At 41.4% G+C, this 72089-nt stretch overlaps 8 non-coding genes across 8 annotated transcripts; 4 read left to right on the top strand and 4 right to left on the bottom strand.

The window, feature by feature from the left end:
• Positions 1-4226: 4226 nt before the first annotated feature.
• Positions 4227-4417, bottom strand: LOC140285194 (U2 spliceosomal RNA). The gene has a single exon (XR_011910332.1). It is a non-coding gene; the product is annotated as a U2 spliceosomal RNA (small nuclear RNA).
• A 259-nt stretch (positions 4418-4676) lies between these two features.
• On the bottom strand, positions 4677-4790 carry LOC140285193 (U5 spliceosomal RNA). Its single transcript, XR_011910331.1, has one exon. It is a non-coding gene; the product is annotated as a U5 spliceosomal RNA (small nuclear RNA).
• A 390-nt stretch (positions 4791-5180) lies between these two features.
• On the bottom strand, positions 5181-5371 carry LOC140285174 (U2 spliceosomal RNA). The gene has a single exon (XR_011910314.1). It is a non-coding gene; the product is annotated as a U2 spliceosomal RNA (small nuclear RNA).
• Positions 5372-5679: 308 nt separating this feature from the next.
• Positions 5680-5793, bottom strand: LOC140285196 (U5 spliceosomal RNA). Its single transcript, XR_011910334.1, has one exon. It is a non-coding gene; the product is annotated as a U5 spliceosomal RNA (small nuclear RNA).
• A 43240-nt stretch (positions 5794-49033) lies between these two features.
• LOC140285186 (U5 spliceosomal RNA) lies at positions 49034-49147 on the top strand. Its single transcript, XR_011910325.1, has one exon. It is a non-coding gene; the product is annotated as a U5 spliceosomal RNA (small nuclear RNA).
• A 308-nt stretch (positions 49148-49455) lies between these two features.
• LOC140285177 (U2 spliceosomal RNA) lies at positions 49456-49646 on the top strand. Its single transcript, XR_011910317.1, has one exon. It is a non-coding gene; the product is annotated as a U2 spliceosomal RNA (small nuclear RNA).
• Positions 49647-50036: 390 nt separating this feature from the next.
• LOC140285198 (U5 spliceosomal RNA) lies at positions 50037-50150 on the top strand. The gene has a single exon (XR_011910336.1). It is a non-coding gene; the product is annotated as a U5 spliceosomal RNA (small nuclear RNA).
• A 259-nt stretch (positions 50151-50409) lies between these two features.
• Positions 50410-50600, top strand: LOC140285182 (U2 spliceosomal RNA). Its single transcript, XR_011910321.1, has one exon. It is a non-coding gene; the product is annotated as a U2 spliceosomal RNA (small nuclear RNA).
• Positions 50601-72089: the final 21489 nt, after the last annotated feature.

The following is a 72089-nucleotide window of genomic DNA, read 5'->3' as shown; positions in this document are numbered from 1 at the left end:
GGTGTGAATGTCCAGCCATAATTACTCACAAACGGGTAAGAAAAGGTAGTATTGCCAGACCATACATGATCAAAACAGGGAGCGGAGGTGGTTCAGCTGCAAGAAGGTGTGAATGTCCGACTAAAGTTTGTAAAAAGCGGATAAGACAAGGTGCGAATGCCTGACAATGTATGATCAAAAGAGTGAGCGGAGGTTTTCGGCTGCAAGAAGTTCTGAATGTCTACCCATAATTCCTGAAAAATGGGTAAAAAAAGGGTCCGAATGCCCAACCATACATCATCAAAAGCAGGAGTGGATGTTTTCGGCTACAAGAAGGTTTGAATGTCCATCAATAATTGCTTTAAAACAGGAATGAAAATTTTCGAATATCAAACCGCACATGATCATAAGCGGGAGAGGAGGTGTTCAGCTGCAAGAAGGTGTGAATGTCCACCCATAATTCCTGAAAAATGGGTAAAAAAAGGTGCGAATGCCCAACCATACATTATCAAAAGCAGGTGTGAATGTCAGATCATAATTTGCAAAAAGCTGATGAGAAAAGGTGAGAATGCCTGACTATACACCATCAAATGCGGGAGCAGAGGTGTTCGGCTCTGAGTAGGCGTGAATGTCCGACCATAATTGCTGAAAAATGTGTTAGAAAAGGTAAGAATGCCGGAACATACATCATCAAAAGCGGGAGAGGTGGTGTTCAGCTGCAAAAAGGTGTGAATGTTCGACTAAAGTTTGTAAAAAGCGGGTAAGACAAGGTCCGAATGCCCGAACATACACCATCAAAAGAGGGAGCGGAGGTGTTCCGCTGTAAGAAGGTGTGAATGTCCAAACCATAGTTGGTAAAAACCGGGTAAGAAAAGGTTGAAATACCCGACTGTACACAATCAAAAGAGGGAGCGGAGTTGTTCAGCTAAGAGATGGTGTGAAAGTCCGACCATGGTTTGTAAAAAGCGGGTAAGAAAAGGTTCGTATGCCCTAATATACACTATCAAAAGCAGAAGCGGAGGTGTTCGGCTGCAAGAAGGTGTGAACGTCCAACCAAAGTTTGTAAAAAGCAGTTAAGAAAAGTTTCGAATATCTAACCAAACATAATCAAAAGCGGGAGCAGAGCTGTTCGACTGCAAGTAGGTGTGAATGTCAGATCATAATTTGCAAAAAGCTGATGAGAAAGGGTGAGAATGCCCGACTATACACCATCAAATGCGGTAGCGGAGTTGTTCGGCTGTGAGTAGGTGTGAATGTCCGACCATAATTGCTGGAAAATGTGTTAGAAAAGATAAGAATGCCGGTCCATATATCATCAAAAGCGGGAGAGGTGGTGTTCGGCTGCAAGTAGGTGTGAATGTCCAGCCATAATTACTCACAAACGGGTAAGAAAAGATAGTATTGCCAGACCATACATGATCAAAACAGGGAGCGGAGGTGGTTCAGCTTCAAGGTCTGAATGTCCACCAATAATTACTGAAAAATGGTTAAGAAAAGGTGCGAATGCCCAACCATATATCATCAAAAGCAGGAGTGGATGTGTTCGGCTACAAGAAGGTTTGAATGTCCGACCATAGTTTGTAAAAGGCGGGTAAGAAAAGGTTCCAATGTCCAAACATACACCATCAAAAGAGGGAGAGGAGGTGTTCCGCTGTAAGGTGTGAATGTCCGACCATAGTTTGTAAAAAGCGGATAAGAAAAGGTTAAAATACCCGACTGTACACAATCAAAAGAGAGAGCGGAGTTGTTCAGCTAAGAGATGGTGTGAAAGCCCGACCATGGTTTGTAAAAAGCGGGTAAGAAAAGGTTTGTATGCCCAAATATACACTATCAAAAGCAGAAGCGGAGGTGCTCGGCTGCAAGAAGGTGTGAACGTCCAACCAAAGTTTGTAAAAAGCAGTTAAGAAAAGTTTCGAATATCTAACCAAACATAATCAAAAGCGGGAGCAGAGCTGTTCGACTGCAAGTAGGTGTGAATGTCAGATCATAATTTGCAAAAAGCTGATGAGAAAGGGTGAGAATGCCTGACTATACACCATGAAATTGCGGTAGCGGAGTTGTTCGGCTGTGAGTAGGTGTGAATGTCCAACCATAATTGCTGGAAAATGTGTTAGAAAAGGTAAGAATGCCGGTCCATACATCATCAAAAGCGGGAGAGGTGGTGTTCGGCTGCAAGTAGGTGTGAATGTCCAGCCATAATTACTCCCAAACGGGTAACACCGAGAGTCCGAAAAGGAAATATAGATCACCCTACTCACTTTTCACCTAAAGAAATGAAGGAAGAGCTAGTTTCCCAAGAAATAACCTGAGTGTGTAATTTGTTTTGATAACTTAGAAAAACGAAAATGACATACCTACTTTCCTTTATCCTTTTAATGGTTCTCACCTTCTCAACACTAAATGTGAGAAGTGTGAAATCAAAGACAAGAGCCCAGAGTATTTTATCCTTCTTAGACTCCATAAAATCAGATGTGTTTTTAATACAAGAATGTGGACTACCTTTTTTAAAAAACCATAGACAATGGGAGGAAATGTGGCCCCATTTATCGATATGGAGTGGTTCAAATCAAAATAAAAATGATGGTGTGGCCATTCTAATTAAAAATCCGCATGTTCTGGTGAAAGGTATCACAGTGGTGAGAGACGGACGGGCACTTTTAGCACACTTGAATTTTATGGGGCAAGACTTTAACCTCTTAAATATTTATGGTTTCAATGGAAAAATGACAGGTATGACCTTTTAGAAGATATACAGCTTTACATGCTAGGGCAAGTACCTTTAGTTGTAGCAGGATTTTAACTGTATCTTGAGCAGGAAAGATAGAAAAAGAGCAGGGGGAGATTTTAAAGTGGATAAGACTTCGATTTTACTTCAGGGCATATGCAGGGATTTTAAGCTTACTGACTGTTTTAAAACCATGCATCCCAGAGAGGAGGGCTTCACCTGGTTTAGTCATGATGGCACCAGAGCCTCTCGCATCGATTATTTCTTTACTAGAGATTGCCCACCCACTGATGTTAGATTAACCCCTGTTTTCTTTTCAAACCACCTTATGCTCTCCTGCACCCTTTCACCCCCTTCTGGTGTGACGGTAGGACGTGGTCTGTGGAAACTCAACTGTTCCCTGTTGGAGGATGAAATCATAGTCAGTCAGTACAGGGAATGTTATAAAGAGTGGCAGACCCTTCAAGACCTCTACGAAACACATGCACAATGGTGGGAAATGGTGAAGGAAACGACCCAGACTTTTTTTAAACAGCAAGGTAAACGTAAAAAAAGGAAAGAGAATAGATGTATGATGGGACAACAGAAACGCTTACAGCGCTACTTTAAACTAAATCAGTGTGGCATAAACTTTAATGAAGAAATCAAAGATGTCAAAAAGGAAATGTCAGTTTTAGCAGAAATAAAGAGTAAAGGAATTTTTGTAAGAAGCAGGGAGCAGGAAATTGAGGAAGGTGAAAAATGCACACGGTACTTTTTTAAGAAAGTTATAAATAAAAAGGAGTGTATTCAAAATCTAAAAAGAGAAGATGGGTTTTGAACAAAATCCACACAAGAGATGATTGAAACTGTACATACCTTTTATAGTAACATGTACAAAGAGAAACCAGTGCACTTGGAAACATCGGCAGAAATTTTAAAATTCGTTGACAAAACCGTAAAAGAGAATGCACACTTGACACAGGATTTTACTGCTTTAGAGTTAAAAAAAATGCCTAACAGGTTTTAAGAGAAGTCGAGCTCCGGGTTTAGACGGGCTTCCTGCAGAATTCTATCTGACCTTTTGGGACCTTTTATCATCAGACATTTTAGATGTTTTTAAAGATTTTGAAAAACTCGACCGACTGCCTGACAGTTTTAGAGTGGGAATAGTGACTCTACTTTATAAAAAAAATGATAAGACTGACCTAAAGAATTGGAGGCCCATCACACTTTTAAACTTTGACTGTAAACTTTTTAGCAAGGTTTTAGCGACACGGATGTCCTCTGTTTTAGAGGAGGTAATTCACCCAGACCAGGCTTGTGCAATCTCAGGGAGACAACTCACTGACAGCCTCGTACTGATTCGAGACATCATTGATTACGATAGAGAAAGAAACACCCGGCTTGTCATCTTAAATTTAGACTTTGAAAAAGCTTTTCATCAGGTCTCGCATCAATATCTCTTTCAGGTGTTGCAGCCATCGAATAGGACCCTGAAACTTCCATCCTGCACCGCTGTTTGCTTTTTCACAAGAGCAGAGAAGATCGCACCGTTCCCAGCGGCACTGCAGTACCGGGTCGATGCTTGGAGTGAACGGAGCCAGCTCCTTTTTCAACTCCTATTGCTAAAAATCCATTTAATATGTAGTCCTCGTATAGAGGACATATCAAATATTAAACTGATAAGAACAGATACCACACTTGATCTTAGCCAAAAGGCCGAGAAGCGATAACTGTCCACTGGTTCACGTCCGAGGGCCCTTCCTGGCACAATGCGCACTTGTAGCGGTGTTCTTTTTAGTGTCACTTTGCACCTCCGCACTGAGCACTCTTCAGCCCTTTTAAATGGTATAACTTTGCACTCCTGCACGCTCCAGCAAGCACCATTCAAGCAACAACGTCAGCACAGTCGCAACAAGTAAGGCGACTCTACTCAGAGAAGTCACTCTGCACAGTAACAAGATTTCTTTTGCACAGACAGAAAGGGCTTCACCCGCAAAGGTAAAGCCTGCCAAAAATAGAAACAACTCACTAGTGCTGCTCTCCACGGAAGTCTTTAGTAAAAGGCGAAAGACTTGTACGTTATGAAGAGAAACCAGAGTACGATTATCCGTCACTGCAGGAGCAGGGCATCAGGCTAGTTGGCATAGCCACCTTCCCCATGGTGAGCTTTGCTTGGTAGAGACGTTTGCTCCCCCCCCTTGCTCCTCGGCTGACCAAGTAGGGACAATCGGGCCCTATTCGATGGCTGCCTTGTCTTTTACTCTGTGCAAAAGACAAGGCAGCAACAAAAACACCATGGGAACACCGTATTGAGGCTTTTTTCTGACCGCTCATTCGGTGTCGCGTTTCTTTCAAGCAATTCTCCCGGTTAGCCCGCACTCGGCTTGCTCCCAGAGCCGTGTTAAAGTCTACTTCGCATTCACACTCTCTTCTCAGCAGACTAAAAGAAACTTCCATCCTGCACCGCTGTTTGCTTTTTCACTAGAGCAGAGAAGAGCGCACCGTTCCCAGCGGCACTGCAGTACTGGGTCGATGTTTGGAGTGAACGGAGCAAGCTCCTTTTTCAACTCCTATTGCTAAAAATCCATTTAATATGTAGTCCTCGTATAGAGGACATATCAGAAATTAAACTGATAAGAACAGATATTACACTTGATCTGAGCTAAAAGACCGAGAAGCGATAACTGTCCACTGGTTCACGTCCGAGGGCCCTTCCTGGCACAATGCGCACTTGTAGCGGTGTTCTTTTTATGGCCATAGGTGGCCAGAGTGTCACTTTGCACCTCCGCCCACCCGCTGCACTGAGCACTCTTCAGCCCTTTCAAATGGTATAAATTTGCACTCCCGCACGCTCCAGCAAGCACCATTCAAGCAACAACTTTGCACTCCAGCTTCGAACATCGGCACAGTCGCAACAAGTAAGGCGACTCTACTCAGAGAAGTCACTCTGCACAGTAACAAGATTTCTTTTGCACAGACAAAAAGGGCTTCACCCGCAAAGGTAAAGCCTGCCAAAAATAGAAACAACTCATTAGTGCTGCTCTCCACGGAAGTCTTTAGTAAAAGGCGAAAGACTTGTACGTTATGAAGAGAAACCAGAATACGATTATCCGTCACTGCAGGAGCAGGGCATCAGGCTAGTTGGCATAGCCACCTTCCCCATGGTGAGCTTTGCTTGGTGGAGACGCTTGCTCCCCCCCCTTGCTCCTCGGCTGACCAAGTAGGAACAATCGGGCCCTATTCGATGGCTGCCTTGTCTTTTACTCTGTGCAAAAGACAAGGCAGCAACAAAAACACCATGGGAACACCGTATTGAGGCTTTTTTCTGACCGCTCATTCGGTGTCGCGTTTCTTTCAAGCAATTCTCCCGGTTAGCCCGCACTCGGATTGCTCCCAGAGCCGTGTTAAAGTCTACTTCGTATTCACTCTCTTTTCTCAGCAGACTCTTGGGATTTTATCTATAAAATGAATTCCTTCACTCAAACTATGTTAAAAATGCTGTGTCCTTCATATTTACCATGTCTAGAAAGATTTAAACAAAAAAAACAACGTCGTACATTGCATCTTTTGATCATACATTTTCGGGCATTCGCACCTTTTCTTACCCGCTTTTTTCAAACCAGGGTCGGACTTTCACACCTTTTAATAGCCGAACAACTCCGCTCCCGCTATTGATTGTGTACAGTCGGGTATTTTCACCTTGTCTTACCCGCTTTTTACCAACTATGGTCGGACATTCACACCTTCTTACAGCGGAACCCCTCCGCTCCCTCTTTTGATGGTGTATGTTTGGGCATTCGCACCTTTTCTTACCCGCTTTTTACAAACAATGGTCAGACATTCAAACCTTCTTGTAGCCGAACACATCCACTCCTGTTTTTGATGATGTATGGTTGGTTATTCGCACCTTTTCTTACCCATTTTTCAGTAATTATGGGTGGACATTCACACCTTCTTGCAGCTGAACACCTCCTCTCCCGCTTATGATCATGTGTGGTTTGATATTCGAAAATTTTCTTTCATGTTTTCTAGCAATTATTGATGGACATTCAGACCTTCTTGCAGCTGAACACCTCCGCTCCCGCTTTTGATGGTGTATAGTCAGGGTTTCGAACCTTTCCTTACCCGCTTTTTACAAACTATGGTCGGACATTCAGACCTTCTTGCAGCCAAAAACCTCCGCTCCCTCTTTTGATCATACATTTTCGGGCATTCGCACCTTTTCTTACCCGCTTTTTACAAACCAGGGTCGGACTTTCACACCTTTTAGTAGCCGAACAACTCCACTCCCGCTATTGATTGTGTACAGTCGTGTATTTTCACCTTGTCTTAACCGCTTTTTACCAACTATGGTCAGACATTCACACCGTCTTACAGCGGAACACCTCCGCTCCCTCTTTTGATGGTGTATAGTCGGGCATTCGAACCTTTTCTTACCCGCTTTTCACCATCTATGGTCGGACATTCACACCTTCTTACAGCGGAACACCTCCGCTCCTGCTTTTGATGATGTATGGTTGGGCATTCGAAGCTTTTCTTACCCATTCTTCAGTAATTATGTGTGGACATTAACACCTTCTTGCAGCTGAACACCTCCTCTCCCGCTTATGATCATGTGCGGTTTGATATTCGAAAATGTTTTCTAGCAATTATTGATGGACATTCAGACCTTCTTGCAGCTGAACACCTCCGCTCCCGCTTTTGATGGTGTATAGTCGGGCTTTCGAGCCTTTTCTTCCCCGGTTTTTACAAATTATGTTTGGACATTCAGACCTTCTTGCAGCCGAAGACTTCCGCTCCACCTTTTGGTGTTCTATCACACCTTTTTTTTCAACGCATTTTATAGATTATGGTTGGAAATTCTCAACCACTCTCATCCCAAGACCTCTCCTCCCGCTTTTGTTAATATATTTGAACTTTAGTCGGACATTCACACCTTCTTGCAGCTGAACCACCTCCGCTCCCTGTTTTGATCATGTATGGTCTGGCAATACTACCTTTTCTTACCCGTTTGTGAGTAATTATGGCTGGACATTCACACTTACTTGCAGTCGAACAGCTCTACTCCCGCTTTTGATTATGTTTGGTTGGATATTCGAACCTGTTCTTAACTGCTTTTTACAATCTTTGGTCGGACGTTCACACATTTTTGCAGCTGAACCACCTCCGCTCCCTGTTTTGATCATGTATGGTCTGGCAATACTACCTTTTCTTACCCATTCTTCAGTAATTATGTGTGGACATTAACACCTACTTGCAGCCGAACCCCACCTCTCTCGCTTTTGATGATGTATGGACCGGCATTCTTACGTTTTCTAACACATTTTTCAGCAATTATGGTCGGAGATTCACACCTACTCACAGCCGAACAACTCCGCTCCCGCATTTGATGGTGTATAGTTGGGCATTCTCATCCATTCTCATTAGCTTTTTGCAAATTATGATCTGACATTCACACCTACTTGCAGTCGAACAGCTCTACTCCCGCTTTTGATTATGTTTGGTTGGATATTCGAACCTGTTCTTAACTGCTTTTTACAATCTTTGGTCGGACGTTCACACATTTTTGCAGCCGAACACCTCCGCTTCCGCTTTTGATGGTATATAATCGGGCATTCGAACCTTTTCTTACCCGCTTTTTAAAAACCATGGTCGGACATTCACACCTTCTTGTAGCCGAACAACTCTGCTCCCGCTTTTGATGGTGTATAGTCGGGCTTTCGAGCCTTTTCTTCCCCGGTTTTTACAAATTATGGTTGGACATTCAGACCTTCCTGCAGCCGAAAACCTCCGCTCCCTCTTTTGATCATACATTGTCGGGCATTCGCACCTTTTCTTACCCGCTTTTTACAAACCATGGTCGGACGTTCACACCTTTTAGTAGCCGAACAACTCCACTCCCGCTATTGATTGTGTACAGTCGGGTATTTTAACCTTTTCTTACCCGCTTTTTACCAACTATGGTTGGACATTCACACCTTCTTACAGCGGAACACCTCCGCTCCCTCTTTTTATGGTGTATGTTCGGGCATTCAAACCTTTTCTTACCCGCTTTTTACAAACTATGGTCGGATATTCAAACCTTCTTGTAGCCGAACATATCCACTCTTGCTTTTGATGATGTATGGTTTGACATTCGAAACTACTTGTTGCCCGCTTTTCATTAATTATGGGTGGACATTCACACCTTCTCACAGTCAAACACCTCCGCTCCCTGTTTTGATCATGTATGGTTTGACCTTCGCACCTTCTCTCACCCGCTTTTTACTATGGTCGGCCATTCACAGCTTACTCTCCACCATACTTGTATGGTGGGATATTCACACCCACTTGCATCCGAAGACCTCCGCCCCCACTTTTGTTGATATTTAGTCGGTCATTCGCACCTTACCCGCTTTTGGCAAACTATGGCCTTCTTGCAGCCAAACACCTCTGATCTCACTTTTGATGATGTAAGGTTGGGCATTCAGACCTTGCTTCACCTGCTTTTCAACAAATATAGTCGGACATTCACACCTTATTGCAGCCGAACACTTCCGCTCCACCTTTTAGTGTTCTATCACACCATTTTTTTCACCGCATTTTATAGATTATGGTTGGAAATTCTCAACCACTCTCATCCGAAGACCTCTCCTCCCGCTTTTGTTAATATATTTGAACTTTAGTCGGACATTCACCCCTTCTTGCAGCTGAACCACCTCCGCTCCCTGTTTTGATCATGTATGGTCTGGCATTCTTACCTTTTCCTACCCGTTTGTGAGTAATTATGGCTGGACATTCACACCTAATTGCAGCCGAACAGCACCTCTCCCGCTTTTGATTATGTATGGACCGGCATTCTTACCTGTTCTAACACATTTTTCAGCAATTATGGTCAGAGATTCACACCTACTCACAGCTGAACAACTCCGCTCCCGCATTTGATGGTGTATAGTTGGGCATTCTCACCCTTTCTCATCAGCTTTTTGCAAATTATGATCTGACATTCACACCTACTTGCAGTCGAACAGCTCTACTCCCGCTTTTGATTATGTTTGGTTGGATATTCAAACCTTTTAACTGCTTTTTACAAACTTTGGTCGGACGTTCACATCTTCTTGCAGCCGAACACCACAGCTTCCGCTTTTGATGGTATATATTTGGGCATTCGAACCTTTTCTTACCCGCTTTTTACAAACCATGGTCGGACTTTCACACCTTCTTGTAGCCAAATAACTCCACTCCCGCTATTGATTGTGTACAGTCGGGTATTTTAAACTTTTCTTACCCGCTTTTTACCAACTAAGGTCGGACATTCACACCGTCTTACAGCGGAACACCTCCGCTCCTGCTTTTGATCATGTATGGTTGGGCATTCGAAGCTTTTCTTACCCATTCTTCAGTAATTATGTGTGGACATTAACACCTTCGTGCAGCTGAACACCTCCTCTCCCGCTTATGATCATGTGCGGTTTGATATTCGAAAATTTTCTTTCATGTTTTCTAGCAATTATTGATGGACATTCAGACCTTCTTGCAGCTGAACACCTTCGCTCCCGCTTTTGATGGTGTATAGTCGGGCTTTCGAGCCTTTTCTTCCCCGGTTTTTACAAATTATGGTTGGACATTCAGACCTTCCTGCAGCCGAAAACCTCCGCTCCCTCTTTTGATCATACATTGTCGGGCATTCGCACCTTTTCTTACCCGCTTTTAACAAACCATGGTCGGACGTTCACACCTTTTAGTACCCGAACAACTCCACTCCCGCTATTGATTGTGTACAGTCGGGTATTTTAACCTTTTCTTACCCGCTTTTTACCAACTATGGTTGGACATTCACACCTTCTTACAGCGGAACACCTCCGCTCCCTCTTTTTATGGTGTATGTTCGGGCATTCAAACCTTTTCTTACCCGCTTTTTACAAACTATGGTCGGATATTCAAACCTTCTTGTAGCCGAACATATCCACTCCTGCTTTTGATGATGTATGGTTTGACATTCGAAACTACTTGTTGCCCGCTTTTCATTAATTATGGGTGGACATTCACACCTTGTCACAGTCAAACACCTCCGCTCCCTGTTTTGATCATGTATGGTTTGACCTTCGCACCTTCTCTCACCCGCTTTTTACTATGGTCGGCCATTCACAGCTTACTCTCCACCATACTTGTATGGTGGGATATTCACACCCACTTGCATCTGAAGACCTCCGCCCCCACTTTTGTTGATATTTAGTCGGTCATTCACACCTTACCCGCTTTTGGCAAACTATGGCCTTCTTGCAGCCAAACACCTCTGATCTCGCTTTTGATGATGTAAGGTTGGGCATTCAGACCTTGCTTCACCTGCTTTTCAACAAATATAGTCGGACATTCACATCTTATTGCAGCCGAACACTTCCGCTCCACCTTTTAGTGTTCTATCACACCATTTTTTTCACCGCATTTTATAGATTATGGTTGGAAATTCTCAACCACTCTCATCCGAAGACCTCTCCTCCCGCTTTTGTTAATATATTTGAACTTTAGTCGGACATTCACCCCTTCTTGCAGCTGAACCACCTCCGCTCCCTGTTTTGATCATGTATGGTCTGGCATTCTTACCTTTTCCTACCCGTTTGTGAGTAATTATGGCTGGACATTCACACCTAATTGCAGCCGAACAGCACCTCTCCCGCTTTTGATTATGTATGGACCGGCATTCTTACCTGTTCTAACACATTTTTCAGCAATTATGGTCTGAGATTCACACCTACTCACAGCTGAACAACTCCGCTCCCGCATTTGATGGTGTATAGTTGGGCATTCTCACCCTTTCTCATCAGCTTTTTGCAAATTATGATCTGACATTCACACCTACTTGCAGTCGAACAGCTCTACTCCCGCTTTTGATTATGTTTGGTTGGATATTCAAACCTTTTAACTGCTTTTTACAAACTTTGGTCGGACGTTCACATCTTCTTGCAGCCGAACACCACAGCTTCCGCTTTTGATGGTATATATTTGGGCATTCGAACCTTTTCTTACCCGCTTTTTACCAACTATGGTCGGACATTCAAACCTTCTTGTAGCCGAACACATCCACTCCTGCTTTTGATGATGTATGGTTTGGCATTCGCACCTTTTCTTACCCATTTTTCAGTAATTATGGTTGGACATTCACACCTTCTTGCAGCTGAACACATCCACTCCTGCTTTCGATGATGTATGGTTGGGCATTCGCACCCTTTTTTTTACCCATTTTTCAGGAATTATGATTGGACATTCAGACCTTCTTGCAGCTGAACTACGTCCGCTCCCTGTTATGATCATGTGCGGTTTGATATTCGAAAATTCTCCTTCATGTTTTCTAGCAATTATTGATGGACATTCAGACCTTCTTGCAGCCGAACACATCCACTCCTGCTTTTGATGATGTATGGTTGGGCATTCGCACCCTTTTCTTGCCCATTTTTCAGGAATTATGGTTGGACATTAAGACCTTCTTGCAACCGAACACATCCACTCCTGCTTTCGATGATGTATGGTTGGGCATTCGCACCCTTTTTTTTACCCATTTTTCAGGAATTATGATTGGACATTCAGACCTTCTTGCAGCTGAACTACGTCCGCTCCCTGTTATGATCATGTGCGGTTTGATATTCGAAAATTCTCCTTCATGTTTTCTAGCAATTATTGATGGACATTCAGACCTTCTTGCAGCCGAACACATCCACTCCTGCTTTTGATGATGTATGGTTGGGCATTCGCACCCTTTTCTTGCCCATTTTTCAGGAATTATGGTTGGACATTAAGACCTTCTTGCAACCGAACACATCCACTCCTGCTTTCGATGATGTATGGTTGGGCATTCGCACCCTTTTTTTTACCCATTTTCAGGAATTATGATTGGACATTCAGACCTTCTTGCAGCTGAACTACGTCCGCTCCCTGTTTTGATCATGTATGGTCTTGCAATACGACCTTTTCTTACCCGTTTGTGAGTAATTATGGCTGGACATTCACACCTACTTGCAGCCGAACACCACCTCTCTCGCTTTTGATGATGTATGGACCGGCATTCTTACCTTTTCTAACACATTTTTCAGCAATTATGGTCGGAGATTCACACCTACTCACAGCCGAACAACTCCGCTCCCGCATTTGATGGTGTATAGTTGGGCATTCTCATCCATTCTCATTAGCTTTTTGCAAATTATGATCTGACATTCACACCTACTTGCAGTCGAACAGCTCTGCTCCTGCTTTTGATTATGCTTGGTTGGATATTTGAACCTTTTCTCAACTGCTTTTTACAAACTTTGGTTGGACGTTCACGTCTTCTTGAAGCCAAACACCACCGCTTCTGCTTTTGATGGTGTATATTTGGGCATACGAACCTTATCTTACCCGCTTTTTACAAACCATGGTCGGAGATTCACACCTACTTGTAGCTGAAAAACTCCGCTCCCTCTTTTGATTGTGTACAGTCAGGAATTTCGAGCCTTTTCTTACCCGCTTTTTACCAACTAAGGTTGGACATTCACACCTTCTTAAAGCGGAACACCTCCGCTCCCTCTTTTGATCATACATTGTCGGGCATTCGCATCTTTTCTTACCCGCTTTTTACAAACCAGGGTCGGACTTTCACACCTTTTAGTAGCTGAACAACTCCGCTCCCGCTATTGATTGTGTACAGTCAGGTATTTTCACCTTTTCTTACCCGCTTTTTACCAACTATGGTCGGACATTCACACCTTCTTGCAGAGGAACACCTCCGCTCCCTCTTTTGATGGTGTATGTTCGGGCATTCAAACCTTTTCTTACCCATTTGTCAGTAATTATGGGTGGACATTCACACCTTCTTGCAGCTGAACACCTCCTCTCCCGTTTATGATCATGTGCGGTTTGATATTCGAAAATTCTCTTTCATGTTTTCTAGCAATTATTGATGGACATTCAGACCCTGCAGCTGAACACCTCCGCTCCCTGTTTTGATGATGTATGGTTGGACATTTGCACCTTTTCTCACCCGCTTTTTATCATGGTCGGCCATTCACAGCTTCCTCTCCACCATACTGGTATGGTGGGATATTCACACCCACTTGCATCCGAAGACCTCCGCCCCCACTTTTGTTGATATTTAGTTTGTCATTCGCACCTTACTCGCTTTTGGCAAACTATGGCCTTCTTGCAGCCAAACACCTCTGATCTCGCTTTTGATGATGTAAGGTTGGGCATTCAGACCTTGCTTCACCTGCTTTTCACCAAATATAGTCGGACATTCACACCTTCTTGCAGCCGAACAACTCCGCTCCCACTATTGATTGTGTACAGTCGGGTATTTTAACCTTTTCTTACCCGATTTTTACCAACTATGGTCGGACATTCACACCGTCTTACAGCAGAACACCTCCACTGCCTCTTTTGATGGTGTATGTTCGGGCATTCGAACCTGTTCTTACCCACTTTTTACCAACTATGGTCGGACATTCAAACCTTCTTGTAGCCGAACACATCCACTCCTGCTTTTGATGATGTATGGTTTGGCATTCGCACCTTTTCTTACCCATTTTTCAGTAATTATGGTTGGACATTCACACCTTCTTGCAGCTGAACACATCCACTCCTGCTTTCGATGATGTATGGTTGGGCATTCGCACCCTTTTTTTTACCCATTTTTCAGGAATTATGATTGGACATTCAGACCTTCTTGCAGCTGAACTACGTCCGCTCCCTGTTATGATCATGTGCGGTTTGATATTCGAAAATTCTCCTTCATGTTTTCTAGCAATTATTGATGGACATTCAGACCTTCTTGCAGCCGAACACATCCACTCCTGCTTTTGATGATGTATGGTTGGGCATTCGCACCCTTTTCTTGCCCATTTTTCAGGAATTATGGTTGGACATTAAGACCTTCTTGCAACCGAACACATCCACTCCTGCTTTCGATGATGTATGGTTGGGCATTCGCACCCTTTTTTTTACCCATTTTCAGGAATTATGATTGGACATTCAGACCTTCTTGCAGCTGAACTACGTCCGCTCCCTGTTTTGATCATGTATGGTCTTGCAATACGACCTTTTCTTACCCGTTTGTGAGTAATTATGGCTGGACATTCACACCTACTTGCAGCCGAACACCACCTCTCTCGCTTTTGATGATGTATGGACCGGCATTCTTACCTTTTCTAACACATTTTTCAGCAATTATGGTCGGAGATTCACACCTACTCACAGCCGAACAACTCCGCTCCCGCATTTGATGGTGTATAGTTGGGCATTCTCATCCATTCTCATTAGCTTTTTGCAAATTATGATCTGACATTCACACCTACTTGCAGTCGAACAGCTCTGCTCCTGCTTTTGATTATGCTTGGTTGGATATTTGAACCTTTTCTCAACTGCTTTTTACAAACTTTGGTTGGACGTTCACGTCTTCTTGAAGCCAAACACCACCGCTTCTGCTTTTGATGGTGTATATTCGGGCATACGAACCTTATCTTACCCGCTTTTTACAAACCATGGTCGGAGATTCACACCTACTTGTAGCTGAAAAACTCCGCTCCCTCTTTTGATTGTGTACAGTCAGGAATTTCGAGCCTTTTCTTACCCGCTTTTTACCAACTAAGGTTGGACATTCACACCTTCTTAAAGCGGAACACCTCCGCTCCCTCTTTTGATCATACATTGTCGGGCATTCGCATCTTTTCTTACCCGCTTTTTACAAACCAGGGTCGGACTTTCACACCTTTTAGTAGCTGAACAACTCCGCTCCCGCTATTGATTGTGTACAGTCAGGTATTTTCACCTTTTCTTACCCGCTTTTTACCAACTATGGTCGGACATTCACACCTTCTTGCAGAGGAACACCTCCGCTCCCTCTTTTGATGGTGTATGTTCGGGCATTCAAACCTTTTCTTACCCATTTGTCAGTAATTATGGGTGGACATTCACACCTTCTTGCAGCTGAACACCTCCTCTCCCGTTTATGATCATGTGCGGTTTGATATTCGAAAATTCTCTTTCATGTTTTCTAGCAATTATTGATGGACATTCAGACCCTGCAGCTGAACACCTCCGCTCCCTGTTTTGATGATGTATGGTTGGACATTTGCACCTTTTCTCACCCGCTTTTTATCATGGTCGGCCATTCACAGCTTCCTCTCCACCATACTGGTATGGTGGGATATTCACACCCACTTGCATCCGAAGACCTCCGCCCCCACTTTTGTTGATATTTAGTCGGTCATTCGCACCTTACTCGCTTTTGGCAAACTATGGCCTTCTTGCAGCCAAACACCTCTGATCTCGCTTTTGATGATGTAAGGTTGGGCATTCAGACCTTGCTTCACCTGCTTTTCACCAAATATAGTCGGACATTCACACCTTCTTGCAGCCGAACAACTCCGCTCCCACTATTGATTGTGTACAGTCGGGTATTTTAACCTTTTCTTACCCGATTTTTACCAACTATGGTCGGACATTCACACCGTCTTACAGCAGAACACCTCCACTGCCTCTTTTGATGGTGTATGTTCGGGCATTCGAACCTGTTCTTACCCACTTTTTACCAACTATGGTCGGACATTCAAACCTTCTTGTAGCCGAACACATCCACTCCTGCTTTTGATGATGTATGGTTTGGCATTCGCACCTTTTCTTACCAATTTTTCAGTAATTATGGTTGGACATTCACACCTTCTTGCAGCTGAACACATCCACTCCTGCTTTCGATGATGTATGGTTGGGCATTCGCACCCTTTTTTTTACCCATTTTTCAGGAATTATGATTGGACATTCAGACCTTCTTGCAGCTGAACTACGTCCGCTCCCTGTTATGATCATGTGCGGTTTGATATTCGAAAATTCTCCTTCATGTTTTCTAGCAATTATTGATGGACATTCAGACCTTCTTGCAGCCGAACACATCCACTCCTGCTTTTGATGATGCATGGTTGGACATTCACACCTTTTCTTACCAATTTTTCAGTAATTATGGGTGGACATTCACACCTTCTTGCAGCCGAACACTTCCGCTCCACTTTTTAGTGTTCTATGGGGTATTCACACCTTTTTTTCACCACATTTTATAGATTATGGTTGGAAATTCTCACCCACTCTCATCCGAAGACCTCTCCTCCTGCTTTTGTTAATATATAGTCGGGTATTGGAACCTTTTCTTACCCGCTTTTTACAAATTATGGTCGAACATTCACACCTACTTGCAGCCGAATACTTCCGCTCCACCTTTTAGTGATGTATGGTTGGCATTTGCACCTTTTCTTACTCTCTTTTTATACTGATTGCTGAAGATTAAGTTGTTCTTTCTCAAACTACAACATTTTTTTAATTGTTGAAACTTGATTTGAAGTGGATAAATAAGGAGGACAAACAGTTTTAAGTCAGGCTGATAGAAGGAATTAATTTTATAGCAAAATCTGTATTTCGTCATATGTCGAGAGATGCTTATTGCTGAAGAAGTTCTTTCTCATTCTACAAAGTACAAAGTTGTTTATTGTTGAAACTTGATTAGACATGAATAAATATGAAGGACAAAGCAGTCTTAACTTGGTTTGAGTTAAGGAATTCGTTTTATAGGAGAATCCGAATTCGTGCATAACTCGTAAAATAGAGCTTATTTTCGGATTCCTGAAGAATGAGTCTGGTTCTTTCTCATAATACAAAGTTTGTTGTTTATTGTTGAAACTTCATCAGAAGTGAAGAAATAAGGACAAACCGTTTTAAGTCAGTTTGATAGAAGGATTTCCTTTTGTAGCAAAATCTGTATTGCTTCATATCTCCTCGAGAGAAGCTTATTGTTGAAAATTAGGTCAGGTTCTTTTTCATACTACAAAATACAGTGTTGTTTATTGTTGAAACTAAATTAGAAGTAGATAAATATGAAGGACAAAGCAGTGTGAACTTGGTTTGAGAGAAGGAATTCATTTTATTGCAAAATCCGAATTCATGCATAACTCGTCAAATAGATAGTGATGTGTCGTTCGTGAGCGATTCGTTCGATATGAACTAATTTTTTATATGACTCGGGAGTAACGAGTTGTCTCAGTGAGTGATTCGTTCAATTTCATGCAGTACCCTTCCTCACCACATGGCAGGCGGCAGCTTCATAAGCTCAGTCAGCAGGACAGGAAACGGTATTGATTCGTTCACGACTCAACTCCTCGGGTGACGGGTCCTCGCACAGGAAACAGTATTGATTCGTTCATGACTCAACTCCTCGGCTGACGGGTCCTCGCACAGGAAACAGTATTGATTCATTTACGACTCAACTCCTTGGGTCTTCGTTCATTTGTCACGTTTCAAATTCTACGTTTCATTTGACAGGCTGAAGAGCAGTAGGCACAACAGTTCGTTCACAAACCAGATCATTAATCCCATAGACTATTCTACCATCAACAACTTGGAAACCACAATCGACTCTCTAGATGCAGAAAAAGCATTTGATGGAGTGAACTGGAAATTTTTATTCGCAGCATTAAACAAATTCGGGTTTGGGTCACACTTCATCAACTGGATAAGGATATTATATAGCTCCCCAAATGCAAGTGTCAGGACAAATGATCAAAATTCTCCAAGCTTCAGTCTGCAGAGAGGTACAAGACAGGGTTGCCCACTTTCTCCCTCACTTTTTGCTATTTTCATCAAACCTTTAGCAGCTTCTATCAGACAAGATAGAAATATTAAAGGCATCCAATCCCAAAATATTGAGCATAAAATAAGTCTTTATGCTGATGATGTATTACTTTTCCTTCAGAACTCACAGACGTCTCTCACTCACACGATCACACTCATAAATAAATTCTCAGCACTTTCTGACTACTCTATCAACTGATCTAAGACCACAGTTCTGCCTATTAACTGCAGGGTCCAGAATATACCTGCGATCACTTTACAGTCAGGAAATATTAGATATTTAGGCATAAACATTTCCTCCAGGCTCTCAGAGCTAACAAAGCTAAATTATGTGCAATTATTAAAGAGAGTAGAGGACGATCTCTCTCGTTGGAAGTCCTTACCTATATCACTTATGGGGAGAGTTACAACCATTAAAATGATGATACTACCAAAAGTTAACTATTTGTTCTCAATGATCCCCATAAAACCATCTGCTACTTGGTTTAAGTCACTAGATTCATGCATCTCCAAATTTCTGTGGAAAAACAAACCACCACGTATTAGTTTAAAAACCCTACAGAAGACCAAGGACAGTGGTGGATTAGATTTACCTCATTTTCAGCACTATTCCTTAGCCAATAGGTTACAATATATATCAAAATGGTTTAAACCTAGCCCAATAGATGAACCATGGATAAATATATATATTCGAACCTTTTCTTACCCGCCTTTTACAAACTATGGTCGGACATTCAAACCTTCTTGTAGCCGAACATATCCACTCCTGCTTTTGATGTATGGTTGGGCATTCGAACCTACTTGTTGCCCGCTTTTCTATAATTATGGGTGGACATTCACACCTTGTCGCAGCCAAACACCTCCGCTCCCTGTTTTGATCATGTATGGTTGGACATTTGCACCTTTTCTCACCCGCTTTTTACTATGGTCGGCCATTCACAGCTTCCTCTCCACCATACTTGTATAGTGGGATATTCACACCCACTTGCATCCGAAGACCTCCGCCCCCACTTTTGTTGATATTTAATCGGTCATTCGCACCTTACCCGCTTTTGGCAAACTATGGCCTTCTTGCAGCCAAACACCTCTGATCTCGCTTTTGATGATGTAAGGTTGGGCATTCAGACCTTGCTTCACCTGCTTTTCACCAAATATAGTCGGACATTCACACCTTCTTGCAGCCGAACACTTCCGCTCCACCTTTTAGTGTTCTATGGGGTATTCACACCTTTTTTTTCACCGCATTTTATAGATTATGGTTGGAAATTCTCACCCACTCTCATCTGAAGACCTCTCCTTCCGCTTTTGTTAATATATAGTCGGGCATTCGAACCTTTTCTTACCCGCTTTTTACAAATTATGGTCGAACAGTCACACCTACTTGCAGCCGAATACTTCCGCTCCACCTTTTAGTGATATATGGTTGGCATTTGCACCTTTTCTTACCCTCTTTTTATACTGATTGCTGAAGATTAAGTTGTTCTTTGTCAAACTACAAAATTTTTTTAATTTTTGAAACTTGATTTGAAGTGGATAAATAAGGAGGACAAACAGTTTTAAGTCAGGCTGATAGAAGGAATTAATTTTATAGCAAAATCTGTATTTCGTCATATGTCGAGAGATGCTTATTGCTGAAGAAGTTCTTTCTCATTCTACAAAGTACAACGTTGTTTATTGTTGAAACTTGATTAGACATGAATAAATATGAAGGACAAAGCAGTCTTAACTTGGTTTGAGTTAAGGAATTCGTTTTATAGGAGAATCCGAATTCGTGCATAACTCGTGAAATAGAGTTTATTTTCGGATTCCTGAAGAATAAGTCTGGTTCTTTCTCATAATACAAAGTTTGTTGTTTATTGTTGAAACTTCATCAGAAGTGAAGAAATAAGGACAAACCGTTTTAAGTCAGTTTGATAGAAGGATTTCATTTTATAGAAAAATCTATATTCCTTCATGTCTCCTCGAGAGAAGCTTATTGTTGAAAATTAGGTCAGGTTCTTTTTCATACTACAAAATACAGTGTTGTTGGCAGGCGGCAGCTTCATAAGCTCAGTCAGCAGGACAGGAAACAGTATTGATTCGTTCATGACTCAACTCCTCGGGTGACGGGTCCTCGCACAGGAAACAGTATTGATTCGTTTACGACTCAACTCCTTGGGTTCATTTGTCACGTTTCAATTTCTACGTTTCATTTGACAGGCTGAAGAGCAGTAGGCACAACAGTCCGTTCACAAACCGGATCATTAATCTCATAGACTATTCTACCATCAACAACTTGGAAACCACAATCGACTCTCTAGATGCAGAAAAGCATTTGATGGAGTGAACTGGAAATTTTTATTCGCAGCATTAAACAAATTTGGGTTTGGGTCACACTTCATCAACTGGATAAGGATATTATATAGCTCCCCAAATGCAAGTGTCAGGACAAATGATCAAAATTCTCCAAGCTTCAGTCTGCAGAGAGGTACAAGACAGGGTTGCCCACTTTCTCCCTCACTTTTTGCTATTTTCATCAAACCTTTAGCAGCTTCTATCAGACAAGATAGAAATATTAAAGGCATCCAATCCCAAAATATTGAGCATAAAATAAGTCTTTATGCTGATGATGTATTACTTTTCCTTCAGAACTCACAGACGTCTCTCACTCACACGATCACACTCATAAATAAATTCTCAGCACTTTCTGACTACTCTATCAACTGATCTAAGACCACAGTTCTGCCTATTAACTGCAGGGTCCAGAATATACCTGCGATCACTTTACAGTCAGGAAATATTAGATATTTAGGCATAAACATTTCCTCCAGGCTCTCAGAGCTAACAAAGCTATATTATGTGCAATTATTAAAGAGAGTAGAGGACGATCTCTCTCGTTGGAAGTCCTTACCTATATCACTTATGGGGAGAGTTACAACCATTAAAATGATGATACTACCAAAAGTTAACTATTTGTTCTCAATGATCCCCATAAAACCATCTGCTACTTGGTTTAAGTCACTAGATTCATGCATCTCCAAATTTCTGTGGAAAAACAAACCACCACGTATTAGTTTAAAAACCCTACAGAAGACCAAGGACAGTGGTGGATTAGATTTACCTCATTTTCAGCACTATTCCTTAGCCAATAGGTTACAATATATATCAAAATGGTTTAAACCTAGCCCAATAGATGAACCATGGATAAATATATATATTCGAACCTTTTCTTACCCGCCTTTTACAAACTATGGTCGGACATTCAAACCTTCTTGTAGCCGAACATATCCACTCCTGCTTTTGATGTATGGTTGGGCATTCGAACCTACTTGTTGCCCGCTTTTCATTAATTATGGGTGGACATTCACACCTTGTCGCAGCCAAACACCTCCGCTCCCTGTTTTGATCATGTATGGTTGGACATTTGCACCTTTTCTCACCCGCTTTTTACTATGGTCGGCCATTCACAGCTTCCTCTCCACCATACTTGTATAGTGGGATATTCACACCCACTTGCATCCGAAGACCTCCGCCCCCACTTTTGTTGATATTTAGTCGGTCATTCGCACCTTACCCGCTTTTGGCAAACTATGGCCTTCTTGCAGCCAAACACCTCTGATCTCGCTTTTGATGATGTAAGGTTGGGCATTCAGACCTTGCTTCACCTGCTTTTCACCAAATATAGTCGGACATTCACACCTTCTTGCAGCCGAACACTTCCGCTCCACCTTTTAGTGTTCTATGGGGTATTCACACCTTTTTTTTCACCGCATTTTATAGATTATGGTTGGAAATTCTCACCCACTCTCATCTGAAGACCTCTCCTTCCGCTTTTGTTAATATATAGTCGGGCATTCGAACCTTTTCTTACCCGCTTTTTACAAATTATGGTCGAACAGTCACACCTACTTGCAGCCGAATACTTCCGCTCCACCTTTTAGTGATATATGGTTGGCATTTGCACCTTTTCTTACCCTCTTTTTATACTGATTGCTGAAGATTAAGTTGTTCTTTGTCAAACTACAAAATTTTTTTGATTTTTGAAACTTGATTTGAAGTGGATAAATAAGGAGGACAAACAGTTTTAAGTCAGGCTGATAGAAGGAATTAATTTTATAGCAAAATCTGTATTTCGTCATATGTCGAGAGATGCTTATTGCTGAAGAAGTTCTTTCTCATTCTACAAAGTACAACGTTGTTTATTGTTGAAACTTGATTCGACATGAATAAATATGAAGGACAAAGCAGTCTTAACTTGGTTTGAGTTAAGGAATTCGTTTTATAGGAGAATCCGAATTCGTGCATAACTCGTGAAATAGAGTTTATTTTCGGATTCCTGAAGAATAAGTCTGGTTCTTTCTCATAATACAAAGTTTGTTGTTTATTGTTGAAACTTCATCAGAAGTGAAGAAATAAGGACAAAACGTTTTAAGTCAGTTTGATAGAAGGATTTCATTTTATAGAAAAATCTATATTCCTTCATGTCTCCTCGAGAGAAGCTTATTGTTGAAAATTAGGTCAGGTTCTTTTTCATACTACAAAATACAGTGTTGTTGGCAGGCGGCAGCTTCATAAGCTCAGTCAGCAGGACAGGAAACAGTATTGATTCGTTCATGACTCAACTCCTCGGGTGACGGGTCCTAGCACAGGAAACAGTATTGATTCGTTTACGACTCAACTCCTTGGGTTCATTTGTCACGTTTCAATTTCTACGTTTCATTTGACAGGCTGAAGAGCAGTAGGCACAACAGTCCGTTCACAAACCGGATCATTAATCTCATAGACTATTCTACCATCAACAACTTGGAAACCACAATCGACTCTCTAGATGCAGAAAAGCATTTGCTGGAGTGAACTGGAAATTTTTATTCGCAGCATTAAACAAATTCGGGTTTGGGTCACACTTCATCAACTGGATAAGGATATTATATAGCTCCCCAAATGCAAGTGTCAGGACAAATGATCAAACTTCTCCAAGCTTCAGTCTGCAGAGAGGTACAAGACAGGGTTGCCCACTTTCTCCCTCACTTTTTGCTATTTTCATCAAACCTTTAGCAGCTTCTATCAGACAAGATAGAAATATTAAAGGCATCCAATCCCAAAATATTGAGCATAAAATAAGTCTTTATGCTGATGATGTATTACTTTTCCTTTAGAACTCACAGACGTCTCTCACTCACACGATCACACTCATAAATAAATTCTCAGCACTTTCTGACTACTCTATCAACTGGTCTAAAACCACAGTTCTGCCCATTAACTGTAGGGTCCAGAATATACCTGCGATCACTTTACAGTCAAGAAATATTAGATATTTAGGCATAAACATTTCCGCCAGGCTCTCAGAGCTAACAAAGCTATATTATGTGCAATTATTAAAGAGAGTAGAGGACGATCTCTCTCGTTGGAAGTCCTTACCTATATCACTTATGGGGAGAGTTACAACCATTAAAATGATGATACTACCAAAAGTTAACTATTTGTTCTCAATGATCCCCATAAAACCATCTGCTTCATGGTTTAAGTCACTAGATTCATGCATCTCCAAATGTCTGTGGAAAAACAAACCATCACGTATTAGTTTAAAAACCCTACAGAAGACCAAGGACAGTGGTGGATTAGATTTACCTCATTTTCAGCACTATTCCTTAGCCAATAGGTTACAATATATATCAAAATGGTTTAAACCTAGCCCAATAGATGAACCATGGATAAATATAGAACAAGCATTGTGTGATAATCTGGAATCTCTGACCTGCCACTTATTAGTCAAAACGTAAAAAATCACAAAAGTTTCAAAAGCATTAACATCAACACCTCTCTGGCAGCCTGGTGGGAATTTTTTAAAATAACAAAGTCCTCACTTGTCCCGTGTAAGCTTACACCCATCTGGAACAATCCTGACATACTGCAAAACAAAAAAATGCTAAACTTTACTCTGTGGAAGATCAAAGGAATCAAACATCTGGAACATATAATCCAAAATGGAAATTTTATTTCATTTGATGAGCTCATATCACAACATGAGATAGGCAGCAATAAATTCCTAGAATATCAACAACTTAAGTCTATAATAACAAAGAAATATATCCTCCACCAACCAGACTTACAACTCCCGACTAGGGTAGCAGAATTTCTAAGCATCTGCACCCCAAAACTACTATCAAAAATATATAAATTATTGTCTAACATAGATGACACAATGTCTCTTCCATCCTCAAAATGGGAGGCAGATTTATCCATCAGTTCTAGTCATAGCTTCTGGCCGCAAATATGTTTGAACACCTTCAGAATGACTCGAAATCCTAATTTACAGCTCATTCAATACAAAATCCTTCATAGAACACACTATACAGGACAAAGGATGTTCAGGATGGGTCTAACACAGTCAGTTATTCCCAGCATCATGATGGACACTCCTGATATAGAAGGTTTCACTAACGCATTGGAATTGTTTTACTGTTTTCATATGCATGTGCAATGAAGAATTGCTTGTTGCTGATAAATACAAAGAAGAACAGCTTACACATAGATGCTCACATATAGGCTGCTGAATGCAATGAAGACCTGCTTATCCAGTAAAGTTCAATGTCAATGTGTAATATTCAATTAGGATTTGCAAAACAGTGAAGTTAAACAATGAATGGGTCCATAGTCGGTATGAGAAGACTACAGGAATATTTACCTGGGTGTACGTTCAAACAGAGATGAAAAAATTGCGATAAATAATTGTTTGTTTGTTAGTATGTATATGAATGTTATGTGTATAAACTGTGTTGGGTTATAGTTACTCAGTGGTGTCTCAGTGAAACAACCGACGGGGGAAGCCTTGCGGTGACAACAAAAGCAGTGTTTTACTGATCAGTCAAGTTTTCCAGTGTACTCCATACAAACTGGTTGGCTACTGAAGGGATAGAAAATGGGGAATACTTGTTTTAAAGCAAACAAGGAATTAGATGGGAAAAATACATGTTTTAAGGGGACCCAGACAATATTGAATACACAGACAGATGGTAGAAGAAGTGTAGTTTTGTAGGAAATCACAAAATTATTACATAAAATTAGTGAAATCAATTGAAGAATGCCTTTCTGAAGAGCTGTTTACCACAGATGAGCAGCTTTGCGACCAAGCACATTGTAGATCGCTTTACTGCCAAAATGATCTAATTTAATGGATTGGTTTAGACATGCATAACAGCATTTTAAGAACAAAGAGAGAAACAAAAAGGGACAACGCTTCATGGTGGAAGGTGATGTATAAATAACTGTGTATATGATGAAGGAGAGACCATTTGAGCAGCACAGCCATTTCGCAGCACAGGGACAGCAGTCCAAGTTAAAGGATCTCCCACGTGGTATCACCTGTCACACTGTCTCAAGGCATCAAAAGAAGAAAAAATCACCAAACTCAAGGACAAAGAGACGAAGACTCCGGTGAACGAAGAGAGAGGACTGACAAACCAGAAATACAAAAGGATGCTCGATATCAAGATCCAGAAGAAGAGGCTAACAATGCCACGAACACTTACGATGCTGGGAATGATGCCAGCAATGAACAGAGAAGAAGATTCAGTGTCATCAATCTGCAACACGTGCCTCTAATGAGGGGGTGAATATAGAATCCTCAACAATTACAACGTCTCTGGGAACTGTGACAACAACAAGGTTTAAACCATTTTGATATATATTGTAACCTATTGGCTTAGGAATAGTGCTGAAAATGAGGTAAATCTAATCCACCACTGTCCTTGGTCTTCTATAGGGTTTTTAAACTAATACGTGGTTTGTTTTTCCACAGAAATTTGGAGATGCATGAATCTAGTGACTTAAACCAAGTAGCAGATGGTTTTATGGGGATCATTGAGAACAAATAGTTAACTTTTGGTAGTATCATCATTTTAATGGTTGTAACTCTCCCCATAAGTGATATAGGTGAGGACTTCCAACGAGAGAGATCGTCCTCTACTCTCTTTAATAATTGCACATAATTTAGCTTTGTTAGCTCTGAGAGCCTGGAGGAAATGTTTATGCCTAAATATCGAATATTTCCTGACTGTAAAGTGATCACAGGTATATTCTGGACCCTGCAGTTAATGGGCAGAACTTTGGTCTTAGACCAGTTGATAGAGTAGTCAGAAAGTGCTGAGAATTTATTTATGAGTGTGATCGTGTGAGTGATAGACGTCTGTGAGTTCTGAAGGAAAAGGCTCCCGGAGGGCCTCTGCCCTATGCTTATGGGGGCTCTTTCCGGGGGATTCCTCTGCAGTCTTCTGGGTGAATGCGTGGTTGCCCCTGCGGTGGGCTTCCTGGGTTCTGTGCTCTGTGGGGGCTGCTGGTGGCCTGGGTCTTGTGGCCCTCTCTGCCTGCTTCTGATTGCTTGGGGGGGCTGTGGATTGTGGCCCTGTACGCTTATACACTCATAACTAAGCACGGTTATCATGTAGGTCCTGTGCCATGGGTGTTGCATGTTCTCGCACACACACACACACATTCATTAGTCCAGTAGCATGGTCGCTAAGCAGTTGATGTATTATCATGTCGTCTCAGGTCATCTATATCCACAGCTGTGTTGTATGCGATTGCCGCTTCTTGTGCTTGTTTTTGTTTCTTTGTGTGTTTGTTTTTTCTCTGCTTGTCTGCTTTCAGGTGCTCCTGGTGGCGCTAAGGCTGGAATCCCCTCAGAGGCCATGGATTGTTGTCTGTTTTGTTTTTTACAGGTGTAGCAGCTGGTTGTCTGGTTTTTGTTTCTATTTTTGTTCTCTTTCCTCTTCTTTCCTCTTCTTCTTTCCTTGTCCCCCGGTCCGGTTCAGTTCTATTACATGTCATATATTGTAAACAGAAATAAATAAATGGGCATCAAGGGGAGCTTTACATTTATAAAACTTCCCTTGGCAAAGCAAATCTGTTTGGCATCAAAGGTATTCAGACTACAATTCTGCTGCCATAATGCTGAACAGGACAAGGGAAAAAAAAAAAAAAAAGTAAAGAAGACAGTTCTGCCGAAAGCCAGGGACTAGACCTGTTCTAAGTTCTATACTTTTTAAAAGGGGCGTGTTTATCAACTATAGAATTAGAAGATTTACAAAAATGGTCAAGTGCTAGATCTTCATCTGGGATTTTAACAGTGTCATGAACTATTCAACAGATCAGTTAAAAAAAAGCCTGCTCATGGAGATGTTTCAGGATCTGGATACCAACCGTGGACCTAATGTTTTCATTTTTGCAATTCTGATACAAGCTATTGAGCAGTGATAACTAACACCAAGTTCAGATACTGCGGATTTTCTACCTTTGATTTGTTAAGATTGAGCCAATCAGGGACAACCTTGAAGGATCTCTTAAGTTTGGTTTAGTAGGATCAGTAATTACCTGAGAAAGGTTGATATTGGTACACACCTTTTTTAAATGATCAGAGGCAGAGTTCAACTTGTTTAAATTAAAATTGCCACACAGAGATTGGGTTTAGGCCACATGCACACAGAATGACCTCAACAAATATAAGAAATATTAAACATTTACACATGGATTTTTGAATACATTTAGAGGAATGATACTTTGAAATGTGCTCATTGCGGAGTTATGCTCAGTTGAGTTATGAAGGTTGAACTATTCTGGGAAAGAGGTTCTATTCCCAGCATCATGATGGACACTCCTGATATAGAAGGTTTCGCTAACGCATTGGAATTGTTTTACTATTTTCATATGCATGTGCAATGAAGAATTGCTTGTTGCTGATAAATGCAAAGAAGAACAGCTTACACATAGATGCTCACATATAGGCTGCTGAATGCAATGAAGACCTGCTTATCCAGTAAAGTTCAATGTCAATGTGTAATATTCAATTAGGATTTGCAAAACAGTGAAGTTAAACAATGAATGGGTCCATAGTCGGTATGAGAAGACTACAGGAATATTTACCTGGGTGTACGTTCAAACAGAGATGAAAAAATTGCGATAAATAATTGTTTGTTTGTTAGTATGTATATGAATGTTATGTGTATAAACTGTGTTGGGTTATAGTTACTCAGTGGTTTCTCAGTGAAACAACCGACAGGGGAAGCCTTGCGGTGACAACAAAAGCAGTGTTTTACTGATCAGTCAAGTTTTCCAGTGTACTCCATACAAACTGGTTGGCTACTGAAGGGATAGAAAATGGGGAATACTTGTTTTAAAGCAAACAAGGAATTAGATGGGAAAAATACATGTTTTAACGGGACCCAGACAATATTAAATACTCAGACAGATGGGAGAAGAAGTGTAGTTTTGTAGGAAATCACAAAATTATTACATAAAATTAGTGAAATCAATTGAAGAATGCCTTTCTGAAGAGCTGTTTACCACAGATGAGCAGCTTTGCGACCAAGCACATTGTAGATCGCTTTACTGCCAAAATTATCTAATTTAATGGATTGGTTTAGACATGCATAACAGCATTTTAAGAACAAAGAGAGAAACAAAAAGGGACAACGCTTCATGGTGGAAGGTGATGTATAAATAACTGTGTATATGATGAAGGAGAGACCATTTGAGCAGCACAGCCATTTCGCAGCACAGGGACAGCAGTCCAAGTTAAAGGATCTCCCACGTGGTATCACCTGTCACACTGTCTCAAGGCATCAAAAGAAGAAAAAAATCACCAAACTCAAGGACAAAGAGACGAAGACTCCGGTGAACGAAGAGAGAGGACTGACAAACCAGAAATACAAAAGGATGCTCGATATCAAGATCCAGAAGAAGAGGCTAACAATGCCACGAACACTTACAATGCTGGGAATGATGCCAGCAATGAACAGAGAAGAAGATTCAGTGTCATCAATCTGCAACACGTGCCTCTAATGAGGGGGTGAATATAGAATCCTCAACAATTACAACGTCTCTGGGAACTGTGACAACAACAAGGTTTAAACCATTTTGATATATATTGTAACCTATTGGCTAACGAATAGTGCTGAAAATGAGGTAAATCTAATCCACCACTGTCCTTGGTCTTCTATAGAGTTTTTAAACTAATACGTGTTGGTTTGTTTTTCCACAGAAATTTGGAGATGCATGAATCTAGTGACTTAAACCAAGTAGCAGATGGTTTTATGGGGATCATTGAGAACAAATAGTTAACTTTTGGTAGTATCATCATTTTAATGGTTGTAACTCTCCCCATAAGTGATATAGGTGAGGACTTCCAACGAGAGAGATCGTCCTCTACTCTCTTTAATAATTGCACATAATTTAGCTTTGTTAGCTCTGAGAGCCTGGAGGAAATGTTTATGCCTAAATATCTAATATTTCCTGACTGTAAAGTGATCACAGGTATATTCTGGACCCTGCAGTTAATGGGCAGAACTTTGGTCTTAGACCAGTTGATAGAGTAGTCAGAAAGTGCTGAGAATTTATTTATGAGTGTGATCGTGTGAGTGAGAGACGTCTGTGAGTTCTGAAGGAAAAGGCTCCCGGAGGGCCTCTGCCCTATGCTTATGGGGGCTCTTTCCGGGGGATTCCTCTGCAGTCTTCTGGGTGAATGCATGGTTGCCCCTGCGGTGGGCTTCCTGGGTTCTGTGCTCTGTGGGGGCTGCTGGTGGCCTGGGTCTTGTGGCCCTCTCTGCCTGCTTCTGATTGCTTCGGGGGGCAGTGGATTGTGGCCCTGTACGCTTATACACTCATAACTAAGCACGGTTATCATGTAGGTCCTGTGCCATGGGTGTTGCATGTTCTCGCACACACACACACACATTCATTAGTCCAGTAGCATGGTCGCTAAGCAGTTGATGTATTATCATGTCGTCTCAGGTCATCTATATCCACAGCTGTGTTGTATGCGATTGCCGCTTCTTGTGCTTGTTTTTGTTTGTTTGTGTGTTTGTTTTTTCTCTGCTTGTCTGCTTTCAGGTGCTCCTGGTGGCGCTAAGCCTGGAATCCCCTCAGAGGCCATGGATTGTTGTCTGTTTTGTTTTTTACAGGTGTAGCAGCTGGTTGTCTGGTTTTTGTTTCTATTTTTGTTCTCTTTCCTCTTCTTTCCTCTTCTTCTTTCCTTGTCCCCCGGTCCGGTTCAGTTCTATTACATGTCATATATTGTAAACAGAAATAAATAAATGGGCATCAAGGGGAGCTTTACATTTATAAAACTTCCCTTGGCAAAGCAAATCTGTTTGGCATCAAAGGTATTCAGACTACAATTCTGCTGCCATAATGCTGAACAGGACAAGGGAAAAAAAAAAAAAGTAAAGAAGACAGTTCTGCCGAAAGCCAGGGACTAGACCTGTTCTAAGTTCTATACTTTTTAAAAGGGGCGTGTTTATCAACTATAGAATTAGAAGATTTACAAAAAGGGTCAAGTGCTAGATCTTCATCTGGGATTTTAACAGTGTCATGAACTATTCAACAGATCAGTTAAAAAAAAGCCTGCTCATGGAGATGTTTCAGGATCTGGATACCAACCGTGGACCTAATGTTTTCATTTTTGCAATTCTGATACAAGCTATTGAGCAGTGATAACTAACACCAAGTTCAGATACTGCGGATTTTCTACCTTTGATTTGTTAAGATTGAGCCAATCAGGGACAACCTTGAAGGATCTCTTAAGTTTGGTTTAGTAGGATCAGTAATTACCTGAGAAAGGTTGATATTGGTACACACCTTTTTTAAATGATCAGAGGCAGAGTTCAACTTGTTTAAATTAAAATTGCCACACAGAGATTGGGTTTAGGCCACATGCACACAGAATGACCTCAACAAATATAAGAAATATTAAACATTTACACATGGATTTTTGAATACATGTAGAGGAATGATACTTTGAAATGTGCTCATTGCGGAGTTATGCTCAGTTGAGTAATGAAGGTTGAACTATTCTGGGAAAGAGGTTCTATTCCCAGCATCATGATGGACACTCCTGATATAGAAGGTTTCGCTAACGCATTGGAATTGTTTTACTATTTTCATATGCATGTGCAATGAAGAATTGCTTGTTGCTGATAAATGCAAAGAAGAACAGCTTACACATAGATGCTCACATATAGGCTGCTGAATGCAATGAAGACCTGCTTATCCAGTAAAGTTCAATGTCAATGTGTAATATTCAATTAGGATTTGCAAAACAGTGAAGTTAAACAATGAATGGGTCCATAGTCGGTATGAGAAGACTACAGGAATATTTACCTGGGTGTACGTTCAAACAGAGATGAAAAAATAGCTATAAATAATTGTTTGTTTGTTAGTATGTATATGAATGTTATGTGTATAAACTGTGTTGGGTTATAGTTACTCAGTGGTGTCTCAGTGAAACAACCGACGGGGGAAGCCTTGCGGTGACAACAAAAGCAGTGTTTTACTGATCAGTCAAGTTTTCCAGTGTACTCCATACAAACTGGTTGGCTACTGAAGGGATAGAAAATGGGGAATACTTGTTTTAAAGCAAACAAGGAATTAGATGGGAAAAATACATGTTTTAACGGGACCCAGACAATATTAAATACTCAGACAGATGGGAGAAGAAGTGTAGTTTTGTAGGAAATCACAAAATTAGTACATAAAATTAGTGAAATCAATTGAAGAATGCCTTTCTGAAGAGCTGTTTACCACAGATGAGCAGGTTTGCGACCAAGCACATTGTAGATCGCTTTACTGCCAAAATGATCTAATTTAATGGATTGGTTTAGACATGCATAACAGCATTTTAAGAACAAAGAGAGAAACAAAAAGGGACAACGCTTCATGGTGGAAGGTGATGTATAAATAACTGTGTATATGATGAAGGAGAGACCATTTGAGCAGCACAGCCATTTCGCAGCACAGGGACAGCAGTCCAAGTTAAAGGATCTCCCACGTGGTATCACCTGTCACACTGTCTCAAGGCATCAAAAGAAGAAAAAAATCACCAAACTCAAGGACAAAGAGACGAAGACTCCGGTGAACGAAGAGAGAGGACTGACAAACCAGAAATACAAAAGGATGCTCGATATCAAGATCCAGAAGAAGAGGCTAACAATGCCACGAACACTTACGATGCTGGGAATGATGCCAGCAATGAACAGAGAAGAAGATTCAGTGTCATCAATCTGCAACACGTGCCTCTAATGAGGGGGTGAATATAGAATCCTCAACAATTACAACGTCTCTGGGAACTGTGACAACAACAAGGTTTAAACCATTTTGATATATATTGTAACCTATTGGCTAACGAATAGTGCTGAAAATGAGGTAAATCTAATCCACCACTGTCCTTGGTCTTCTATAGAGTTTTTAAATTAATACGTGGTGGTTTGTTTTTCCACAGAAATTTGGAGATGCATGAATCTAGTGACTTAAACCAAGTAGCAGATGGTTTTATGGGGATCATTGAGAACAAATAGTTAACTTTTGGTAGTATCATCATTTTAATGGTTGTAACTCTCCCCATAAGTGATATAGGTGAGGACTTCCAACGAGAGAGATCGTCCTCTACTCTCTTTAATAATTGCACATAATTTAGCTTTGTTAGCTCTGAGAGCCTGGAGGAAATGTTTATGCCTAAATATCTAATATTTCCTGACTGTAAAGTGATCACAGGTATATTCTGGACCCTGCAGTTAATGGGCAGAACTTTGGTCTTAGACCAGTTGATAGAGTAGTCAGAAAGTGCTGAGAATTTATTTATGAGTGTGATCGTGTGAGTGAGAGACGTCTGTGAGTTCTGAAGGAAAAGGCTCCCGGAGGGCCTCTGCCCTATGCTTATGGGGGCTCTTTCCGGGGGATTCCTCTGCAGTCTTCTGGGTGAATGCATGGTTGCCCCTGCGGTGGGCTTCCTGGGTTCTGTGCTCTGTGGGGGCTGCTGGTGGCCTGGGTCTTGTGGCCCTCTCTGCCTGCTTCTGATTGCTTGGGGGGGCAGTGGATTGTGGCCCTGTACGCTTATACACTCATAACTAAGCACGGTTATCATGTAGGTCCTGTGCCATGGGTGTTGCATGTTCTCGCACACACACACACACATTCATTAGTCCAGTAGCATGGTCGCTAAGCAGTTGATGTATTATCATGTCGTCTCAGGTCATCTATATCCACAGCTGTGTTGTATGCGATTGCCGCTTCTTGTGCTTGTTTTTGTTTGTTTGTGTGTTTGTTTTTTCTCTGCTTGTCTGCTTTCAGGTGCTCCTGGTGGCGCTAAGCCTGGAATCCCCTCAGAGGCCATGGATTGTTGTCTGTTTTGTTTTTTACAGGTGTAGCAGCTGGTTGTCTGGTTTTTGTTTCTATTTTTGTTCTCTTTCCTCTTCTTCTTTCCTTGTCCCCCGGTCCGGTTCAGTTCTATTACATGTCATATATTGTAAACAGAAATAAATAAATGGGCATCAAGGGGAGCTTTACATTTATAAAACTTCCCTTGGCAAAGCAAATCTGTTTGGCATCAAAGGTATTCAGACTACAATTCTGCTGCCATAATGCTGAACAGGACAAGGGGAAAAAAAAAAAAAGTAAAGAAGACAGTTCTGCCGAAAGCCAGGGACTAGACCTGTTCTAAGTTCTATACTTTTTAAAAGGGGCGTGTTTATCAACTATAGAATTAGAAGATTTACAAAAATGGTCAAGTGCTAGATCTTCATCTGGGATTTTAACAGTGTCATGAACTATTCAACAGATCAGTTAAAAAAAAGCCTGCTCATGGAGATGTTTCAGGATCTGGATACCAACCGTGGACCTAATGTTTTCATTTTTGCAATTCTGATACAAGCTATTGAGCAGTGATAACTAACACCAAGTTCAGATACTGCGGATTTTCTACCTTTGATTTGTTAAGATTGAGCCAATCAGGGACAACCTTGAAGGATCTCTTAAGTTTGGTTTAGTAGGATCAGTAATTACCTGAGAAAGGTTGATATTGGTACACACCTTTTTTAAATGATCAGAGGCAGAGTTCAACTTGTTTAAATTAAAATTGCCACACAGAGATTGGGTTTAGGCCACATGCGCACAGAATGACCTCAACAAATATAAGAAATATTAAACATTTACACATGGATTTTTGAATACATGTAGAGGAATGATACTTTGAAATGTGCTCATTGCGGAGTTATGCTCAGTTGAGTAATGAAGGTTGAACTATTCTGGGAAAGAGGTTCTATTCCCAGCATCATGATGGACACTCCTGATATAGAAGGTTTCGCTAACGCATTGGAATTGTTTTACTATTTTCATATGCATGTGCAATGAAGAATTGCTTGTTGCTGATAAATGCAAAGAAGAACAGCTTACACATAGATGCTCACATATAGGCTGCTGAATGCAATGAAGACCTGCTTATCCAGTAAAGTTCAATGTCAATGTGTAATATTCAATTAGGATTTGCAAAACAGTGAAGTTAAACAATGAATGGGTCCATAGTCGGTATGAGAAGACTACAAGAATATTTACCTGGGTGTACGTTCAAACAGAGATGAAAAAATAGCTATAAATAATTGTTTGTTTGTTAGTATGTATATGAATGTTATGTGTATAAACTGTGTTGGGTTATAGTTACTCAGTGGTGTCTCAGTGAAACAACCGACGGGGGAAGCCTTGCGGTGACAACAAAAGCAGTGTTTTACTGATCAGTCAAGTTTTCCAGTGTACTCCATACAAACTGGTTGGCTACTGAAGGGATAGAAAATGGGGAATACTTGTTTTAAAGCAAACAAGGAATTAGATGGGAAAAATACATGTTTTAACGGGACCCAGACAATATTAAATACTCAGACAGATGGGAGAAGAAGTGTAGTTTTGTAGCAAATCACAAAATTATTACATAAAATTAGTGAAATCAATTGAAGAATGCCTTTCTGAAGAGCTGTTTACCACAGATGAGCAGGTTTGCGACCAAGCACATTGTAGATCGCTTTACTGCCAAAATTATCTAATTTAATGGATTGGTTTAGACATGCATAACAGCATTTTAAGAACAAAGAGAGAAACAAAAAGGGACAACGCTTCATGGTGGAAGGTGATGTATAAATAACTGTGTATATGATGAAGGAGAGACCATTTGAGCAGCACAGCCATTTCGCAGCACAGGGACAGCAGTCCAAGTTAAAGGATCTCCCACGTGGTATCACCTGTCACACTGTCTCAAGGCATCAAAAGAAGAAAAAATCACCAAACTCAAGGACAAAGAGACGAAGACTCCGGTGAACGAAGAGAGAGGACTGACAAACCAGAAATACAAAAGGATGCTCGATATCAAGATCCAGAAGAAGAGGCTAACAATGCCACGAACACTTACGATGCTGGGAATGATGCCAGCAATGAACAGAGAAGAAGATTCAGTGTCATCAATCTGCAACACGTGCCTCTAATGAGGGGGTGAATATAGAATCCTCAACAATTACAACGTCTCTGGGAACTGTGACAACAACAAGGTTTAAACCATTTTGATATATATTGTAACCTATTGGCTAAGGAATAGTGCTGAAAATGAGGTAAATCTAATCCACCACTGTCCTTGGTCTTCTATAGGGTTTTTAAACTAATACGTGGTGGTTTGTTTTTCCACAGAAATTTGGAGATGCATGAATCTAGTGACTTAAACCAAGTAGCAGATGGTTTTATGGGGATCATTGAGAACAAATAGTTAACTTTTGGTAGTATCATCATTTTAATGGTTGTAACTCTCCCCATAAGTGATATAGGTGAGGACTTCCAACGAGAGAGATCGTCCTCTACTCTCTTTAATAATTGCACATAATTTAGCTTTGTTAGCTCTGAGAGCCTGGAGGAAATGTTTATGCCTAAATATCTAATATTTCCTGACTGTAAAGTGATCACAGGTATATTCTGGACCCTGCAGTTAATGGGCAGAACTTTGGTCTTAGACCAGTTGATAGAGTAGTCAGAAAGTGCTGAGAATTTATTTATGAGTGTGATCGTGTGAGTGAGAGACGTCTGTGAGTTCTGAAGGAAAAGGCTCCCGGAGGGCCTCTGCCCTATGCTTATGGGGGCTCTTTCCGGGGGATTCCTCTGCAGTCTTCTGGGTGAATGCATGGTTGCCCCTGCGGTGGGCTTCCTGGGTTCTGTGCTCTGTGGGGGCTGCTGGTGGCCTGGGTCTTGTGGCCCTCTCTGCCTGCTTCTGATTGCTTGGGGGGGCAGTGGATTGTGGCCCTGTACGCTTATACACTCATAACTAAGCACGGTTATCATGTAGGTCCTGTGCCATGGGTGTTGCATGTTCTCGCACACACACACACACATTCATTAGTCCAGTAGCATGGTCGCTAAGCAGTTGATGTATTATCATGTCGTCTCAGGTCATCTATATCCACAGCTGTGTTGTATGCGATTGCCGCTTCTTGTGCTTGTTTTTGTTTGTTTGTGTGTTTGTTTTTTCTCTGCTTGTCTGCTTTCAGGTGCTCCTGGTGGCGCTAAGCCTGGAATCCCCTCAGAGGCCATGGATTGTTGTCTGTTTTGTTTTTTACAGGTGTAGCAGCTGGTTGTCTGGTTTTTGTTTCTATTTTTGTTCTCTTTCCTCTTCTTCTTTCCTTGTCCCCCGGTCCGGTTCAGTTCTATTACATGTCATATATTGTAAACAGAAATAAATAAATGGGCATCAAGGGGAGCTTTACATTTATAAAACTTCCCTTGGCAAAGCAAATCTGTTTGGCATCAAAGGTATTCAGACTACAATTCTGCTGCCATAATGCTGAACAGGACAAGGGGAAAAAAAAAAAAAAGTAAAGAAGACAGTTCTGCCGAAAGCCAGGGACTAGACCTGTTCTAAGTTCTATACTTTTTAAAAGGGGCGTGTTTATCAACTATAGAATTAGAAGATTTACAAAAATGGTCAAGTGCTAGATCTTCATCTGGGATTTTAACAGTGTCAAGAACTATTCAACAGATCAGTTAAAAAAAAGCCTGCTCATGGAGATGTTTCAGGATCTGGATACCAACCGTGGACCTAATGTTTTCATTTTTGCAATTCTGATACAAGCTATTGAGCAGTGATAACTAACACCAACTTCAGATACTGCGGATTTTCTACCTTTGATTTGTTAAGATTGAGCCAATCAGGGACAACCTTGAAGGATCTCTTAAGTTTGGTTTAGTAGGATCAGTAATTACCTGAGAAAGGTTGATATTGGTACACACCTTTTTTAAATGATCAGAGGCAGAGTTCAACTTGTTTAAATTAAAATTGCCACACAGAGATTGGGTTTAGGCCACATGCACACAGAATGACCTCAACAAATATAAGAAATATTAAACATTTACACATGGATTTTTGAATACATGTAGAGGAATGATACTTTGAAATGTGCTCATTGCGGAGTTATGCTCAGTTGAGTAATGAAGGTTGAACTATTCTGGGAAAGAGGTTCTATTCCCAGCATCATGATGGACACTCCTGATATAGAAGGTTTCGCTAACGCATTGGAATTGTTTTACTATTTTCATATGCATGTGCAATGAAGAATGGCTTGTTGCTGATAAATGCAAAGAAGAACAGCTTACACATAGATGCTCACATATAGGCTGCTGAATGCAATGAAGACCTGCTTATCCAGTAAAGTTCAATGTCAATGTGTAATATTCAATTAGGATTTGCAAAACAGTGAAGTTAAACAATGAATGGGTCCATAGTCGGTATGAGAAGACTACAGGAATATTTACCTGGGTGTACGTTCAAACAGAGATGAAAAAATTGTGATAAATAATTGTTTGTTTGTTAGTATGTATATGAATGTTATGTGTATAAACTGTGTTGGGTTATAGTTACTCAGTAGTGTCTCAGTGAAACAACCGACGGGGGAAGCCTTGCGGTGACAACAAAAGCAGTGTTTTACTGATCAGTCAAGTTTTCCAGTGTACTCCATACAAACTGGTTGGCTACTGAAGGGATAGAAAATGGGGAATACTTGTTTTAAAGCAAACAAGGAATTAGATGGGAAAAATACATGTTTTAACGGGACCCAGACAATATTAAATACTCAGACAGATGGGAGAAGAAGTGTAGTTTTGTAGGAAATCACAAAATTATTACATAAAATTAGTGAAATCAATTGAAGAATGCCTTTCTGAAGAGCTGTTTACCACAGATGAGCAGCTTTGCGACCAAGCACATTGTAGATCGCTTTACTGCCAAAATGATCTAATCTAATGGATTTTTTTAGACATGCATAACAGCATTTTAAGAACAAAGAGAGAAACAAAAAGGGACAACGTTTCATGGTGGAAGGTGATGTATAAATAACTGTGTATATGATGAAGGAGAGACCATTTGAGCAGCACAGCCATTTCGCAGCACAGGGACAGCAGTCCAAGTTAAAGGATCTCCCACGTGGTATCACCTGTCACACTGTCTCAAGGCATCAAAAGAAGAAAAAATCACCAAACTCAAGGACAAAGAGACGAAGACTCCGGTGAACGAAGAGAGAGGACTGACAAACCAGAAATACAAAAGGATGCTCGATATCAAGATCCAGAAGAAGAGGCTAACAATGCCACGAACACTTACGATGCTGGGAATGATGCCAGCAATGAACAGAGAAGAAGATTCAGTGTTATCAATCTGCAACACGTGCCTCTAATGAGGGGGTGAATATAGAATCCTCAACAATTACAACGTCTCTGGGAACTGTGACAACAACAAGGTTTAAACCATTTTGATATATATTGTAACCTATTGGCTAAGGAATAGTGCTGAAAATGAGGTAAATCTAATCCACTACTGTCCTTGGTCTTCTATAGGGTTTTTAAACTAATACGTGGTGGTTTGTTTTTCCACAGAAATTTGGAGATGCATGAATCTAGTGACTTAAAACAAGTAGCAGATGGTTTTATGGGGATCATTGAGAACAAATAGTTAACTTTTGGTAGTATCATCATTTTAATGGTTGTAACTCTCCCCATAAGTGATATAGGTGAGGACTTCCAACGAGAGAGATCGTCCTCTACTCTCTTTAATAATTGCACATAATTTAGCTTTGTTAGCTCTGAGAGCCTGGAGGAAATGTTTATGCCTAAATATCTAATATTTCCTGACTGTAAAGTGATCACAGGTATATTCTGGACCCTGCAGTTAATGGGCAGAACTTTGGTCTTAGACCAGTTGATAGAGTAGTCAGAAAGTGCTGAGAATTTATTTATGAGTGTGATCGTGTGAGTGAGAGACGTCTGTGAGTTCTGAAGGAAAAGGCTCCCGGAGGGCCTCTGCCCTATGCTTATGGGGGCTCTTTCCGGGGGATTCCTCTGCAGTCTTCTGGGTGAATGCATGGTTGCCCCTGCGGTGGGCTTCCTGGGTTCTGTGCTCTGTGGGGGCTGCTGGTGGCCTGCGTCTTGTGGCCCTCTCTGCCTGCTTCTGATTGCTTGGGGGGGGCTGTGGATTGTGGCCCTGTACGCTTATACACTCATAACTAAGCACGGTTATCATGTAGGTCCTGTGCCATGGGTGTTGCATGTTCTCGCACACACACACACACATTCATTAGTCCAGTAGCATGGTCGCTAAGCAGTTGATGTATTATCATGTCGTCTCAGGTCATCTATATCCACAGCTGTGTTGTATGCGATTGCCGCTTCTTGTGCTTGTTTTTGTTTGTTTGTGTGTTTGTTTTTTCTCTGCTTGTCTGCTTTCAGGTGCTCCTGGTGGCGCTAAGGCTGGAATCCCCTCAGAGGCCATGGATTGTTGTCTGTTTTGTTTTTTACAGGTGTAGCAGCTGGTTGTCTGGTTTTTGTTTCTATTTTTGTTCTCTTTCCTCTTCTTTCCTCTTCTTCTTTCCTTGTCCCCCGGTCAGGTTCAGTTCTATTACATGTCATATATTGTAAACAGAAATAAATAAATGGGCATCAAGGGGAGCTTTACATTTATAAAACTTCCCTTGGCAAAGCAAATCTGTTTGGCATCAAAGGTATTCAGACTACAATTCTGCTGCCATAATGCTGAACAGGACAAGGGAAAAAAAAAAAAAAGTAAAGAAGACAGTTCTGCCGAAAGCCAGGGACTAGACCTGTTCTAAGTTCTATACTTTTTAAAAGGGGCGTGTTTATCAACTATAGAATTAGAAGATTTACAAAAATGGTCAAGTGCTAGATCTTCATCTGGGATTTTAACAGTGTCATGAACTATTCAACAGATCAGTTAAAAAAAAGCCTGCTCATGGAGATGTTTCAGGATCTGGATACCAACCGTGGACCTAATGTTTTCATTTTTGCAATTCTGATACAAGCTATTGAGCAGTGATAACTAACACCAAGTTCAGATAATGCGGATTTTCTACATTTGATTTGTTAAGATTGAGCCAATCAGGGACAACCTTGAAGGATCTCTTAAGTTTGGTTTAGTAGGATCAGTAATTACCTGAGAAAGGTTGATATTGGTACACACCTTTTTTAAATGATCAGAGGCAGAGTTCAACTTGTTTAAATTAAAATTGCCACACAGAGATTGGGTTTAGGCCACATGCACACAGAATGACCTCAACAAATATAAGAAATATTAAACATTTACACATGGATTTTTGAATACATGTAGAGGAATGATACTTTGAAATGTGCTTATTGCGGAGTTATGCTCAGTTGAGTAATGAAGGTTGAACTATTCTGGGAAAGAGGTTCTATTCCCAGCGTCATAATGGACACTCCTGATATAGAAGGTTTCGCTAACGCATTGGAATTGTTTTACTATTTTCATATGCATGTGCAATGAAGAATTGCTTGTTGCTGATAAATGCAAAGAAGAACAGCTTACACATAGATGCTCACATATAGGCTGCTGAATGCAATGAAGACCTGCTTATCCAGTAAAGTTCAATGTCAATGTGTAATATTCAATTAGGATTTGCAAAACAGTGAAGTTAAACAATGAATGGGTCCATAGTCGGTATGAGAAGACTACAGGAACATTTACCTGGGTGTACGTTCAAACAGAGATGAAAAAATTGCGATAAATAATTGTTTGTTTGTTAGTATGTATATGAATGTTATGTGTATAAACTGTGTTGGGTTATAGTTACTCAGTGGTGTCTCAGTGAAACAACCGACGGGGGAAGCCTTGCGGTGACAACAAAAGCAGTGTTTTACTGATCAGTCAAGTTTTCCAGTGTACTCCATACAAACTGGTTGGCTACTGAAGGGATAGAAAATGGGGAATACTTGTTTTAAAGCAAACAAGGAATTAGATGGGAAAAATACATGTTTTAACGGGACCCAGACAATATTAAATACTCAGACAGATGGGAGAAGAAGTGTAGTTTTGTAGGAAATCACAAAATTATTACATAAAATTAGTGAAATCAATTGAAGAATGCCTTTCTGAAGAGCTGTTTACCACAGATGAGCAGCTTTGCGACCAAGCACATTGTAGATCGCTTTACTGCCAAAATGATCTAATTTAATGGATTTTTTTAGACATGCATAACAGCATTTTAAGAACAAAGAGAGAAACAAAAAGGGACAACGCTTCATGGTTAACTTAAATAGTTAACTTTTGGTAGTATCATCATTTTAATGGTTGTAACTCTCCCCATAAGTGATATAGGTGAGGACTTCCAACGAGAGAGATCTCTATCTTTAATAATTGCACATAATTTAGCTTTGTTAGCTCTGAGAGCCTGGAGGAAATGTTTATGCCTAAATATCTAATATTTCCTGACTGTATAGTGATCACAGGTATATTCTGGACCCTGCAGTTAATGGGTAGAACTTTGGTCTTAGACCAGTTGATAGAGTAGTCAGAAAGTGCTGAGAATTTATTTATGAGTGTGATCGTGTGAGTGAGAGACGTCTGTGAGTTCTGAAGGAAAAGTAATACATCATCAGCATAAAGACTTATTTTATGCTCAATATTTTGGGATTGGATGCCTTTAATATTTCTATCTTGTCTGATAGAAGCTGCTAAAGGTTTGATGAAAATAGCAAAAAGTGAGGGAGAAAGTGGGCAACCTTGTCTTGTACCTCTCTGCAGACTGAAGCTTGGAGAAGTTTGATCATTTGTCCTGACACTTGCATTTGGGGAGCTATATAATATCCTTATCCAGTTGATGAAGTGTGACCCAAACCCGAATTTGTTTAATGCTGCGAATAAAAGTTTCCAGTTCACTCCATCAAATGCTTTTTCTGCATCTATAGAGTCGATTGTGGCTTCCAAGTTGTTGATGGTAGAATAGTCTTTGAGATTAATGATCCGGTTTGTGAATGAACCGTTGTGCCTACTGCTCTTCAGCCTGTCAAATGAAATGTATAATTTGAAACGTGACAAATGAACGAAGACCCAAGGAGTTGAGTCGTAAACAAATCAATACTGTTTCCTGTGCAAGGACCCGTCAGCCGAGGAGTTGAGTCATGAACGAATCAATACTGTTTCCTGTGCGAGGACCCGTCTCCCGAGGAGTTGAGTCGTGAACGAATCAATACTGTTTCCTGTCCTGCTGACTGAGCTTATGAAGCTGCCGCCTGCCATGTGGTGAGGAAGGGTACTGCATGAAAATGAACGAATCACTCACTGAGACAACTCGTTACTCCCGAGTCATATAAAAAATTAGTTTATATCGAACGAATCGCTCACAAACGACACATCACTATCTATTTGACGAGTTTGTTCTTATTTCTTCATTTCTGATGAAGTTTCAACAATAAACAACAAACTTTGTATTATGAGAAAGAACCAGACTTATTCTTCAGGAATCCGAAAATAAGCTCTATTTCACGAGTTATGCACAAATTCGGATTCTCCTATAAAACAAATTCCTTAACTCAAACCAAGTTAAGACTGCTTTGTCCTTCATATTTATTCATGTCTAATCAAGTTTCAACAATAAACAACGTTGTACTTTGTAAAATGAGAAAGAACTTCTTCAGCAATAAGCATCTCTCGACATATGACGAAATACAGATTTTGCTATAAAATTAATTCCTTCTATCAGCCTGACTTAAAACTGTTTGTCCTCCTTATTTATCCACTTCAAATCAAATTTCAAAAATTAAAAAAATTTTGTAGTTTGAGAAAGAACAACTTAATCTTCAGCTATCAGTATAAAAAGAGGGTAAGAAAAGGTGCAAATGCCAACCATACATCACTAAAAGGTGGAGCGGAAGTATTCGGCTGCAAGTAGGTGTGACTGTTCGACCATAATTTGTAAAAAGCGGGTAAGAAAAGGTTCGAATGCCCGACTATATATTAACAAAAGCGGAAGGAGAGATCTTCGGATGAGAGTGGGTGAGAATTTCCAACCATAATCTATAAAATGCGGTGAAAAAAAAGGTGTGAATACCCCATAGAACACTAAAAGGTGGAGCGGAAGTGTTCGGCTGCAAGAAGGTGTGAATGTCCGACTATATTTGGTGAAAAGCAGGTGAAGCAACGTCTGAATGCCCAACCTTACATCATCAAAAGCGAGATCAGAGGTGTTTGGCTGCAAGAAGGCCATAGTTTGCCAAAAGCGGGTAAGGTGCGAATGACCGACTAAATATCAACAAAAGTGGGGGCGGAGGTCTTCGGATGCAAGTGGGTGTGAATATCCCACCATACAAGTATGGTGTAGAGGAAGCTGTGAATGGCCGACCATAGTAGAAAGCGGGTGAGAGAAGGTGCGAATGTCAAACCATACATGATCAAAACAGTGAGCGGAGGTGTTTGGCTGCGATAAGGTGTGAATGTCCACCCATAATTAATGAAAAGCGGGCAACAAGTAGGTTCGAATGCCCAACCATACATCATCAAAAGCAGGAGTGGATGTGTTCGGCTACAAGAAGGTTTGAATATCCGACCATAGTTTGTAAAAAGCGGGTAAGAAAAGGTTTGAATGCCCGAACATACACCATCAAAAGAGGGAGCGGAGGGGTTCCGCTGTAAGAAGGTGTGAATGTCCGACCATAGTTGGTAAAAAGCGGGTAAGAAAAGGTTAAAATACCCGACTGTACACAATCAATAGCGGGAGCGGAGTTGTTCGGCTACTAAAAGGTGTGAAAGTCCGACCAGGGTTTGTAAAAAGCGGGTAAGAAAAGGTGCGAATGCCCGACAATGTATGATCAAAAGAGGGAGCGGAGGTGTTCAGCTGCAAGAAGGTCTGAATGTCCATCAATAATTGCTAGAAAACATGAAAGAAAATTTTCTAATATCAAACCGCACATGATCATAAGCGGGAGAGGAGGTGTTCAGCTGCAAGAAGGTGTGAATGTCCACCCATAATTACTGAAAAATGGTTTGTAAAAAGCGGGTAAGAAAAGGTATGAATGCCTGACTATACACCATCAAATGCGGGAACGGTTTTTCGGCTGTGAGTAGGTGTGAATCTCCGACCATAATTGCTGAAAAATGTGTTAGAAAAGGTAAGAATGCCGGTCCATACATCATCAAAAGCGAGAAAGGTGGTGTTCGGCTGCAAGTAGGTGTGAATGTCCAGCCATAATTACTCACAAACGGGTAAGAAAAGGTAGTATTGCCAGACCATACATGATCAAAACAGGGAGCGGAGGTGGTTCAGCTGCAAGAAGGTGTGAATGTCCGACTAAAGTTTGTAAAAAGCGGATAAGACAAGGTGCGAATGCCTGACAATGTATGATCAAAAGAGTGAGCGGAGGTTTTCGGCTGCAAGAAGTTCTGAATGTCTACCCATAATTCCTGAAAAATGGGTAAAAAAAGGGTCCGAATGCCCAACCATACATCATCAAAAGCAGGAGTGGATGTTTTCGGCTACAAGAAGGTTTGAATGTCCATCAATAATTGCTTTAAAACAGGAATGAAAATTTTCGAATATCAAACCGCACATGATCATAAGCGGGAGAGGAGGTGTTCAGCTGCAAGAAGGTGTGAATGTCCACCCATAATTCCTGAAAAATGGGTAAAAAAAGGTGCGAATGCCCAACCATACATTATCAAAAGCAGGTGTGAATGTCAGATCATAATTTGCAAAAAGCTGATGAGAAAAGGTGAGAATGCCTGACTATACACCATCAAATGCGGGAGCAGAGGTGTTCGGCTCAGAGTAGGCGTGAATGTCCGACCATAATTGCTGAAAAATGTGTTAGAAAAGGTAAGAATGCTGGAACATACATCATCAAAAGCGGGAGAGGTGGTGTTCAGCTGCAAAAAGGTGTGAATGTTCGACTAAAGTTTGTAAAAAGCGGGTAAGACAAGGTCCGAATGCCCGAACATACACCATCAAAAGAGGGAGCGGAGGTGTTCCGCTGTAAGAAGGTGTGAATGTCCAAACCATAGTTGGTAAAAACCGGTTAAGAAAAGGTTGAAATACCCGACTGTACACAATCAAAAGAGGGAGCGGAGTTGTTCAGCTAAGAGATGGTGTGAAAGTCCGACCATGGTTTGTAAAAAGCGGGTAAGAAAAGGTTCGTATGCCCTAATATACACTATCAAAAGCAGAAGCGGAGGTGTTCGGCTGCAAGAAGGTGTGAACGTCCAACCAAAGTTTGTAAAAAGCAGTTAAGAAAAGTTTCGAATATCTAACCAAACATAATCAAAAGCGGGAGCAGAGCTGTTCGACTGCAAGTAGGTGTGAATGTCCGACCATAATTGCTGGAAAATGTGTTAGAAAAGATAAGAATGCCGGTCCATATATCATCAAAAGCGGGAGAGGTGGTGTTCGGCTGCAAGTAGGTGTGAATGTCCAGCCATAATTACTCACAAACGGGTAAGAAAAGATAGTATTGCCAGACCATACATGATCAAAACAGGGAGCGGAGGTGGTTCAGCTTCAAGGTCTGAATGTCCACCAATAATTACTGAAAAATGGTTAAGAAAAGGTGCGAATGCCCAACCATATATCATCAAAAGCAGGAGTGGATGTGTTCGGCTACAAGAAGGTTTGAATGTCCGACCATAGTTTGTAAAAGGCGGGTAAGAAAAGGTTCCAATGTCCAAACATACACCATCAAAAGAGGGAGAGGAGGTGTTCCGCTGTAAGGTGTGAATGTCCGACCATAGTTTGTAAAAAGCGGATAAGAAAAGGTTAAAATACCCGACTGTACACAATCAAAAGAGAGAGCGGAGTTGTTCAGCTAAGAGATGGTGTGAAAGCCCGGCCATGGTTTGTAAAAAGCGGGTAAGAAAAGGTTTGTATGCCCAAATATACACTATCAAAAGCAGAAGCGGAGGTGCTCGGCTGCAAGAAGGTGTGAACGTCCAACCAAAGTTTGTAAAAAGCAGTTAAGAAAAGTTTCGAATATCTAACCAAACATAATCAAAAGCGGGAGCAGAGCTGTTCGACTGCAAGTAGGTGTGAATGTCAGATCATAATTTGCAAAAAGCTGATGAGAAAGGGTGAGAATGCCTGACTATACACCATGAAATTGCGGTAGCGGAGTTGTTCGGCTGTGAGTAGGTGTGAATGTCCGACCATAATTGCTGGAAAATGTGTTAGAAAAGGTAAGAATGCCGGTCCATACATCATCAAAAGCGGGAGAGGTGGTGTTCGGCTGCAAGTAGGTGTGAATGTCCAGCCATAATTACTCCCAAACGGGTAACACCGAGAGTCCGAAAAGGAAATATAGATCACCCTACTCACTTTTCACCTAAAGAAATGAAGGAAGAGCTAGTTTCCCAAGAAATAACCTGAGTGTGTAATTTGTTTTGATAACTTAGAAAAACGAAAATGACATACCTACTTTCCTTTATCCTTTTAATGGTTCTCACCTTCTCAACACTAAATGTGAGAAGTGTGAAATCAAAGACAAGAGCCCAGAGTATTTTATCCTTCTTAGACTCCATAAAATCAGATGTGTTTTTAATACAAGAATGTGGACTACCTTTTTTAAAAAACCATAGACAATGGGAGGAAATGTGGCCCCATTTATCGATATGGAGTGGTTCAAATCAAAATAAAAATGATGGTGTGGCCATTCTAATTAAAAATCCGCATGTTCTGGTGAAAGGTAGCACAGTGGTGAGAGACGGACGGGCACTTTTAGCACACTTGAATTTTATGGGGCAAGACTTTAACCTCTTAAATATTTATGGTTTCAATGGAAAAATGACAGGTATGACCTTTTAGAAGATATACAGCTTTACATGCTAGGGCAAGTACCTTTAGTTGTAGCAGGATTTTAACTGTATCTTGAGCAGGAAAGATAGAAAAAGAGCAGGGGGAGATTTTAAAGTGGATAAGACTTCGATTTTACTTCAGGGCATATGCAGGGATTTTAAGCTTACTGACTGTTTTAAAACCATGCATCCCAGAGAGGAGGGCTTCACCTGGTTTAGTCATGATGGCACCAGAGCCTCTCGCATCGATTATTTCTTTACTAGAGATTGCCCACCCACTGATGTTAGATTAACCCCTGTTTTCTTTTCAAACCACCTTATGCTCTCCTGCACCCTTTCACCCCCTTCTGGTGTGACGGTAGGACGTGGTCTGTGGAAACTCAACTGTTCCCTGTTGGAGGATGAAATCATAGTCAGTCAGTACAGGGAATGTTATAAAGAGTGGCAGACCCTTCAAGACCTCTACGAAACACATGCACAATGGTGGGAAATGGTGAAGGAAACGACCCAGACTTTTTTTAAACAGCAAGGTAAACGTAAAAAAAGGAAAGAGAATAGATGTATGATGGGACAACAGAAACGCTTACAGCGCTACTTTAAACTAAATCAGTGTGGCATAAACTTTAATGAAGAAATCAAAGATGTCAAAAAGGAAATGTCAGTTTTAGCAGAAATAAAGAGTAAAGGAATTTTTGTAAGAAGCAGGGAGCAGGAAATTGAGGAAGGTGAAAAATGCACATGGTACTTTTTTAAGAAAGATATAAATAAAAAGGAGTGTATTCAAAATCTAAAAAGAGAAGATGGGTTTTGAACAAAATCCACACAAGAGATGATTGAAACTGTACATACCTTTTATAGTAACATGTACAAAGAGAAACCAGTGCACTTGGAAACATCGGCAGAAATTTTAAAATTCGTTGACAAAACCGTAAAAGAGAATGCACACTTGACACAGGATTTTACTGCTTTAGAGTTAAAAAAAATGCCTAACAGGTTTTAAGAGAAGTCGAGCTCCGGGTTTAGACGGGCTTCCTGCAGAATTCTATCTGACCTTTTGGGACCTTTTATCATCAGACATTTTAGATGTTTTTAAAGATTTTGAAAAACTCGACCGACTGCCTGACAGTTTTAGAGTGGGAATAGTGATTCTACTTTATAAAAAAAATGATAAGACTGACCTAAAGAATTGGAGGCCCATCACACCTTTAAACTTTGACTGTAAACTTTTTAGCAAGGTTTTAGCGACACGGATGTCCTCTGTTTTAGAGGAGGTAATTCACCCAGACCAGGCTTGTGCAATCTCAGGGAGACAACTCACTGACAGCCTCGTACTGATTCGAGACATCATTGATTACGATAGAGAAAGAAACACCCGGCTTGTCATCTTAAATTTAGACTTTGAAAAAGCTTTTCATCAGGTCTCGCAAAGCAGTTTTAACATAGTTTGAGTGAAGGAATTCATTTTATAGATAAAATCCCAAGAGTCTGCTGAGAAAAGAGAGTGAATACGAAGTAGACTTTAACACGGCTCTGGGAGCAATCCGAGTGCGGGCTAACCGGGAGAATTGCTTGAAAGAAACGCGACACCGAATGAGCGGTCAGAAAAAAGCCTCAATACGGTGTTCCCATGGTGTTTTTGTTGCTGCCTTGTCTTTTGCACAGAGTAAAAGACAAGGCAGCCATCGAATAGGGCCCGATTGTTCCTACTTGGTCAGCCGAGGAGCAAGGGGGGGGAGCAAGCGTCTCCACCAAGCAAAGCTCACCATGGGGAAGGTGGCTATGCCAACTAGCCTGATGCCCTGCTCCTGCAGTGACGGATAATCGTACTCTGGTTTCTCTTCATAACGTACAAGTCTTTCGCCTTTTACTAAAGACTTCCGTGGAGAGCAGCACTAATGAGTTGTTTCTATTTTTGGCAGGCTTTACCTTTGCGGGTGAAGCCCTTTTTGTCTGTGCAAAAGAAATCTTGTTACTGTGCAGAGTGACTTCTCTGAGTAGAGTCGCCTTACTTGTTGCGACTGTGCCGATGTTCGAAGCTGGAGTGCAAAGTTGTTGCTTGAATGGTGCTTGCTGGAGCGTGCGGGAGTGCAAATTTATACCATTTGAAAGGGCTGAAGAGTGCTCAGTGCAGCGGGTGGGCGGAGGTGCAAAGTGACACTCTGGCCACCTATGGCCATAAAAAGAACACCGCTACAAGTGCGCATTGTGCCAGGAAGGGCCCTCGGACGTGAACCAGTGGACATTTATCGCTTCTCGGTCTTTTAGCTCAGATCAAGTGTGATATCTGTTCTTATCAGTTTAATTTCTGATATGTCCTCTATACGAGGACTACATATTAAATGGATTTTTAGCAATAGGAGTTGAAAAAGGAGCTTGCTCCGTTCACTCCAAACATCGACCCAGTACTGCAGTGCCGCTGGGAACGGTGCGCTCTTCTCTGCTCTAGTGAAAAAGCAAACAGCGGTGCAGGATGGAAGTTTCTTTTAGTCTGCTGAGAAGAGAGTGTGAATGCGAAGTAGACTTTAACACGGCTCTGGGAGCAAGCCGAGTGCGGGCTAACCGGGAGAATTGCTTGAAAGAAACGCGACACCGAATGAGCGGTCAGAAAAAAGCCTCAATACGGTGTTCCCATGGTGTTTTTGTTGCTGCCTTGTCTTTTGCACAGAGTAAAAGACAAGGCAGCCATCGAATAGGGCCCGATTGTCCCTACTTGGTCAGCCGAGGAGCAAGGGGGGGGAGCAAACGTCTCTACCAAGCAAAGCTCACCATGGGGAAGGTGGCTATGCCAACTAGCCTGATGCCCTGCTCCTGCAGTGACGGATAATCGTACTCTGGTTTCTCTTCATAACGTACAAGTCTTTCGCCTTTTACTAAAGACTTCTGTGGAGAGCAGCACTAGTGAGATGTTTCTATTTTTGGCAGGCTTTACCTTTGCGGGTGAAGCCCTTTCTGTCTGTGCAAAAGAAATCTTGTTACTGTGCAGAGTGACTTCTCTGAGTAGAGTCGCCTTACTTGTTGCGACTGTGCTGACGTTGTTGCTTGAATGGTGCTTGCTGGAGCGTGCAGGAGTGCAAAGTTATACCATTTAAAAGGTCTGAAGAGTGCTCAGTGCGGAGGTGCAAAGTGACACTAAAAAGAACACCGCTACAAGTGCGCATTGTGCCAGGAAGGGCCCTCGGACGTGAACCAGTGGACAGTTATCGCTTCTCGGCCTTTTGGCTAAGATCAAGTGTGGTATCTGTTCTTATCAGTTTAATATTTGATATGTCCTCTATACGAGGACTACATATTAAATGGATTTTTAGCAATAGGAGTTGAAAAAGGAGCTGGCTCCGTTCACTCCAAGCATCGACCCGGTACTGCAGTGCCGCTGGGAACGGTGCGATCTTCTCTGCTCTTGTGAAAAAGCAAACAGCGGTGCAGGATGGAAGTTTCAGGGTCCTATTCGATGGCTGCAACACCTGAAAGAGATATTGATGCGAGACCTGATGAAAAGCTTTTTCAAAGTCTAAATTTAAGATGACAAGCCGGGTGTTTCTTTCTCTATCGTAATCAATGATGTCTCGAATCAGTACGAGGCTGTCAGTGAGTTGTCTCCCTGAGATTGCACAAGCCTGGTCTGGGTGAATTACCTCCTCTAAAACAGAGGACATCCGTGTCGCTAAAACCTTGCTAAAAAGTTTACAGTCAAAGTTTAAAAGTGTGATGGGCCTCCAATTCTTTAGGTCAGTCTTATCATTTTTTTTATAAAGTAGAGTCACTATTCCCATTCTAAAACTGTCAGGCAGTCGGTCGAGTTTTTCAAAATCTTTAAAAACATCTAAAATGTCTGATGATAAAAGGTCCCAAAAGGTCAGATAGAATTCTGCAGGAAGCCCGTCTAAACCCGGAGCTCGACTTCTCTTAAAACCTGTTAGGCATTTTTTTTAACTCTAAAGCAGTAAAATCCTGTGTCAAGTGTGCATTCTCTTTTACGGTTTTGTCAACGAATTTTAAAATTTCTGCCGATGTTTCCAAGTGCACTGGTTTCTCTTTGTACATGTTACTATAAAAGGTATGTACAGTTTCAATCATCTCTTGTGTGGATTTTGTTCAAAACCCATCTTCTCTTTTTAGATTTTGAATACACTCCTTTTTATTTATAACTTTCTTAAAAAAGTACCGTGTGCATTTTTCACCTTCCTCAATTTCCTGCTCCCTGCTTCTTACAAAAATTCCTTTACTCTTTATTTCTGCTAAAACTGACATTTCCTTTTTGACATCTTTGATTTCTTCATTAAAGTTTATGCCACACTGATTTAGTTTAAAGTAGCGCTGTAAGCGTTTCTGTTGTCCCATCATACATCTATTCTCTTTCCTTTTTTTACGTTTACCTTGCTGTTTAAAAAAAGTCTGGGTCGTTTCCTTCACCATTTCCCACCATTGTGCATGTGTTTCGTAGAGGTCTTGAAGGGTCTGCCACTCTTTATAACATTCCCTGTACTGACTGACTATGATTTCATCCTCCAACAGGGAACAGTTGAGTTTCCACAGACCACGTCCTACCGTCACAACAGAAGGGGGTGAAAGGGTGCAGGAGAGCATAAGGTGGTTTGAAAAGAAAACAGGGGTTAATCTAACATCAGTGGGTGGGCAATCTCTAGTAAAGAAATAATCGATGCGAGAGGCTCTGGTGCCATCATGACTAAACCAGGTGAAGCCCTCCTCTCTGGGATGCATGGTTTTAAAACAGTCAGTAAGCTTAAAATCCCTGCATATGCCCTGAAGTAAAATCGAAGTCTTATCCACTTTAAAATCTCCCCCTGCTCTTTTTCTATCTTTCCTGCTCAAGATACAGTTAAAATCCTGCTACAACTAAAGGTACTTGCCCTAGCATGTAAAGCTGTATATCTTCTAAAAGGTCATACCTGTCATTTTTCCATTGAAACCATAAATATTTAAGAGGTTAAAGTCTTGCCCCATAAAATTCAAGTGTGCTAAAAGTGCCCGTCCGTCTCTCACCACTGTGCTACCTTTCACCAGAACATGCGGATTTTTAATTAGAATGGCCACACCATCATTTTTATTTTGATTTGAACCACTCCATATCGATAAATGGGGCCACATTTCCTCCCATTGTCTATGGTTTTTTAAAAAAGGTAGTCCACATTCTTGTATTAAAAACACATCTGATTTTATGGAGTCTAAGAAGGATAAAATACTCTGGGCTCTTGTCTTTGATTTCACACTTCTCACATTTAGTGTTGAGAAGGTGAGAACCATTAAAAGGATAAAGGAAAGTAGGTATGTCATTTTCGTTTTTCTAAGTTATCAAAACAAATTACACACTCAGGTTATTTCTTGGGAAACTAGCTCTTCCTTCATTTCTTTAGGTGAAAAGTGAGTAGGGTGATCTATATTTCCTTTTCGGACTCTCGGTGTTACCCGTTTGGGAGTAATTATGGCTGGACATTCACACCTACTTGCAGCCGAACACCACCTCTCCCGCTTTTGATGATGTATGGACCGGCATTCTTACCTTTTCTAACACATTTTCCAGCAATTATGGTCGGACATTCACACCTACTCACAGCCGAACAACTCCGCTACCGCAATTTCATGGTGTATAGTCAGGCATTCTCACCCTTTCTCATCAGCTTTTTGCAAATTATGATCTGACATTCACACCTACTTGCAGTCGAACAGCTCTGCTCCCGCTTTTGATTATGTTTGGTTAGATATTCGAAACTTTTCTTAACTGCTTTTTACAAACTTTGGTTGGACGTTCACACCTTCTTGCAGCCGAGCACCTCCGCTTCTGCTTTTGATAGTGTATATTTGGGCATACAAACCTTTTCTTACCCGCTTTTTACAAACCATGGCCGGGCTTTCACACCATCTCTTAGCTGAACAACTCCGCTCTCTCTTTTGATTGTGTACAGTCGGGTATTTTAACCTTTTCTTATCCGCTTTTTACAAACTATGGTCGGACATTCACACCTTACAGCGGAACACCTCCTCTCCCTCTTTTGATGGTGTATGTTTGGACATTGGAACCTTTTCTTACCCGCCTTTTACAAACTATGGTCGGACATTCAAACCTTCTTGTAGCCGAACACATCCACTCCTGCTTTTGATGATATATGGTTGGGCATTCGCACCTTTTCTTAACCATTTTTCAGTAATTATTGGTGGACATTCAGACCTTGAAGCTGAACCACCTCCGCTCCCTGTTTTGATCATGTATGGTCTGGCAATACTATCTTTTCTTACCCGTTTGTGAGTAATTATGGCTGGACATTCACACCTACTTGCAGCCGAACACCACCACTCCCGCTTTTGATGATATATGGACCGGCATTCTTATCTTTTCTAACACATTTTCCAGCAATTATGGTCGGACATTCACACCTACTTGCAGTCGAACAGCTCTGCTCCCGCTTTTGATTATGTTTGGTTAGATATTCGAAACTTTTCTTAACTGCTTTTTACAAACTTTGGTTGGACGTTCACACCTTCTTGCAGCCGAACACCTCCGCTTCTGCTTTTGATAGTGTATATTAGGGCATACGAACCTTTTCTTACCCGCTTTTTACAAACCATGGTCGGACTTTCACACCATCTCTTAGCTGAACAACTCCGCTCCCTCTTTTGATTGTGTACAGTCGGGTATTTCAACCTTTTCTTACCCGGTTTTTACCAACTATGGTTTGGACATTCACACCTTCTTACAGCGGAACACCTCCGCTCCCTCTTTTGATGGTGTATGTTCGGGCATTCGGACCTTGTCTTACCCGCTTTTTACAAACTTTAGTCGAACATTCACACCTTTTTGCAGCTGAACACCACCTCTCCCGCTTTTGATGATGTATGTTCCGGCATTCTTACCTTTTCTAACACATTTTTCAGCAATTATGGTCGGACATTCACGCCTACTCAGAGCCGAACACCTCTGCTCCCGCATTTGATGGTGTATAGTCAGGCATTCTCACCTTTTCTCATCAGCTTTTTGCAAATTATGATCTGACATTCACACCTGCTTTTGATAATGTATGGTTGGGCATTCGCACCTTTTTTTACCCATTTTTCAGGAATTATGGGTGGACATTCACACCTTCTTGCAGCTGAACACCTCCTCTCCCGCTTATGATCATGTGCGGTTTGATATTCGAAAATTTTCATTCCTGTTTTAAAGCAATTATTGATGGACATTCAAACCTTCTTGTAGCCGAAAACATCCACTCCTGCTTTTGATGATGTATGGTTGGGCATTCGGACCCTTTTTTTACCCATTTTTCAGGAATTATGGGTAGACATTCAGAACTTCTTGCAGCCGAAAACCTCCGCTCACTCTTTTGATCATACATTGTCAGGCATTCGCACCTTGTCTTATCCGCTTTTTACAAACTTTAGTCGGACATTCACACCTTCTTGCAGCTGAACCACCTCCGCTCCCTGTTTTGATCATGTATGGTCTGGCAATACTACCTTTTCTTACCCGTTTGTGAGTAATTATGGCTGGACATTCACACCTACTTGCAGCCGAACACCACCTTTCTCGCTTTTGATGATGTATGGACCGGCATTCTTACCTTTTCTAACACATTTTTCAGCAATTATGGTCGGAGATTCACACCTACTCACAGCCGAAAAACCGTTCCCGCATTTGATGGTGTATAGTCAGGCATTCATACCTTTTCTTACCCGCTTTTTACAAACCATTTTTCAGTAATTATGGGTGGACATTCACACCTTCTTGCAGCTGAACACCTCCTCTCCCGCTTATGATCATGTGCGGTTTGATATTAGAAAATTTTCTTTCATGTTTTCTAGCAATTATTGATGGACATTCAGACCTTCTTGCAGCTGAACACCTCCGCTCCCTCTTTTGATCATACATTGTCGGGCATTCGCACCTTTTCTTACCCGCTTTTTACAAACCCTGGTCGGACTTTCACACCTTTTAGTAGCCGAACAACTCCGCTCCCGCTATTGATTGTGTACAGTCGGGTATTTTAACCTTTTCTTACCCGCTTTTTACCAACTATGGTCGGACATTCACACCTTCTTACAGCGGAACCCCTCCGCTCCCTCTTTTGATGGTGTATGTTCGGGCATTCAAACCTTTTCTTACCCGCTTTTTACAAACTATGGTCGGATATTCAAACCTTCTTGTAGCCGAACACATCCACTCCTGCTTTTGATGATGTATGGTTGGGCATTCGAACCTACTTGTTGCCCGCTTTTCATTAATTATGGGTGGACATTCACACCTTGTCGCAGCCAAACACCTCCGCTCACTGTTTTGATCATGTATGGTTTGACATTCGCACCTTCTCTCACCCGCTTTCTACTATGGTCGGCCATTCACAGCTTCCTCTACACCATACTTGTATGGTGGGATATTCACACCCACTTGCATCCGAAGACCTCCGCCCCCACTTTTGTTGATATTTAGTCGGTCATTCGCACCTTTTGGCAAACTATGGCCTTCTTGCAGCCAAACACCTCTGATCTCGCTTTTGATGATGTAAGGTTGGGCATTCAGACGTTGCTTCACCTGCTTTTCACCAAATATAGTCGGACATTCACACCTTCTTGCAGCCGAACACTTCCGCTCCACCTTTTAGTGTTCTATGGGGTATTCACACCTTTTTTTTCACCGCATTTTATAGATTATGGTTGGAAATTCTCACCCACTCTCATCCGAAGATCTCTCCTTCCGCTTTTGTTAATATATAGTCGGGCATTCGAACCTTTTCTTACCCGCTTTTTACAAATTATGGTCGAACAGTCACACCTACTTGCAGCCGAATACTTCCGCTCCACCTTTTAGTGATGTATGGTTGGCATTTGCACCTTTTCTTACCCTCTTTTTATACTGATAGCTGAAGATTAAGTTGTTCTTTCTCAAACTACTAAATTTTTTTAATTTTTGAAATTTGATTTGAAGTGGATAAATAAGGAGGACAAACAGTTTTAAGTCAGGCTGATAGAAGGAATTAATTTTATAGCAAAATCTGTATTTCGTCATATGTCGAGAGATGCTTATTGCTGAAGAAGTTCTTTCTCATTCTACAAAGTACAACGTTGTTTATTGTTGAAACTTGATTAGACATGAATAAATATGAAGGACAAAGCAGTCTTAACTTGGTTTGAGTTAAGGAATTTGTTTTATAGGAGAATCCGAATTTGTGCATAACTCGTGAAATAGAGCTTATTTTCGGATTCCTGAAGAATAAGTCTGGTTCTTTCTCATAATACAAAGTTTGTTGTTTATTGTTGAAACTTCATCAGAAATGAAGAAATAAGAACAAACCGTTTTAAGTCAGTTTGATAGAAGTATTTCATTTTATAGCAAAATCTGTATTCCTTCATATCTCCTCGAGAGAAGCTAATTGCTGAAAATTAGGTCTGGTTCTTTTTCATACTACAAAATACAGTGTTGTTTATTGTTGAAACTAGATTAGAAGTAGATAAATATGAAGGACAAAGCAGTTTGAACTTGGTTTGAGAGAAGGAATTAATTTTATTGCAAAATCCGAATTCATGGATAACTCGTCAAATAGATAGTGATGTGTCGTTTGTGAGTGATTCGTTCGATATAAACTAATTTTTTATATGACTCGGGAGTAACGAGTTGTCTCAGTGAGTGATTCGTTCATTTTCATGCAGTACCCTTCCTCACCACATGGCAAGCGGCAGCTTCATAAGCTCAGTCAGCAGGACAGGAAACAGTATTGATTCGTTCACGACTCAACTCCTCGGGAGACGGGTCCTCGCACAGGAAACAGTATTGATTCGTTCATGACTCAACTCCTCGGCTGACGGGTCCTTGCACAGGAAACAGTATTGATTTGTTTACGACTCAACTCCTTGGGTCTTCGTTCATTTGTCACGTTTCAAATTATACATTTCATTTGACAGGCTGAAGAGCAGTAGGCACAACGGTTCATTCACAAACCGGATCATTAATCTCAAAGACTATTCTACCATCAACAACTTGGAAGCCACAATCGACTCTATAGATGCAGAAAAAGCATTTGATGGAGTGAACTGGAAACTTTTGTTCGCAGCATTAAACAAATTCGGGTTTGGGTCACACTTCATCAACTGGATAAGGATATTATATAGCTCCCCAAATGCAAGTGTCAGGACAAATGATCAAACTTCTCCAAGCTTCAGTCTGCAGAGAGGTACAAGACAAGGTTGCCCACTTTCTCCCTCACTTTTTGCTATTTTCATCAAACCTTTAGCAGCTTCTATCAGACAAGATAGAAATATTAAAGGCATCCAATCCCAAAATATTGAGCATAAAATAAGTCTTTATGCTGATGATGTATTACTTTTCCTTCAGAACTCACAGACGTCTCTCACTCACACGATCACACTCATAAATAAATTCTCAGCACTTTCTGACTACTCTATCAACTGGTCTAAGACCAAAGTTCTACCCATTAACTGCAGGGTCCAGAATATACCTGTGATCACTATACAGTCAGGAAATATTAGATATTTAGGCATAAACATTTCCTCCAGGCTCTCAGAGCTAACAAAGCTAAATTATGTGCAATTATTAAAGATAGAGATCTCTCTCGTTGGAAGTCCTCACCTATATCACTTATGGGGAGAGTTACAACCATTAAAATGATGATACTACCAAAAGTTAACTATTTAAGTTAACCATGAAGCGTTGTCCCTTTTTGTTTCTCTCTTTGTTCTTAAAATGCTGTTATGCATGTCTAAACCAATCCATTAAATTAGATCATTTTGGCAGTAAAGCGATCTACAATGTGCTTGGTTGCAAAGCTGCTCATCTGTGGTAAACAGCTCTTCAGAAAGGCATTCTTCAATTGATTTCACTAATTTTATGTAATAATTTTGTGATTTCCTACAAAACTACACTTCTTCTCCCATCTGTCTGAGTATTTAATATTGTCTGGGTCCCGTTAAAACATGTATTTTTCCCATCTAATTCCTTGTTTGCTTTAAAACAACTATTCCCCATTTTCTATCCCTTCAGTAGCCAACCAGTTTGTATGGAGTACACTGGAAAACTTGACTGATCAGTAAAACACTGCTTTTGTTGTCACCGCAAGGCTTCCCCCGTCGGTTGTTTCACTGAGACACTACTGAGTAACTATAACCCAACACAGTTTATACACATAACATTCATATACATACTAACAAACAAACAATTATTTATCGCAATTTTTTCATCTCTGTTTGAACGTACACCCAGGTAAATATTCCTGTAGTCTTCTCATACCGACTATGGACCCATTCATTGTTTAACTTCACTGTTTTGCAAATCCTAATTGAATATTACACATTGACATTGAACTTTACTGGATAAGCAGGTCTTCATTGCATTCAGCAGCCTATATGTGAGCATCTATGTGTAAGCTGTTCTTCTTTGCATTTATCAGCAACAAGCCATTCTTCATTGCACATGCATATGAAAATAGTAAAACAATTCCAATGCGTTAGCGAAACCTTCTATATCAGGAGTGTCCATCATGATGCTGGGAATAGAACCTCTTTCCCAGAATAGTTCAACCTTCATTACTCAACTGAGCATAACTCCGCAATGAGCACATTTCAAAGTATCATTCCTCTACATGTATTCAAAAATCCATGTGTAAATGTTTAATATTTCTTATATTTGTTGAGGTCATTCTGTGTGCATGTGGCCTAAACCCAATCTCTGTGTGGCAATTTTAATTTAAACAAGTTGAACTCTGCCTCTGATCATTTAAAAAAGGTGTGTACCAATATCAACCTTTCTCAGGTAATTACTGATCCTACTAAACCAAACTTAAGAGATCCTTCAAGGTTGTCCCTGATTGGCTCAATCTTAACACATCAAAGGTAGAAAATCCACAGTATCTGAACTTGGTGTTAGTTATCACTGCACAATAGCTTGTATCAGAATTGCAAAAATGAAAACATTAGGTCCACGGTTGGTATCCAGATCCTGAAACATCTCCATGAGCAGGCTTTTTTTTAACTGATCTGTTGAATAGTTCATGACACTGTTAAAATCCCAGATGAAGATCTAGCACTTGACCATTTTTGTAAATCTTCTAATTCTATAGTTGATAAACACGCCCCTTTTAAAAAGTATAGAACTTAGAACAGGTCTAGTCCCTGGCTTTCGGCAGAACTGTCTTCTTTACTTTTTTTTTTTTTTTCCCTTGTCCTGTTCAGCATTATGGCAGCAGAATTGTAGTCTGAATACCTTTGATGCCAAACAGATTTGCTTTGCCAAGGGAAGTTTTATAAATGTAAAGCTCCCCTTGATGCCCATTTATTTATTTCTGTTTACAATATATGACATGTAATAGAACTGAACCGGACCGGGGGACAAGGAAAGAAGAAGAGGAAAGAAGAGGAAAGAGAACAAAAATAGAAACAAAAACCAGACAACCAGCTGCTACACCTGTAAAAAACAAAACAGACAACAATCCATGGCCTCTGAGGGGATTCCAGCCTTAGCGCCACCAGGAGCACCTGAAAGCAGACAAGCAGAGAAAAAACAAACACACAAAGAAACAAAAACAAGCACAAGAAGCGGCAATCACATACAACACAGCTGTGGATATAGATGACCTGAGACGACATGATAATACATCAACTGCTTAGCGACCATGCTACTGGACTAATGAATGTGTGTGTGTGTGTGTGCGAGAACATGCAACACCCATGGCACAGGACCTACATGATAACCGTGCTTAGTTATGAGTGTATAAGCGTACAGGGCCACAATCCACAGCCCCCCCAAGCAATCAGAAGCAGGCAGAGAGGGCCACAAGACCCAGGCCACCAGCAGCCCCCACAGAGCACAGAACCCAGGAAGCCCACCGCAGGGGCAACCACGCATTCACCCAGAAGACTGCAGAGGAATCCCCCGGAAAGAGCCCCCATAAGCATAGGGCAGAGGCCCTCCGGGAGCCTTTTCCTTCAGAACTCACAGACGTCTCTCACTCACACGATCACACTCATAAATAAATTCTCAGCACTTTCTGACTACTCTATCAACTGGTCTAAGACCAAAGTTCTGCCCATTAACTGCAGGGTCCAGAATATACCTGTGATCACTTTACAGTCAGGAAATATTAGATATTTAGGCATAAACATTTCCTCCAGGCTCTCAGAGCTAACAAAGCTAAATTATGTGCAATTATTAAAGAGAGTAGAGGACGATCTCTCTCGTTGGAAGTCCTCACCTATATCACTTATGGGGAGAGTTACAACCATTAAAATGATGATACTACCAAAAGTTAACTATTTGTTCTCAATGATCCCCATAAAACCATCTGCTACTTGGTTTAAGTCACTAGATTCATGCATCTCCAAATTTCTGTGGAAAAACAAACCACCACGTATTAGTTTAAAAACCCTATAGAAGACCAAGGACAGTGGTGGATCAGATTTACTTCATTTTCAGCACTATTCCTTAGCCAATAGGTTACAATATATATCAAAATGGTTTAAACCTTGTTGTTGTCACAGTTCCCAGAGACGTTGTAATTGTTGAGGATTCTATATTCACCCCCTCATTAGAGGCACGTGGTGCAGATTGATGACACTGAATCTTCTTCTCTGTTCATTGCTGGCATCATTCCCAGCATCGTAAGTGTTCGTGGCATTGTTAGCCTCTTCTTCTGGATCTTGATATCGAGCATCCTTTTGTATTTCTGGTTTGTCAGTCCTCTCTCTTTGTTCACCGGAGTCTTCGTCTCTTTGTCCTTGAGTTTGGTGATTTTTTCTTCTTTTGATGCCTTGAGACAGTGTGACAGGTGATACCACGTGGGAGATCCTTTAACTTGGACTGCTGTCCCTGTGCTGCGAAATGGCTGTGCTGCTCAAATGGTCTCTCCTTCATCATATACACAGTTATTTATACATCACCTTCCACCATGAAGCGTTGTCCCTTTTTGTTTCTCTCTTTGTTCTTAAAATGCTGTTATGCATGTCTAAACCAATCCATTAAATTAGATCATTTTGGCAGTAAAGCGATCTACAATGTGCTTGGTCGCAAAGCTGCTCATCTGTGGTAAACAGCTCTTCAGAAAGGCATTCTTCAATTTCTATCCCTTCAGTAGCCAACCAGTTTGTATGGAGTACACTGGAGCAACTTGACTGATCAGTAAAACACTGCTTTTGTTGTCACCGCAAGGCTTCCCCCGTCGGTTGTTTCACTGAGACACTACTGAGTAACTATAACTCAACACAGTTTATACACATAACATTCATATACATACTAACAAACAAACAAACAATTATTTATGGCAATTTTTTCATCTCTGTTTGAACGTACACCCAGCTAAATATTCCTATAGTCTTCTCATACCGACTATGGACCCATTCATTGTTTAACTTCACTGTTTTACAAATCCTAATTGAATATTACACATTGACATTGAACTTTACTGGATAAGCAGGTCTTCGTTGCATTCAGCAGCCTATATGTGAGCATCTATGTGTAAGCTGTTCTTCTTTGCATTTATCAGCAACAAGCAATTCTTCATTGCACATGCATATGAAAATAGTAAAACAATTCCAATGCGTTAGCGAAACCTTCTATATCAGGAGTGTCCATCATGATGCTGGGAATAGAACCTCTTTCCCAGAATAGTTCAACCTTCATTACGCAACTGAGCATAACTCCGCAATGAGCACATTTCAAAGTATCATTCCTCTACATGTATTCAAAAATCCATGTGTAAATGTTTAATATTTCTTTTATTTGTTGAGGGCATTCTGTGTGCATGTGGCCTAAACCCAATATCTGTGTGGCAATTTTAATTTAAACAAGTTGAACTCTGCCTCTGATCATTTAAAAAAGGTGTGTACCAATATCAACCTTTCTCAGGTAATTACTGATCCTACTAAACCAAACTTAAGAGATCCTTCAAGGTTGTCCCTGATTGGCTCAATCTTAACAAATCAAAGGTAGAAAATCCGCAGTATCTGAACTTGGTGTTAGTTATCACTGCTCAATAGCTTGTATCAGAATTGCAAAAATGAAAACATTAGGTCCACGGTTGGTATCCAGATCCTGAAACATCTCCATGAGCAGGCTTTTTTTTAACTGATCTGTTGAATAGTTCATGACACTGTTAAAATCCCAGATGAAGATCTAGCACTTGACCATTTTTGTAAATCTTCTAATTCTATAGTTGATAAACATGCCCCTTTTAAAAAGTATAGAACTTAGAACAGGTCTAGTCCCTGGCTTTCGGCAGAACTGTCTTCTTTACTTTTTTTTTTTTCCCTTGTCCTGTTCAGCATTATGGCAGCAGAATTGTAGTCTGAATACCTTTGATGCCAAACAGATTTGCTTTGCCAAGGGAAGTTTTATAAATGTAAAGCTCCCCTTGATGCCCATTTATTTATTTCTGTTTACAATATATGACATGTAATAGAACTGAACCGGACCGGGGGACAAGGAAAGAAGAAGAAGAGGAAAGAAGAGGAAACAGAACAAAAATAGAAACAAAAACCAGACAACCAGCTGCTACACCTGTAAAAAACAAAACAGACAACAATCCATGGCCTCTGAGGGGAATCCAGCCTTAGCGCCACCAGGAGCACCTGAAAGCAGACAAGCAGAGAAAAAACAAACACACAAAGAAACAAAAACAAGCACAAGAAGCGGCAATCGCATACAACACAGCTGTGGATATAGATGACCTGAGACGACATGATAATACATCAACTGCTTAGCGACCATGCTACTGGACTAATGAATGTGTGTGTGTGTGTGTGTGTGCGAGAAAATGCAACACCCATGGCACAGGACCTACATGATAACCGTGCTTAGTTATGAGTGTATAAGCGTACAGGGCCACAATCCACAGCCCCCCCAAGCAATCAGAAGCAGGCAGAGAGGGCCACAAGACCCAGGCCACCAGCAGCCCCCACAGAGCACAGAACCCAGGAAGCCCACCGCAGGGGCAACCACGCATTCACCCAGAGGACTGCAGAGGAATCCCCCAGAAAGAGCCCCCATAAGCATAGGGCAGAGGCCCTCCGGGAGCCAGGGGCAACAGCCCACCGACCCCGCCAGGCCCCAGCCGCCCAGACATGGGCTGTGCACTGGACCTAGGCCCCAGGAGCCCGAGCGCCCCCAAACCCCCCGGCAGAGGCCCCACCCAATACCCAGGAGGGCCAAGCACCCCAGACAGCCACACAGTGGGTCAGCGCCTGCCCCAGCGCCCCTGGCCAAGTGCCCTGGGAGTCAAGACGTGCCCACAGATGGGTGAAGTCGCGAGCAGCGGGGAGAGGCAACGCTGCCCCCCCATCGGGATGGCAGTAGAAGCACAGGCAGGCCAGGCGACAGCAAGTCCCAGATCCAGGCCCAATCATTACCACACACACTTTCACGTCCCATACATCCACACATCCACACGTCCTCCCTCCCTCGACTCCGCTGGGGTGTAGTGCAGCGGGCACACCAGGGGGCCAGCAGCCCCCCAGCCACCACAGACCCCGAACCACCAGAACAATTAATTAATCCTCCTGGCCCCTCCCGCCCCGAGCAGCAACCAGGAAGCAGGGGTGTGCGAAGAAGACCCCTCCACTCACCCTTCTGGCTCTTCAATATTTTCTAATAGTGAGCAATTAAAATTGAGGGGCAGCCAAACTGGGAGCGCGGCCCTCTGGGCAGCCTACATACCCAAAGAGACCCGCCCACCAGATGCCACTCAGTGTAACCACCCCCCAAGACCTAATGTGTGTTTGTGAGTGTGTTTGATAAGTAGTAATGTCTAAGGTGTAATTAAAACAGGGGCGGGGAACTGCAGAGTGCAACCAAAGGGGACCACCTACGTGGCCCCATCCACTACACCCCACCGAACACACACGCCCCCAAAACCCTTCATGTGTGAGTGTGTGCTGTGTACAGGAGCCAGAAGGGAGAGGGGTATGGGGATATACACCGGGGGAGCTTCTCTCCCCCAGAGAGGGCAGCCAGGGACTGGCTGCAATAGGCATCCCCGCTACCTGGGAGCCAACACAGGGCAGGAGGGCCTGATGTCCACCAGATTCGGGGCCTGCAGCGACCATATTCCGGGAGCTACTGTACCCCCAGAAGGTACCCATCCCGCCCCACCCCACTCAACCCAACCCCACCCCGGAGGACCTCTACCAAAAACAAACAAACAACAACAAAAAGCAAACAAACAAACCACCCGGTCACACCAGTCGCAGCAGCCCGGGCCTCAGACCCACCATCACCCAGGCCCCCCCCTAACAGGGGAAAAGCCCCCCCCCCCACCGCACGCCCCAACACCCTGAAAAAAAAACAACCATCTGCGGACACCTTGGAGGTCCCAGAGCAACAAGCCCGGCACCAGGACCTGCACCAACCCACCCATACTGTGGCGCGTCCAGGGCAACCCAGCCCCCCCAGGCACAGGCAGGGACCCCCTCCGGGCGCAAGGCAGCGCCCAGCCACCAGGTCCCAGGCCCAGCACCACCACCCACGCCAGAGCGGCCCGGCCAACCGGCATAGAGCCAGCAGCCACCACCCCAAGGCCCCTAAGGGACCCCGCCCCACACCGCAAGACAGCACCACTCGCAAGCCCCCAAAACTGCCCTCCAAGCCCGAAGCCACACAGCCCCCCCCCAGCACACACCCAACCGCCCAGAGCGACGGGACAGCAACCCACCACCACCACTATGTGATAAAGCTAATCAGAGGGGACCAGAGAGAATGAAATTCAGCCAATTGATGTTTTGAGGAGGCAGACATTGTTTCCATGCTAATATAATCTAAAAGAAAATTTCTAAACTGGTTAATACACAGATTGTTCTTCGCTTTCCAGTTCATGAGAATAGTTTTCTTTGCGATACATAACACTGTGAGAACCATGTGTGCTGAGTTCATTTCCATGTTGATGTTGTCTAAGTCACCCAGTATGCACAGTGTGGGGCATGCAGGGATGCTACACTTTAGCCATGTTGATAGGTCCTCACAGACTTCAAGACAGAACTTCTGGACAGGAGCACGGAACCACAAAGCGTGTGCATAATCATCAGGTGTGTTATCTGTGCAATGTGAGCAGATGTTTGACTGTGTTAGACCCATCCTGAACATCCTTTGTCCTGTATAGTGTGTTCTATGAAGGATTTTGTATTGAATGAGCTGTAAATTAGGATTTCGAGTCATTCTGAAGGTGTTCAAACATATTTGCGGCCAGAAGCTATGACTAGAACTGATGGATAAATCTGCCTCCCATTTTGAGGATGGAAGAGACATTGTGTCATCTATGTTAGACAATAATTTATATATTTTTGATAGTAGTTTTGGGGTGCAGATGCTTAGAAATTCTGCTACCCTAGTCGGGAGTTGTAAGTCTGGTTGGTGGAGGATATATTTCTTTGTTATTATAGACTTAAGTTGTTGATATTCTAGGAATTTATTGCTGCCTATCTCATGTTGTGATATGAGCTCATCAAATGAAATAAAATTTCCATTTTGGATTATATGTTCCAGATGTTTGATTCCTTTGATCTTCCACAGAGTAAAGTTTAGCATTTTTTTGTTTTGCAGTATGTCAGGATTGTTCCAGATGGGTGTAAGCTTACACGGGACAAGTGAGGACTTTGTTATTTTAAAAAATTCCCACCAGGCTGCCAGATAGGTGTTGATGTTAATGCTTTTGAAACTTTTGTGATTTTTTACGTTTTGACTAATAAGTGGCAGGTCAGAGATTCCAGATTATCACACAATGCTTGTTCTATATTTATCCATGGTTCATCTATTGGGCTAGGTTTAAACCATTTTGATATATATTGTAACCTATTGGCTAAGGAATAGTGCTGAAAATGAGGTAAATCTAATCCACCACTGTCCTTGGTGGACAGTTTTTAAACTAATACGTGATGGTTTGTTTTTCCACAGAAATTTGGAGATGCATGAATCTAGTGACTTAAACCATGAAGCAGATGGTTTTATGGGGATCATTGAGAACAAATAGTTAACTTTTGGTAGTATCATCATTTTAATGGTTGTAACTCTCCCCATAAGTGATATAGGTAAGGACTTCCAACGAGAGAGATCGTCCTCTACTCTCTTTAATAATTGCACATAATATAGCTTTGTTAGCTCTGAGAGCCTGGCGGAAATGTTTATGCCTAAATATCTAATATTTCTTGACTGTAAAGTGATAGCAGGTATATTCTGGACCCTACAGTTAATGGGCAGAACTGTGGTTTTAGACCAGTTGATAGAGTAGTCAGAAAGTGCTGAGAATTTATTTATGAGTGTGATCGTGTGAGTGAGAGACGTCTGTGAGTTCTGAAGGAAAAGTAATACATCATCAGCATAAAGACTTATTTTATGCTCAATATTTTGGGATTGGATGCCTTTAATATTTCTATCTTGTCTGATAGAAGCTGCTAAAGGTTTGATGAAAATAGCAAAAAGTGAGGGAGAAAGTGGGCAACCCTGTCTTGTACCTCTCTGCAGACTGAAGCTTGGAGAAGTTTGATCATTTGTCCTGACACTTGCATTTGGGGAGCTATATAATATCCTTATCCAGTTGATGAAGTGTGACCCAAACCCGAATTTGTTTAATGCTGCGAATAAAAATTTCCAGTTCACTCCAGCAAATGCTTTTCTGCATCTAGAGAGTCGATTGTGGTTTCCAAGTTGTTGATGGTAGAATAGTCTATGAGATTAATGATCCGGTTTGTGAACGGACTGTTGTGCCTACTGCTCTTCAGCCTGTCAAATGAAACGTAGAAATTGAAACGTGACAAATGAACCCAAGGAGTTGAGTCGTAAACGAATCAATACTGTTTCCTGTGCGAGGACCCGTCACCCGAGGAGTTGAGTCATGAACGAATCAATACTGTTTCCTGTCCTGCTGACTGAGCTTATGAAGCTGCCGCCTGCCAACAACACTGTATTTTGTAGTATGAAAAAGAACCTGACCTAATTTTCAACAATAAGCTTCTCTCGAGGAGACATGAAGGAATATAGATTTTTCTATAAAATGAAATCCTTCTATCAAACTGACTTAAAACGGTTTGTCCTTATTTTTTCACTTCTGATGAAGTTTCAACAATAAACAACAAACTTTGTATTATGAGAAAGAACCAGACTTATTCTTCAGGAATCCGAAAATAAACTCTATTTCACGAGTTATGCACGAATTCGGATTCTCCTATAAAACGAATTCCTTAACTCAAACCAAGTTAAGACTGCTTTGTCCTTCATATTTATTCATGTCTAATCAAGTTTCAACAATAAACAACGTTGTACTTTGTAGAATGAGAAAGAACTTCTTCAGCAATAAGCATCTCTCGACATATGACGAAATACAGATTTTGCTATAAAATTAATTCCTTCTATCAGCCTGACTTAAAACTGTTTGTCCTCCTTATTTATCCACTTCAAATCAAGTTTCAAAAATTAAAAAAATTTTGTAGTTTGACAAAGAACAACTTAATCTTCAGCAATCAGTATAAAAAGAGGGTAAGAAAAGGTGCAAATGCCAACCATATATCACTAAAAGTTGGAGCGGAAGTATTCGGCTGCAAGTAGGTGTGACTGTTCGACCATAATTTGTAAAAAGCGGGTAAGAAAAGGTTCGAATGCCCGACTATATATTAACAAAAGCGGAAGGAGAGGTCTTCAGATGAGAGTGGGTGAGAATTTCCAACCATAATCTATAAAATGCGGTGAAAAAAAAGGTGTGAATACCCCATAGAACACTAAAAGGTGGAGCGGAAGTGTTCGGCTGCAAGAAGGTGTGAATGTCCGACTATATTTGGTGAAAAGCAGGTGAAGCAAGGTCTGAATGCCCAACCTTACATCATCAAAAGCGAGATCAGAGGTGTTTGGCTGCAAGAAGGCCATAGTTTGCCAAAAGCGGGTAAGGTGCGAATGACCGACTAAATATCAACAAAAGTGGGGGCGGAGGTCTTCGGATGCAAGTGGGTGTGAATATCCCACTATACAAGTATGGTGGAGAGGAAGCTGTGAATGGCCGACCATAGTAAAAAGCGGGTGAGAAAAGGTGCAAATGTCCAACCATACATGATCAAAACAGGGAGCGGAGGTGTTTGGCTGCGACAAGGTGTGAATGTCCACCCATAATTAATGAAAAGCGGGCAACAAGTAGGTTCGAATGCCCAACCATACATCAAAAGCAGGAGTGGATATGTTCGGCTACAAGAAGGTTTGAATGTCCGACCATAGTTTGTAAAAGGCGGGTAAGAAAAGGTTCGAATATATATATTTATCCATGGTTCATCTATTGGGCTAGGTTTAAACCATTTTGATATATATTGTAACCTATTGGCTAAGGAATAGTGCTGAAAATGAGGTAAATCTAATCCACCACTGTCCTTGGTCTTCTGTAGGGTTTTTAAACTAATACGTGGTGGTTTGTTTTTCCACAGAAATTTGGAGATGCATGAATCTAGTGACTTAAACCAAGTAGCAGATGGTTTTATGGGGATCATTGAGAACAAATAGTTAACTTTTGGTAGTATCATCATTTTAATGGTTGTAACTCTCCCCATAAGTGATATAGGTAAGGACTTCCAACGAGAGAGATCGTCCTCTACTCTCTTTAATAATTGCACATAATTTAGCTTTGTTAGCTCTGAGAGCCTGGAGGAAATGTTTATGCCTAAATATCTAATATTTCCTGACTGTAAAGTGATCGCAGGTATATTCTGGACCCTGCAGTTAATAGGCAGAACTGTGGTCTTAGATCAGTTGATAGAGTAGTCAGAAAGTGCTGAGAATTTATTTATGAGTGTGATCGTGTGAGTGAGAGACGTCTGTGAGTTCTGAAGGAAAAGTAATACATCATCAGCATAAAGACTTATTTTATGCTCAATATTTTGGGATTGGATGCCTTTAATATTTCTATCTTGTCTGATAGAAGCTGCTAAAGGTTTGATGAAAATAGCAAAAAGTGAGGGAGAAAGTGAGCAACCCTGTCTTGTACCTCTCTGCAGACTGAAGCTTGGAGAATTTTGATCATTTGTCCTGACACTTGCATTTGGGGAGCTATATAATATCCTTATCCAGTTGATGAAGTGTGACCCAAACCCGAATTTGTTTAATGCTGCGAATAAAAATTTCCAGTTCACTCCATCAAATGCTTTTTCTGCATCTAGAGAGTCGATTGTGGTTTCCAAGTTGTTGATGGTAGAATAGTCTATGGGATTAATGATCTGGTTTGTGAACGAACTGTTGTGCCTACTGCTCTTCAGCCTGTCAAATGAAACGTAGAATTTGAAACGTGACAAATGAACGAAGACCCAAGGAGTTGAGTCGTAAATGAATCAATACTGTTTCCTGTGCGAGGACCCGTCAGCCGAGGAGTTGAGTCATGAACGAATCAATACTGTTTCCTGTGCGAGGACCCGTCACCCGAGGAGTTGAGTCGTGAACGAATCAATACTGTTTCCTGTCCTGCTGACTGAGCTTATGAAGCTGCTGCCTGCCATGTGGTGAGGAAGGGTACTGCATGAAAATGAACAAATCACTCACTGAAACAACTCGTTACTCCCGAGTCATATAAAAAATTAGTTCATATCGAACGAATCGCTCACGAACGACACATCACTATCTATTTGACGAGTTATGCATGAATTCGGATTTTGCAATAAAATTAATTCCTTCTCTCAAACCAAGTTCACACTGCTTTGTCCTTCATATTTATCTACTTCTAATTTAGTTTCAACAATAAACAACACTGTGTTTTGTAGTATGAAAAAGAACCAGAACTAATTTTCAACAATAAGCTTCTCTCGAGGAGATATGAAGCAATACAGATTTTGCTATAAAAGGAAATCCTTCTATCAAACTGACTTAAAACGGTTTGTCCTTATTTCTTCACTTCTGATGAAGTTTCAACAATAAACAACAAACTTTGTATTATGAGAAAGAACCAGACTCATTCTTCAGGAATCCGAAAATAAGCTCTATTTTACGAGTTATGCACGAATTCGGATTCTCCTATAAAACGAATTCCTTAACTCAAACCAAGTTAAGACTGCTTTGTCCTTCATATTTATTCATGTCTAATCAAGTTTCAACAATAAACAACTTTGTACTTTGTAGAATGAGAAAGAACTTCTTCAGCAATAAGCATCTCTCGACATATGACGAAATACAGATTTTGCTATAAAATTAATTCCTTCTATCAGCCTGACTTAAAACTGTTTGTCCTCCTTATTTATCCACTTCAAATCAAGTTTCAACAATTAAAAAAATGTTGTAGTTTGAGAAAGAACAACTTAATCTTCAGCAATCAGTATAAAAAGAGAGTAAGAAAAGGTGCAAATGCCAACCATACATCACTAAAAGGTGGAGCGGAAGTATTCGGCTGCAAGTAGGTGTGAATGTTCGACCATAATTTGTAAAAAGCGGGTAAGAAAAGGTTCCAATACCCGACTATATATTAACAAAAGCAGGAGGAGAGGTCTTCGGATGAGAGTGGGTGAGAATTTACAACCATAATCTATAAAATGCAGTGAAAAAAAGGTGTGAATACCCCATAGAACACTAAAAGGTGGAGCGGAAGTGTTCGGCTGCAAGAAGGTGTGAATGTCCACCCATAATTACTGAAAAATTGGTAAGAAAAGGTGTGAATGTCCAACCATGCATCATCAAAAGCAGGAGTGGATGTGTTCGGCTGCAAGAAGGTCTGAATGTCCATCAATAATTGCTAGAAAACATGAAGGAGAATTTTCGAATATCAAACCGCACATGATCATAACAGGGAGCGGACGTAGTTCAGCTGCAAGAAGGTCTGAATGTCCAATCATAATTCCTGAAAAATGGGTAAAAAAAAGGGTGCGAATGCCCAACCATACATCATCGAAAGCAGAAGTGGATGTGTTCAGCTGCAAGAAGGTGTGAATGTCCAACCATAATTACTGAAAAATTGGTAAGAAAAGGTGCGAATGCCAAACCATACATCATCAAAAGCAGGAGTGGATGTGTTCGGCTACAAGAAGGTTTGAATGTCCGACCATAGTTGGTAAAAAGTGGGTAAGAACAGGTTCGAATGCCCGAACATACACCATCAAAAGAGGCAGTGGAGGTGTTCTGCTGTAAGACGGTGTGAATGTCCGACCATAGTTGGTAAAAATCGGGTAAGAAAAGGTTAAAATACCCGACTGTACACAATCAATAGTGGGAGCGGAGTTGTTCGGCTGCAAGAAGGTGTGAATGTCCGACTATATTTGGTGAAAAGCAGGTGAAGCAAGGTCTGAATGCCCAACCTTACATCATCAAAAGCGAGATCAGAGGTGTTTGGCTGCAAGAAGGCCATAGTTTGCCAAAAGCGAGTAAGGTGCGAATGACCGACTAAATATCAACAAAAGTGGGGGCGGAGGTCTTCGGATGCAAGTGGGTGTGAATATCCCACCATACCAGTATGGTGGAGAGGAAGCTGTGAATGGCCGACCATGATAAAAAGCGGGTGAGAAAAGGTGCAAATGTCAAACCATACATCATCAAAACAGGGAGCGGAGGTGTTCAGCTGCAGGGTCTGAATGTCCATCAATAATTGCTAGAAAACATGAAAGAGAATTTTCGAATATCAAACCGCACATGATCATAAACGGGCGAGGAGGTGTTCAGCTGCAAGAAGGTGTGAATGTCCACCCATAATTACTGACAAATGGGTAAGAAAAGGTTTGAATGCCCGAACATACACCATCAAAAGAGGGAGCGGAGGTGTTCCTCTGCAAGAAGGTGTGAATGTCCGACCATAGTTGGTAAAAAGCGGGTAAGAAAAGGTGAAAATACCTGACTGTACACAATCAATAGCGGGAGCGGAGTTGTTCAGCTACTAAAAGGTGTGAAAGTCCGACCCTGGTTTGTAAAAAGCGGGTAAGAAAAGATGCGAATGCCCG

The sequence above is a fragment of the Leuresthes tenuis genome, unplaced genomic scaffold, assembly GCF_036924035.1.
Source record: "Leuresthes tenuis unplaced genomic scaffold, fLeuTen1.0.hap1 SCAF_32, whole genome shotgun sequence".
Lineage (NCBI taxonomy): Eukaryota > Metazoa > Chordata > Actinopteri > Atheriniformes > Atherinopsidae > Leuresthes > Leuresthes tenuis.
Note: the sequence above shows the minus strand (reverse complement) of the source record. Positions and strands in the feature narration are given on the sequence as shown.